At 41.2% G+C, this 72089-nt stretch overlaps 1 protein-coding gene across 1 annotated transcript; it reads left to right on the top strand.

Annotated features, from left to right (window-relative positions):
- Positions 1–13899: 13899 nt before the first annotated feature.
- LOC138851271 (GPN-loop GTPase 3-like) lies at positions 13900–55093 on the top strand. The gene is given in 6 exon segments (XM_070080219.1): positions 13900–14015; positions 15175–15325; positions 31004–31089; positions 32693–32825; positions 45888–46021; positions 50845–55093. Coding segments are annotated over 6 exon segments (825 nt in total). The 5' UTR covers positions 13900–13914; the 3' UTR covers positions 51065–55093.
- Positions 55094–72089: the final 16996 nt, after the last annotated feature.

The following is a 72089-nucleotide window of genomic DNA, read 5'->3' as shown; positions in this document are numbered from 1 at the left end:
TGTCCATGTTCACCTAGCAGTAAGTAGGTACCTAGATGTTAGTCATCTTACACCTGCTGTCCATGTTCACCTAGCAGTAAGTAGGTAACTGGATGTTAGTCACCTTACACCTGCTGTCCATGTTCACCTAGCAGTAAGTAGGTACCTAGATGTTAGTCATCTTACACCTGCTGTCCATGTTCACCTAGCAGTAAGTAGGTACCTGGATGTTAGTCACCTTACACCTGCCGTCCATGTTCACCTAGCAGTAAGTAGGTACCTGGGTGTTAGTCACCTTACACCTGCTGTCCATGTTCACCTAGCAGTAAGTAGGTACCTGGATGTTAGTCACCTTACACCTGCTGTCCATGTTCACCTAGCAGTAAGTAGGTACCTGGATGTTACTCACCTTACACCTGCTGTTCATGTTCACCTAGTAGTAAGTAGGTACCTGGGTTTTAGTCACCTTACACCTGCTGTCCATGTTCACCTAGCAGTAAGTAGGTACCTGGATGTTAGTCACCTTACACCTGCTGTCCATGTTCACCTAGCAGTAAGTAGGTACCTGGGTTTTAGTCACCTTACACCTGCTGTCCATGTTCACCTAGCAGTAAGCAGGTACCTGAGTGGTGGGTGGCATCTTGGGGGTGGTAGTATATGTTAGATAGGGCTGGGCTTGGAAATAAGCACGACACAGACAGTTGTCAATTACTCATACAACTTATTTTTGGGTTATCCTGGGTGGCTAACCCTCCGGATTAAAAATCCAAACAAAATCGTAACTTCCATTTTCCAGGCACTCGATAGCACTTGTAGGTTTAGAGCTCCTTCCACCTGAATAAAATAATATGTTTAAGACTTTTCTCAAAAGCCACTTAATCACCTTAGACTAAATGCTAAATACTAGTACACACTTACTCACCTATGTACTAACACATCATAACTTCAACAGTCACTTTGAACCTTTTATCCATTGTTGACAGGAATATAATTGAACCATTGTTTTCCACAAAAAGCATTTTAGACTAAGAATACAGTGGACCCCCGCTTAACGATCACCTCCAAATGCGACCAATTATGTAAGTGTATTTATGTAAGTGCGTTTGTACGTGTATGTTTGGGGGTCTGAAATGGACTAATCTACTTCACAATATTCCTTATGGGAAAAAAATCCGTCAGTACTGGCACCTGAACATACTACTGGAATGAAAAAAGTTCGTTAACCGGGGGTCCACTGTATATCCTTTATCTTATACAAATTTAATTCACTTATAATTAATAATCTACTGTTCAACTATGAAATAATTGCTGTCCTACTGTACAACTATGATAAAATCCTTAGTGTTAAGTAGCCTGTAAGCCAATACAGTGGACCCCCGGTTAACGATATTTTTTCACTCCAGAAGTATGTTCAGGTGCCAGTACTGACCGAATTTGTTCCCATAAGGAATATTGTGAAGTAGATTAGTCCATTTTAGAACCCCAAACATACATGTACAAACGCACTTACATAAATACACTTACATAATTGGTCGCATTTGGAGGTGATCGTTAAGCGGGGGTCCACTGTAATGTTAAGCCGGCCCATAATGCTAAGGCACAATAGAGGCTCTCTCTGCATTGCAACCCACTGTTGTAAATATAAAATCTCAATGTACTGTGTAGTGATACTGGTCCTGTGGGGAGCAGCAGCAGGATAATACTGCACCACCTCTAGGGGCCCTTAACAACAACAACAGTTTGGTGTGTGTCATGGGCACCAACACATGGTGTGTGATTCTCTCCTACTTTATCCATTTATCAGCGATGCAGATTACATGGTGAGTTTAAATATGTGGCCTGTAGTTATAACTTTTCTCTTGATATATGCAAGACATCACCATCCCTGTAGAAGCCATTATTAGATGTACTAGTCATTATATTTTGTTGTTGCAGAATTACTATGAAGATTCTATGTTCAATAAAGCCTAGAGATAAGGCCTGTGTTTCTATCACAACAATTTATTGAACATAGAATCCTGGGCTACCTGGTGGTGATCCTGCGCTAGACTACATCACAACATGGAGCGTTTACTGAAACCTGAGAGGCTAGACTGTGACCCCAGCTTATCAACGGCTGCTCAGGAATGGAAGCACTGGTTTAAGACTTTCGAAAACTTCTTGGGAGCCCTTCCTAAAGAAGATCTAGATAAACTAAGTCTGCTCATCAATTTTGTGTCACCTAAGATATATGAGGCTATTTCTGAGTGTAATACCTACGAAGATGCTATCAAAACCCTCAAGTCTCAGTATATTAAACCTACAAATGAAATCTTTGCACCCTATCGCCTTGCAACTCGCCGCCAGCAGATTGATGAGTCCTTAGAGGAATACTTTCAAGCACTGAAAATTTTAGGTAAGGACTGTCACTTCCAAGCAGTGACAGCTGCTCAGTATTGTGAAGAGTCCATCAGGGATGCTTTTATCAGTGGCCTGCAATCACCAATAATAAGGCAGCGTTTATTGGAGAATAAAACTCTCGACTTAGCCGCTGCCTTTGACCAGGCAAGAGCTCTAGATTCAGCCCAGAAGAATTCTGAAGTATACAGTACCACTCAGCCTTCTCGAGTGGTAAGTGCTGCAATTCCTGACCAAGACTCTTGCAATGAAGTTACTGGGGAACCTGCCTCAGTGACAGCAGCAGCAGGTACGGTGTGTTTCTTTTGTGGTTTTTCAAGACATCCACGTCCAAAGTGTCCTGCTCGTGAAGCAATGTGCCATAAATGCCACAAGAAAGGTCACTTTGCTAAAGTATGTCGTGCTAATGCATCAACAAGAGCTAGTGCCTCCACACATTCCAGTGATCTTGCGACTCTAGCAACAGTGACTTCTGCGGCTACTCCAAATTCACTGTCAAAGGCAGTTGTGAAAGTATTCATCAAAGGAACAGAAGTAGATGGTCTTATTGATAGTGGCAGCTCAGAGAGTTTCATCAACCTTGACTTAGTTAAACGGCTCTCCTTGACTCTACATCACTCATCAGGTACCGTTTCCATGGCATCAACATCTCTCTCTATTCAGACCTTAGGGTTTTGTAAGGTAAATCTCAGAGTTAATGGAAAGGATTATCAAGATGTACATTTAGCTATTCTGCCACAACTGTGCTCTGATGTTATCCTTGGTCAGGACTTTCAGAAGCTGCATGGTAGTGTCACCTTAACATATGGAGGTGAACTGCCTCCTCTTGTTGTCTGTGGACTTAGCACTTTAAGGGTAGACCCACCAAAGCTGTTTGCAAATCTTACCGCGGATTGCCATCCTATATCAGCTAAGTCACGCCGCTATTCTTATGAGGATCGGATGTTCATTGAGAAAGAAACTCAGAGGCTGCTGAAGGAGGGTATTATAGAACCGAGTGATTCCCCTTGGCGTGCACAGGTTGTTGTTGTTAAAGATGGTTATAGGAAATGGAGACTGGCTATCGATTACTCTGAGACAATCAACAAATTTACACTTCTTGATGGGTACCCTCTACCTCGAATTGACGATACAGTGAACAAAATTGCTCAGTACTACGTGTTTAGCACAATTGATCTGCAGAGTGCCTATCATCAAGTCCCTATAAGGAATGAAGATAAACCATACACAGCATTTCAGGCTAGTGATGGCCTGTATCAGTTTACCAGAGTCCCTTTTGGAGTCACCAATGGGGTAGCCTGCTTCCAACGAATTATGGATTCACTCATTCAGGAAGAGCAACTCATGGGAACCTACGCGTATTTAGATAATGTTACCATTTGTGGCAAGACCCAGGAGGAACATGATGCAAACCTTGATAAGTTTTTGGAAGCCGCCAAGAAGAAAAATATCAGTTACAATGAGGAAAAGTGCACTTTTTCAACTAAAAGGCTTAGCATCCTTGGTTATGTAGTGGAAGGAGGTTCAATATTCCCAGACCCTGAACGACTACGACCTCTACGGGAACTTCCAATGCCTCAAGACAAAAAGTCACTCCGAAGAACTCTTGGTCTCTTTGCTTATTACTCACAATGGATCTACAACTATTCAAGTAAAGTCCGCCCATTGAGTGCTACCACATTTCCTGTGACAAAGGAAGCAGAAGCCGCTTTCCATACTCTCAAACAGGACATTGAAAACTCAGTAGTTCAAGCCATTGATGAGTCCCTACCATTCGAAGTGGAAACGGATGCATCTGACATTGCCATTGCTGCAGTCTTATCTCAGGCAGGACGACCAGTAGCCTTCTTTTCGAGAACTTTTCAAGGATCAGAGAAATGTTATGCTGCTGTAGAAAAGGAAGCCCAGGCCATCATAGAAGCAGTTCGCCACTGGAGGCATTATTTAACTGGTAGACATTTCACCATAAGGACTGACCAACGGTCCGTGATGTATATGTTCGACAAGAGGCACAAAAGTAGGATAAAGAATGACAAGATATTACGCTGGAGGATGGAACTATCGTGTTATGACTTTGATATTCTGTACCGACCGGGTCAAGAGAACATCTCACCTGATGCATTCTCTAGGTCCCACTGTAGAGCAGCATGTCATGATTTGCAATCACTCTCAGCTCTCCACAAGGCTTTGTGTCACCCAGGAGTTACACGCCTGTACCATTTTGTCAAATCAAAGAACATGCCCTACTCAGTGGAAGATGTGCGACAAGTGATCAGAGCATGCAGAGTATGTGCAGAGTGCAAGCCAAACTTTCATCAGCCAGAGAAGACTCATCTCATAAAATCCACCCAGCCTTTCGAAAGATTGAATATAGATTTCAAAGGACCTCTACCAAGCACAAATCAGAATAGGTATTTCCTTAACATAGTAGATGAATATTCAAGGTTTCCCTTTGTATTCCCCTGTGCAAATATGGCTGCTTCAACTGTTATTAGTTGTCTTTCACAGTTGTTCTCTATTTTTGGTATGCCAGCTTATATCCATTCAGACAGGGGATCCTCGTTCATGAGTAACGAACTTCAGGAGTTTTTGGCTAGCAAAGGTATTGCCTGCAGCAGAACAACAAGCTACAACCCTCAAGGCAATGGTCAAGTGGAGCGGTTCAATGGTACTATATGGAAGGCAGTTACAATGACATTAAAGTCGCGCAATCTACCTGTTCAACACTGGCAAACTGTCCTACCTGATGCTCTTCACTCTATTAGATCACTGCTGTGCACAGCTACTAATGCAACCCCTCATGAAAGACTCCTCAACTATTCACGTCGTTCCTCTACGGGAGCCTCCGTGCCCACTTGGTTATGTCATCCTGGACCCGTTCTCCTGAAGAGTCACCGTAGGATGAACAAGACGGATCCTTTAGTGGAAGAGGTAGAGCTCCTGCAAGCTAATCCACATTACGCCCACATTCGCTACCAAAATGGTGAAGAGACTACAGTATCTACAAGACATTTAGCCCCAGTTGAAATCCCTATTAGTGTGGAATCTCAAGATACACCAATAGATGTGAAAGATGCTTCGTTTTCTCCTGGAAAGCCCCTTGAGACTACCCCTATGGAAATAGAGGATTCTGCTCCAGCAGTTAATCAAACCCCGCTGGAAAATATCGAACCTGGTGAAGAGGCTCAAGGGCTACGAAGGTCGGGACGTGTACGTCGCCCACCTAACAGTTTGGGAGATTACTGTCTCTGATATTTTAGAAGGGGGAGATTGTAGTGATACTGGTCCTGTGGGGAGCAGCAGCAGGATAATACTGCACCACCTCTAGGGGCCCTTAACAACAACAACAGTTTGGTGTGTGTCATGGGCACCAACACATGGTGTGTGATTCTCTCCTACTTTATCCATTTATCAGCGATGCAGATTACATGGTGAGTTTAAATATGTGGCCTGTAGTTATAACTTTTCTCTTGACATATGCAAGACATCACCATCCCTGTAGAAGCCATTATTAGATGTACTAGTCATTATATTTTGTTGTTGCAGAAGTACTATGAAGATTCTATGTTCAATAAAGCCTAGAGATAAGGCCTGTGTTTCTATCACAACATACTGTTTGCAAAGACATAAAATAAATAAAAATAAATAAATAAATAAATAGTGCATATTTCTAATATGGTAATAATTTCAGAATTTTTTAAATTATGATACTGGGTTATGGATTATGTTCGGGCAGGGTCCGCTTTGCAGTGTTTTGCTAATACAGCAGTTTTTAATTATAACCATTCTTCATTTATTCAGGCCTCTTACAATAACCTAAGGATGAAAATATTTTATGGTAAGCAATGTGTGTATTGTACAGCCTCTCCTCACTTACCGACGTATTTGTTTACCGATGACTCGGACTTATGACGGGCTCTCTGACCAGTATGCATGCCTAAATAATGTATATAAAAGCTGATTTCTTCTATTCTGTTTAGTACACTACTATATAAACATTTAAAAATAGTATATCAGAAGTGTTATAAATGGCACAAAAGCGACATTAAAATAATATCAAAGACAGTTGATACATACTACCATTATATGTAGTATGCTCCTCACATAGCAACGAATTCGTTTACTGACGTGGTCTTAGGAATGGAACTCTGTCGTTAAGCGAGGAGAGGCTGTATTTGCATCTTTTAGGCTTAGCTTTATTGCTCATTTAATACATGATAGTGTAAACACGTTATCAGGCTTTTATATTCATCCAAAAGTGGAAAAAAATCCATGATTCACTTTACAGCAATTTTGGCTCGACAGCATTAGCCCAGAACCTAACCTGCTGTATAAGCAGGGTGAGCGTGTTTGATAGGAGTGAATGGAGACAAATGGTTTTTAATACTTGACGTGCTGTTGGAGTGTGAGCAAAGTAACATTTATGAAGGGATTCAGGGAAACCGGCAGGCCGGACTTGAGTCCTGGAGATGGGAAGTACAGTGCCTGCACTCTGAAGGAGGGGGTGTTAATGTTGCAGTTTAAAAACTGTAGTGTAAAGCACCCTTCTGGCAAGACAGTGATGGAGTGAATGATGGTGGAAGTTTTTCTTTTTCGGGCCACCCTACCTTGGTGGGAATCGGCCAGTGTGATAATAATAAAAAAAATAATGTCATAAGCATGGAAAGAGAGAGACATAGGCAGTACAGAGGACCCCCGCATAACGCTATTAATCCGTTCCTGAGAGCTCAATGTTATGCGAAATTATCGTTATGCGAATTAATTTTCCCCATAAGAAATAATGGAAATCAAATTAATCCGTGCAAGACACCCAAAAGTATGAAAAAAAAAAATTTACCACATGAAATATTAATTTTAATACACACAAACTTAAGAAAACATGCACAGTTACATGACACTTACCTTTATTGAAGATGTGATGATGATTGATGGGATGGGAGGAGGGGAGACTGGATGGTTTTAGTGTTTAGAAGGGGAATCCCCTTCCATTAGGACTTGAGGTGTCAAATCCTTTTCCAGGGTTGCTTCCCTTCTTCTTTTAATGCCACTAGGACCAGCTTCAGAGCCACTGGACTTCTGTCGCACAACATATCTGTCCATAGTGGCCTGTACCTCTCGTTCCTTTATGACTTTCCTAAAGTGTTTCACAACAGTGTCAGTGTAATAGTCACCAGCACGGCTTGTAATAGCTGTCGGAGGGTGATTTTCATCCATGAAGGTTTGCACTTCAAGCCACTTTGCACAGATTTCCTTAATCTTTGAAGTAGGCAACTTCTTCAGTTTCTCTCTCCTCTCCTCCGAAGCAATTTCCTCAGGTGTGGCCTCTTGCTGTTGAAGTTGATCTAGCAGCTCATCAGTGGTTAGTTCTTCATTGTCCTCCTCCACCAACTCTTCCACATCCTCGCCACTAACCTCCAACCCCAAGGACTTCCCCAATGCCACAATTGATTCCTCAACTGGCATAGGATTCTCAGGGTTAGCCTCAAATCCTTCAGAATCCCTTTGGTCTTAACATTCTGGCCACAGTTTCTTCCAAGCAGAGTTCAAGGTCCTCTTAGTCACTCCCTCCCAAGCCTTACCTATAAGGTTTACACAATTGAGGATATTAAAGTGATCTCTCCAAAACTCTCAATTGAGTTTCTGAGGTCACTACAAAGCACCTTTCAAACAGAGCTTTTGTGTACAGTTTTTTGAAGTTTGCAATAACCTGCTGGTCCATGGGCTGCAGGAGAGGAGTGGTATTAGGAGGCAAAAACTTCACCTTAATGAAGCTCATGTCCCCACAAAGTCGCTCTGCCAAGTCTGTAGGATGACCAGGAGCACTGTCTAACACCAGGAGGCACTTAAGGTCTAATTTCTTTTCAGTTAGGTAATATATCACAGTGGGGGCAATGCTTGGTGTAACCAGTCATAGAAAAAGTCCCTAGTGACCCATGCCTTATTGTTTGCCCTCCACAGCACACACAAATTAGCCTTGAGGATATTCTTTTGCCTGAACGCTCTGGGAGTTTCAGAGTGATACACTAATAAAGGCTTCACTTTGCAATCACCACTAGCATTGGCACTCATGAGAAGAGTAAGCCTGTCTTTCATAGGCTTATGTCCTGGGAGTGCCTTTTCCTCCTGAGTAATGTAGGTCCTGCTTGGCATTTTCTTCCAAAACAGGCCTGTTTCATCACAATTAAACACTTGTTCAGGTTTCAGTCCTTCACTGTCTATGTACTCCTTGAATTCATGCACATATTTTTCAGCTGCTTTTTGGTCCAAACTGGCAACCTCACCATGCCTTATCACACTATGTATGCCACTACGCCTCTTAAATCTCTCAAACCAACCTTTGCTGGCCTTAAATTCACTCGCATCACCACTAGTTGCAGGCATTTTTCTAATTAAATCCTCGAGCAGTTTCCTAGCCTTTTCACTTATGATCGCTTGAGAGATGCTATCGCCTGCTGTCTGTTTTCTGTTTATCCACACCAATAACAGTCTCTCAACATCTTCTATCACTTGTGATATCTGTTTCGAAAGCACAGTTAAACCTTCGGCAAGAACAGCTTCCTTGATTGCCGTTCTCTTGGACACAATAGAAGCGATGGTTGATTGGGGTTTACTATACAACCAGGCCAGCTCGGAGACACACACTCCACTTTCATACTTAGCAATGATCTCTTTCTTCACATCCATAGTAATTCTCACCCTTATTCCTGTAGGGTTGGCACTAGAAGCTTTCTTGGGGCCCATGGTCACTTATTTTTCAGGTGAAATCACTATAAAAAGGCTGTAATAATACGAAATATTCCAATTGTATGCTTGAATGTTACCGCGGAGGCTGGCTTGTAAACAATGCCACTGGCAGAACAAGTGAGGCTAGCTCAGGCCGCATGGACGTGTCTCGGACGAATAGCGTTGAGCGAATTTTTTAGCACTATGCTAGGCAAAATTTTAGCAATAAAATGTATAGCTATGCGGATTTAACACTATGCGATGCCAACGTTATGCGGGGGTCCACTGTAATCCGTTCCAGAAGCTCGGCCTAAAAGCGAAATGGCCTAAAAGCGAAATAATATTTCCCATAACAATTAATGTAAATACAATTAATCCGTTCCATACACCCAAAAATATTAATAAAAAATAATTTTTTTAACAATTAAATCAGTATTCCATACCTTTATTGAAGACTCTTGTTGGCTTCTGGAAGATAGGGAGGAGGAGAGAGAGAAGATTTATTGTTTGAAGGGGAATTCCCCTCCATAATGACTTTAGGTAACAAGTCCCTCTCCGGGGTTACTTCCCTTCTTTGTCTTTTAATACCACTAGGACCAGCTTGAGAGTCACTGCACACCTGTCACACAAAATAACTGTCCAGAGAGGTCTGTTTCTTGCTTCTCTTTAAGATTTTCCTGAACTGGGACAAAGTTTTGTCACTGAACATGTTGCAGATATGGCTTGTTTCAGCTTGAGGTGATGTAGTGATTGGTGACTTGAGGCAGTGGCTGGTGTGGTGAGGCAGTGACTGATGTGGTGTACCTGGAGGTGAGGCAGTGACTGGTGTGGTGAGGCAGTGGCTGGTGTGGTGAGGCAAGGCAGTAGCTGGTAAGGTGAGGCATTTACTGGTGAGGTGAGGCAGTGACTGGTGCAGTGAGGCAGTGGCTGGTGAGGTGAGGCAGTGGCTGGTGAGGTGAGACAGTGGCTGGTGAGATGAGGCAGTGGCTTGTGTGGCGAGGGAGTGGCTAGTGAGGCGAGGCAGTGGCTGGTGAGGCAAGGCAGTGGCTGGTGAGGCGAGACAGTGGCTGGTGAGGCGAGACAGTGGCTGGTGTGGTGAAACAGTGACTGGTGTGTTGAGGCAATGGCATGATGGAAGTGATTGTTGATTTGTTTTTCCCATACATCCTGGCAAGTTCCAGCACCTGCACACCACTCATATTTTTCAATAACTTCTTTCTTAAGTTCCATCGTGTTGCACTTAATCAAAAACCACCAAAAACAACGGCTGTATAGGGAAATGTTTGTATGAATGAGCAGAAGTTTCCTCTCTCGCCCAGAGACACAGCCAAACTGACGGGCAAGCGGCTGGGCCGGCAGGTTGATGCTTCCCATACGGCCAATAAGCAAAATAACGGCCGATAACCGGAAGCTGGAAAACTGGCCTATAACTGAGTTGGCCGATAGCCGGAACGGCTGATGACCGGGTTTTCACCATATAATACATTCCTTCACTGCTGCATCCTGGAAGCAGTGGGTGGCTACCATCTGGGTGTGCATTGGTGGTGGCTGTTGATAATGAGGCTGTGACTAGTGACCAACAATCCATTGCCTCTGGGTTATGTCATGATTATTACATATTATTATTATTATTATTTGTTTTCACTGAAAGGTTGATAACAATTTTCACAGTAGATGAGTGTAGTTCCTGCACAGCCACAGTAATTTCAGACAAATATGCTCATAAAAATAAAGCTGAAGTGGGAGCAGAATAAAAATAACTATATTGTACCATGTTCATGATCAAACATAATACATAATAATAATTAATAATAATACTTTATTTCAGCATGATACAATGTTTGTACAAAGGTAAATGACATTTAGGTGTGCATGCAGGAATCCCCTTAATATGCAGAGCATTTTGGGAAAACTTAAGACTAACTTAAGATTACAAATTGAATGACAATTTCTATAATTTTATACATGTACATACAATCTCTTAGCTGTATCTAACTATAAATTTAGGAGTTACAGTGAATACAAGAGCATTGCCTTTCATTCTCCATGTTTTGTATGACCAGTGTGGTTTTTGTGCTTCCCAATAATAATAATAATACTAATAATAATAATAATAATAATAATAATAATAATACTCAGGTTTATTACACAAATTTAGAATTTTATGATGTCCATATATAGTAACTTTTGTGTAAATTAACTCAAGGATAACTTAAGATACCCTAGGATATCCAGTAAAGTCTAATATTGTGATTTATTTCCGTTTTGGTCTTTACCTGGGTGCCCGAAAGACTTACGTACCCATTACTCCTGGGTGCTCAGAAGACCTGGGTGCCTGCAAGATCTGGGTGCTAGTAAGACCAAAGTGCCTAAAAGACCTAGTTGCCTGTAAGACGTTGGTGCCTGTAAAACTTGGGTGCCAGTAAGATATAGCTCACTGAATTGTTTCTGCTTTTTTCAGATATACAGTGGACCCCCGCATACCGATGGCATCACATAACGATTAATCCGCATACCGCTTGCTTTAATCGCAAAAATTTTGCCTCGCATACCGCTTGAAAACCCGCTCACCGATTTTTGTCCGAGACGCGTCCAATGTGCGCCCTCAGCCAGCCTCACATGTGCCGCCGGTGGCATTGTTTACCAGCCAGCCTCCGCGGTAACATCCAAGCATACAGTCGGAATATTTCGTATTATTACAGTGTTTTCGGTGCTTTTTCTGGAAAATAAGTGACCATGGGCCCCAAGAAAGCTTCTAGTGCCAACCCTACAGCAATAAGGGTGAGAATTCCAATAGAGATGAAGAAAGAGATCATTGATAAGTATGAAAGTGGAGTGCATATCGCCGACCTGGTCAGGTTGTACAAGAAACCCCAATCAACCATCGCTACTATTGTGGGCACCAGAAAGGCAATCAAGGAAGCTGTTCTTGCCAAAGGTTTAACTGTGTTTTCGAAACAAAGATCGCAAGTGATGGAAGATGTTGAGAGACTCTTATTGGTGTGGATAAATGAAAAACAGCTAGCAGGAGATAGCGTCTCTCAAGCGATCATAAGCGAAAAGGCTAGGAAGTTGCATGAGGATTTAATTAAAAAAATGCCTGCAACTAGTGCTGATGTGAGTGAATTTAAGGCCAGCAAAGGTTGGTTTGAGAGATTTAAGAAGCATAGTGGCATACATAGTGTGATAAGGCATGGTGAGGCTGCCAGTTCGGACCACAAAGCGGCTGAAAAATATGTGCATGAATTCAAGGAGTACATAGAGACTGAAGGACTGAAACCTGAACAAGTGTTTAATTGTGATGAAACAGGCCTGTTTTGGAAGACAATGCTAAGCAGGACCTACATTACTCAGGAGGAAAAGGCACTCCCAGGACATAAGCCTATGAAAGACAGGCTTACTTTGTTGATGTGTTCCAATGCTACTGGTGATTGCAAAGTTAAGCCTTTATTAGTGTATCACTCTGAAACTCCCAGAGCGTTCAGGCAAAAGAATGTCCTCAAGGAGAATTTGTGTGTGCTGTGGAGGGCAAACAGTAAGGCATGGGTCACTAGGGACTTTTTCTATGACTGGTTACACCATGCATTTGCCCCAATGTGAAAGATTACCTAACTGAAAAGAAATTAGAACTTAAGTGCCTCCTGGTGTTAGACAATACCCTTGGTCATCCTACAGACGTGGCAGAGCGACTTTATGGGGACATGAAATTCATTAACATCAAGTTTTTGCCTCCTAATACCACTCCTCTCCTGCAGCCCATGGACCAGCAGGTTATTGCAAACTTCAAAAAACTGTACACAAAAGCTCTGTTTGAAAGGTGCTTTGTAGTGACCTCAGAAACTCAACTGACTCTAAGAGAGTTTTGGAGAGAGCACTTTAATATCCTCAATTGTGTAAACCTTATAGGTAAGGCTTGGGAGGGAGTGACTAAGAAGACCTTGAACTCTGCTTGGAAGAAACTGTGGCCAGAATGTGTAGACAAAAGGGATTTTGAAGGGTTTGAGGCTAACCCTGAGAGGATTATGCCAGTTGAGGAATCCATTGTGGCATTGGGAAAGTCCTTGGGGTTGGAGGTTAGTGGGGAGGATGTGGAAGAGTTGGTGGAGGAGGACAATGAAGAACTAACCACTGATGAGCTGATAGATCAACTTCAACAGCAAGAGGCCAGACCTGAGGAAACTGGTTCAGAGGAGGGGAGAGAGAAATTGAAGAAGTTGCCTACTACAAAGATTAAGGAAATGTGTGCAAAGTGGCTTGAAGTGCAAACCTTTTTTGATGAAAATCACCCTCACACAGCTATTGCAAGCCGTGTTGGCAACCTGTACACTGACAATGTTGTGAACCACTTTAGGAAAGTCATAAAGGAACGAGAGGTACAGGCCACTATGGACAGATATGTTGTGCGAAAGAAGTCCAGTGACTCTGAAGCTGGTCCTAGTGGCATTAAAAGAAGAAGGGAAGTAACCCCAGAAAAGGACTCGACACCTCAAGTCTTAATGGAAGGGGATTCCCCTTCTAAACACTAACACTCTCTCTCCCCTCCTCCCATCCCATCAATCATCACCAGATCTTCAATAAAAGTAAGTGTCATGTAAGTGTGCATGCCTTTTTCAGTTTGTGTGTATTAAAATTAACATTTCATGTGGTAAAAAAATTTTTTTTTCATACTTTTGGGTGTCTTGCACGGATTAATTTGATATCCATTATTTCTTATGGGGAAAATTCATTCGCATACCGATTATTTCGCATAACAATGACCCCTCTTGCACGGATTAAAATCGGTATGCGGGGGTCCACTGTATTGAGACATAGAAAATGAGGTTCTGTCAGCTAGTGCTGGGTCCCGCAGGCTCTGGCAAGTCCACCTATTGTGCTGTGCTACAGAAACATGCCGAGACCATCAACCGCACTATGCAGTCAGTGTTCATTTAAACTTACAGTACATGTATATCTGCAAATCAAATAAAACACAAGCTTATTTTCAAGCATTAATACACATTTTTTAACACGGTTAATTAGCATAGGTTGTTACGTACTTATACAGCCTCTTCTCACTTAATGACAGAGTTCCGTTCCTAAGATTGCATTGGTAAATGAATTTGTCGCTAACTGAGGAGCACACTATAATGGTAGTGGGTTTGTGTCAACCTTTGCACCATTTATATAATTTCGGGTATAGTATTTTTAGACGTATTTTTTTATATTTGCTATGATGCAATTTATTGTGATGTATTTTAATTTTGTAGTGTATACATTACATATTTTGTTTTTACTTTACAGTGCATACATATTTTAACTTTATAGTGCATACATATTTTAACTTTACAGTGCATACATATTTTAACTTTATAGTGCATACATATTTTAACTTTATAGTTCATACATATTTTAACTTTATAGTTCATACATATTTTAACTTTATAGTTCATACATATTTTAACTTTATAGTTCATACATATTTTAACTTTATAGTGCATACATATTTTAACTTTATAGTGCATACATATTTTAACTTTACAGTGCATACATATTTTAACTTTACAGTGCATACATATTTTAACTTTACAGTGCATACATATTTTAACTTTATAGTTCATACATATTTTAACTTTATAGTTCATACATATTTTAACTTTATAGTTCATACATATTTTAACTTTATAGTTCATACATATTTTAACTTTATAGTTCATACATATTTTAACTTTATAGTGCATACATATTTTAACTTTACAGTGCATACATATTTTAACTTTATAGTTCATACATATTTTAACTTTATAGTTCATACATATTTTAACTTTATAGTTCATACATATTTTAACTTTACAGTGCATACATATTTTAACTTTACAGTGCATACATATTTTAACTTTATAGTTCATACATATTTTAACTTTATAGTTCATACATATTTTAACTTTACAGTGCATACATATTTTAACTTTACAGTGCATACATATTTTAACTTTACAGTGCATACATATTTTAACTTTACAGTGCATACATATTTTAACTTTACAGTGCATACATATTTTAACTTTACAGTGCATACACACCTTTTAAACTTTGCAGCATAGTGAACCTGGATCTGGCAGCTGAAGTTTTCTCATATGAACCACTTGCTGATGTTCGAGACCTTATTCAAGTGGATGATGTTATGCAAACTGACGACTTGAACTTTGGTCCAAATGGTGGATTAGTCTTCTGTATGGAATACCTCATACAACCTTGACGGACTTGATTGGTTGAAGGTAAAAATAGTTTTTCTATATGTGTCCCAACAGAGCTGGATGACCTACAGATTTAGCACTTAATTTGATTATTATAATAAGCTGTGTGTGTGTCCCACCAAGATTAGGTGACCCCAAAGAAGGAAACTTATTCACTATCGCTCATGCAGTAGTTGTCTTGCCAAAAATGTGTAAACATCACTGTTCAGATGACCCTCTGAACTTCTGTTTTGAAATGTTTTAATTAAATTATTGGAAAATGAATTATTTCTTAGGTTTCAAATTGTTACATGACCAACACTGTGAAATTTCAATTTGTGAAGGTGGCTGTTGAATGAGTGATGGTGCATGCTTCTTCCTCTGGGTTGCCCTGCCTTGATGAGAAACAGCCAGTGTGAACAAAAGTAAAAAAATAAAGCTGTAGTGGTTATATGGCAAGTTAGTGCAGGAGTGGAGCAAGATAGTGGGTAGTGTGGGGGTGGGGTGCAGGGGCAATTTTTTTTTTTCAACAAGTCGGCCATCTCCCATTGAGGCAGGGTGACCCAAAAAAAAAGACTTTCATTATCATTCAACACTTTCACCTCACTCATAAATAATCACTGTCTTTCCAGAGGCACTCAGGGGCAATACCTTCCTCTAATAGTAACATTAGACCTAAATTAAGAACATAAGAACATAAGAAAGGAGAAACACTGCAGCAGGCCTGTTGGCCCATACTAGGCAGGTCCTTCACAGATCCATCCCACTAATAGAATATTTGCCCTCATAAGAACATAAGATCATAAGAAATAAGGAACACTGCAACAGGTCTACTGGTCTTTGTGAGGCAGCTCCAATACTCCCCACTGGCTTAAGCCAATGCCTTGACCTAGTGAGGTCAGACACATCACTTAAGGGATTAGCACTGTGTCCGACCTAGTAGCTAGTCAGGTCCATTTTACACCCTCTCACACCCACCCATAAGACCATAAGAACATAAGAAAGAAGGAACACTGCACCAGGCCTACTGACCCATGCGGAGCAGGTCCATGTCCCCCCCCTCGAATTAGACCAATGACCCCCAGATTATCCCAATGACCCACCCAGTCTGGTCATCCCCACTCAAGGATGGAGCACTGTACCAGACCCAGCAGCACAAGCTAGTCAGGTCCAACTCACACCCACCCACACCCACTCATGTATTTATCTAACCTATTTTTAAAACTACACAACGTTTTAGCCTCAATAACTGTACTCGGCAGCTTGTTCCACTCATCCACAACTCTATTACCAAACCAGTGCTTTCCTATATCCTTCCTGAATCTGAATTTTTCCAACTTGAAACCATTGCTACGAGTCCTAGGACGTCTTGGCTGGAAATTTTCAGCACACTATTTACATCCCCTTTATTTATTCCTGCTTTCCATTTATACACCTTGATCATATCCTCCCTAATTCTACGCCTTTCGAGAGAGTGCAGATTCAGGGCCCTCAGTCTATCCTCATAGGGAAGATTTCTGATACATGGGATCATCTTTGTCATCCTCCTTTGTACGTTTTCCAGAGCATTTATATCCATTCTGTAATACGGTGACCAGAACTGAGCAGCATAGTCTAAATGAGGCCTAACCAAGGATGTATAGAGTTGAAGAACAACCTGAGGACATCTATTATTTATACTTCTAGATATGAAGCCAAGAATTCTGTTAGCTTTATTGCGAACACTAATGCACTGTTGCCTTTGTTTTAGATTACTGCTAACCAGAACTCCTAAATCCTTTTTGCAATCGGTAGTATGTCCTCATTAGAATGAATTGGACGGCTTATTTTGGTGTCATCAGCAAATTTGCTAATGTCGCTATTTATTCCCTCATCTATGTCGTTTATATAAATTGTGAACAACAACGGGCCCAACACTGACCCCCGAGGAACACCGCTTGTGATGTGCCCCCATTCTGATTTCTCCCCATTTATGCAAACTCTCTGCTGTTTATTTGTCAGCCATGCCTCTACCCAGGAAAAAATTTCTCCTCCTATTCCGTGTGCCCTAAGTTTCCTCAATAGCCTCTGGTGTGGAACTCTATCGAAAGCCTTACTGAAGTGCATATACACAATATCATATTCATTACCAAGATCTACCTCCTCAAACACCTTAGTGAAAAAAGTTAGTAAATTTGTAAGACAGGAACGCCCCTTTGTAAAACCGTGTTGAGATTCATTAATCAATCTGTGCCTGTCAAGATGGCTATGTATTGCTTCGGCAATTATTGATTCCATAAATTTTCCCACTATGGAGGTAAGGCTTATTGGTCTATAGTTCGAAGCCAAGGACCTGTCACCTGCCTTGTAAATAGGTATTACATTTGCCATTTTCCACTTATCAGGCACTATGCCAGTTTGTAGTGATATGTTAAAAAGATTAGCCAAAGGTATGCTAAGTTCCTCTTTACATTCCTTTAACACCCTTGCAAACAGTTCATCAGGACCTGGGGATTTGTTAGGTTTTAGTTTCTCTATTTGTCTGAGGACCATGTCACTAGTTACCGCAATCGTACATAGTTTATTATCATCCTGTTCTACGTAATTATTATTTCAGGAATATCGCTAGTATTTTCCTGAGTGAAAACTGAGAGGAAGTAGGTATTTAGAATTTCACACATATCGTTATCACTGTCAGTGATTTGACCAGAGTTACTCTTAAGTGGGCCAATCTTGTCCCTAATCTTACTTCTGTATACCTGAAAGAACCCTTTTGGGTTAGTCTTTGAATCCCTTGCGACCTTAGCCTCATAATCCCTTTTTGCTTTTCTTATTCCTTTTTTTATTTCTCTCTTTAATTGAATATATTGATTTCTTAACTGCCCATCCCCTCTTTTGATACGCCTATATATGCCTCTCTTTTGACCAATGAGGTGTTTTAATCTATTGTTTATCCATTTGGGATCATTTTTGTTAGATCTAATTTCCCTACTTGGAATAAAAGTTGTCTGGGCAGCTAGAACTATGCTCTGAAAAACATCATATTGGCACCCAAGATCACCTACCTGACCCGTAGTCAGGACATCCTAATTTAGCCCACCCAAGTAATTTTTGAGTCCCATGAAGTCGGCCAAGCGAAAATCTGGGACAGAGATTTGATTGCAGTTATCTGTGTAATTCCATGATATATTGAAACTAAGCGATTTGTGATCACTTTCCCCAAGCTCGTCATTAACCTCAAGATTATTAATTAGTGAATCTTTGTTGGCAAGAACCAAGTCAAGCAGATTGTTTCCTCTAGTTGGTTCTGTCATAACCTGTTCTAAAAAACAATCCTGAACCGTATCAAGAAAGTCACTAGACTCAAGATTTCCTGTCATATTGTTCCATTCAATTTGTCTAAAGTTAAAATCTCCCATTATCACAACATTTTCATATCTAGATGCCTTATGAATTTCGTCCCATAACAGCTATAAATCACACCTAAAATTAATTTGTCACGTCCCTCGAGAAACTGTAGCCAAACCGATTCTGTGTTCAATGTTTCTAATCTTATACAGTGGACCCCCGGTTAACGAACTTTTTTCATTCCAGTAGTATGTTCAGGTGCCAGTACTGACCGAATTTTTTCCCATAAGGAATATTGTGAAGTAGATTAGTCAATTTCAGACCCCCAAACATACACGTACAAACGCACTTACATAAATACACTTACATAATTGGTCGCATTTGGAGGTGATCGTTATGCGGGGGTCCACTGTATCATGTTTAAGACAACAATTTAAATTTTCTCTGACATACATCGCCACACCACCACCCTTCCTGTTGACCCTATCAGTGTGGAATAGTTTATAACCCTGTATGTTGCATTCAGAAGGCATTTCTCTATCTTTCAGGTTGAACCAGGTCTCTGTTATACCAATAATATCTATATTACCTACACTTGCAAGTAATTTTAGCTCATCTATCTTATTTCTTAGACTCCTACTATTTGTATAGTAAACCTTAAGGGAGCTAGTCACTCGTTGCCCTCTACTATCTCTCTTTGTTTGTTGATCAGTTGATTTGCCATTACTAGCAACTTTATTTTGAATATTGTCTTTTAAACATATCCCTGAGGTATCCCGGTAATAGCTGCTGTTTTTAACCCTAATGCTGCAGCCTGATTGTTTCCCACAAACACCCATACCTCTATAATCTATCAGTTTAAATTCCTAGACAAGTCATCAATTACACTCTCAATTGAATTGGTTAATGCAACCACTCCATCCCCAGAGAGATGAACCCCATCCCTTGCATACATATCATGTTTACTAAAGAATAGGTCCCAGTTATCAATGAATGGGATTGCAAGTTCCTTGCAGTACCTGTCTAGCCAGCGATTTATACCAATTGCCCTAGACATCCATTCATTGCCCACTCCCTTTCTAGGCAAGATGCTACATATGACTGGGATCCCTCCCTTAGACCTGACTACTTCTATGGCTGACCTATACTTATCCAGCAGCTCCTCTCTCCTGCCCTTCCCAGTGTCATTACCCCCAGCACTAAGACAGATAATGGGCTTGTTCCCATTACCTGCATAATATCCAATCTGCTGACTATGTCACCAACACCAGCTCCAGGAAGGCACACTCTTTGTCTGACCTTTCTGTCTCTGTTACAAAATGCACGGTCCATATATCTTACCTGAGAACCGCCTACTATTAAAATATTCTTACCTTGATTAGCAGGGGAATCAGTGGTACCTTCAACCTCACTAACCACTTAAGTACACTCGTCTTGGAGAACAGAGAATCGATTTCCTACCTTCACATCTTCTCTATTAACTCTCCTCATCTTCCTTCTTCCTGAACTGTGAACCACTTGCCACTTAAAGCGGCTGCCACTATCACTGCTAGTGACCATTCCTTCCTTACCAGCCAAATCCTTCTCACACTCACTCCCAAACTCATCTATGCGAAGCTTCAGCTTCATATTTTCCTCCTGAAGAAGTAGAATCTCCTTCTTCAACACATGAACCTGGGATTCTAAAGCACTACAACAAGCCATGGTATGGCATCTATTATGAATATTTCAACATTATACTAACATGAAGCACAAAATCAGTATGGGTTATTCACTACAAGGATTTGAATGTGCCCATTTTGGTTCATTAGAGAATATATGTTTAATCTGGCTTGCATTTGGTAGAATTAGAACTACCTTCTGTGACCTTGAATCAAACTCCATTGCTTCCAGGCACTGTATGACCCCTACTGGGCTAATTTTACTGATTTCCAACTAATGTAATTTTTTTTTTCAACCAACTGGCCATATCCCACCAAGGCAGGGTGGCCTTAAAAGAAAAATGAAAACTTCTCTTTTTAAATTTAGTAATGTATACAGGAGAAAGGGTTACTAGTCCCTTGCTCCTGGCATTTTAGTCGCCTCTTACGACACACATGGCTTACGGAGGAAGAATCCTGTTCCATTTCCCCATGGAGAATTAATATAAATACTACTTAAAATATATTTAAAAACAAAAATTGCATTTCATTCCTTGCATGGAAATGGCTTTGTGCCTTCCATTATCCATGTGCTTTATGACCTATGTGGGTTTACTGCTTCTCCACGAATGTAATAATTTATTCCATAGAGAATATACTTGCCTACAATATAGGAGGGCCCTACTTATACTGCAGGTTAGGTCCCCAACTCCTGTTAAGAAGTGATAATTACCAAAGTGAAACATAGCCTTTTTTCACTTTTGAATGCATATAAAACCTTGAAACATGTTTACACTATCATAAATTAAGTGAGCAATAGAACTAGGCCTAAAAATAAAAGATAAGAAAACAGAATGTGTGTTTTGCATATGCAGAACACACATTTCTTAAATTAAAATATGAATCAATTTGAGAAAAGATCACTGGTACTCCAAGCTTTGGAACTGGATTAATAATAAACAAGGAGGCTAGCTTTTGCCTAGTTCTTTAAGGCCCTAGGATTCTCTGAGTGTTAAATCATTATAGGTTTTGACTTGCAGCCACCAAATACATTAGTCTCTAGCAACAGTATTAGCTGCCTTTTGCGGCTTTGAAGCCAGGCATTGACTTCTCTTCTTTAGCAATAAGTCCTAAGTGGCATCATCTTCCAATATATTGCAATTTCATTCATGTTAAAAATCTGTTGCTTGGTATGTCCATCATATTTGATGAGCCTAGCTAGCTCATGTGGATAATTTTCTGCAGCTACTGTATCAGTGCTAACTGCTTCACTCTGCACTTTGATGCTGTGAAGTTAACTTCTTTCCTTAAACCTATGAAACCAGCCTCTGCTAGCTTTGAATTTATCTTCAGCAGCTTCCTCACCTCTCTCTTAGGGTTTGGCCTGGATGATGGCTTGGCTTACAGGTACATTGTGACTGGTTTGATCTTCAGTCCACACCAGTAGAAGTTATTCCATGTCATCAATAAAGCCATCATGTTTCCTTATAACTTTAATGTTCACTGGTTTAGCACTTCTAATTTCCTTCAACACTTTCTCCTTAGAGTTCACAGTTGTACTGTGTGATGAGCCAAACCTAGGTTACTTTCTGTCTCAGCCATAGACATACATTACTCACCAAGTTTAATAATTTCTAACTTCATGCATCGGGCAAAAAAACTGCTGGCATAGCAAAATGGGTACCAAATAAATGAAGAATGGGTATAATCGAAAACCTCTGCATTAGTAAAATGGAGTAAGGCAGGGCCCTCCTCTGCTGTATCTACAGATATTTGTATTTTTTAATAATTTTTTTTCCTCATTTTTCAAAGATTTTTACTGTAAATGAATTTGTAGGCAGAAACTAGTCTTGAGTGTGTGTTAAGTTGTATTAATGCAAGGTAGGTTGTATTAGTGTCAGATGGAAGACAGTTATATTATGTGTGTTGGCAGGTTTGCTGGACATTTTTCTTTCTCACCAACATTTAAGATGACAGCTAAATCTTACAATCTACTCTTTACCTTCACCACACAATTTTATTTTTCTTTGTGTTTGTAAGCTCTTTTATGAAGCTCCTCTCTCTCTATAGTGTGATTTTTTTGTAAATACAATTTAAAACTGCTTTCAAAACAATAAAACACAAACATTGTCCTCTCCATTCAATATTAAATTTTTGAATGTGCTTTTTCAATTGCATTTCCCTAAAAATTGCACTGAATGGAATTGCTTATAGGAGAGCTTAGAGAATTAAGTCACATTACCGCGACTGAAACAACACACAAGTAACCCATAGTAGTAAACAGAGTAAAGTCTGAGGTGGCTATGGTGAAAAGCTCTAATCCACAAGGCACAATACTCACTCACATCCTGTTCCTCATCCTCATATCTGACATAGACAGGGATGTAAGCCACAGCTCAGTGTCTTCCTTTGCAGGTGACGCCTGAATTTGCATGACAGTGTCTTCCATTGAAGACAGCGCAAGACTCCAGGAGGACATCAACCAAATCTTGAGATGGATCGCAGAAAACAATATGAAGTTAAATGATGAGAAATTTCAATTACTCGGCATGGAAAATGTGAGGAAATTAAAGCTATATCGGATTATAAAACAAATTCCAACCACACAATAGAGCGAAAAACTAATGTAAAAGACCTGGGAGTGATCATGTCAGAGGATTTCACCTTCAAAGACCATAACAGTGTGTCAATCGCATCTGCTAGAAAAATGACAGGATGGATAATGAGAACCTTCAAAACTAGGGATGCCAGTCCCATGATGACACTCTTCAGGCCTCTTGTACTATATAGGCTGGAATATTGCTGCACATTAACAGCACCTTTCAGGGCAGGTGAAATTGCTGACCTGGAAAATGTACAGAGAACCTTCACAGTGCACATAACTGCGATAAAACACTGAACTTACTGGGAATGCTTAAAGTTCCTCAACCTGTATTCCCTGGAATGCAGGCAGGAGAGATACATGATTATATATACAGTGGACCCCCGCATAATGATATTAATCCGTTCATGAGAGCTCATTGTTATGCGAAATTATAGTTATGCGAATGAATTTTCCCCATAAGAAATAATGGAAATCAAATTAATCCATGCAAGACACCCAAAAGTATGAAAAAAAAAATTTTTACCACATGAAATATACATTTTCCTACACACAAAGAGAAGGATACATGCACAATAGTAGAGTAGTACATGCACAATATATATTGTGCATGTACTACTCTACTAAATGAAGAATAAATGACACTTACCTTTATTGAAGATGCAGCAATGACTGATGAGACACTGTGTCCTGGGAGTGCCTTTTCCTCCTGAGTACTGTAGGTCCTGTTTGGCATTTTCTTCCAGAACAGGCCTTATCACACTGTGTATGCCACTACGATTCTTAAATCTCTCAAACCAACCTTTGCTGGCTTTAAATTCACCAATATGAGCACTAGTTCCAGGCATTTTTCCCTGTTCACCTCGGTGTTAGTCGACTGGTGTGGGTTGCATCCTGGGAGACAAGATAAGGACCCCAATGGAAATAAGTTAGACAGTCTTCGATGACACTGACTTTTTTGGGTTATCCTGGGTGGCTAACCCTCTGGGGTTAATTGTTTCTTGGTATTCTCAATAAGCCACACCAACAACGGTGCTACAGCAGCAGCAGCAGCAGCAGCTGACAGTGCTACAGCAGCAGCAGCAGCAGCTGACAGTGCTACAGCAGCAGCAGCAGCAGCTGACAGTGCTACAGCAGCAGCAGCAGCAGCTGACAGTGCTACAGCAGCAGCAGACAGTACTACAGTAGCAGCAGCAGCTGACGGTGGTACAGCAGCAGCAGCTGACGGTGCTACAGCAGCAGCAGCAGCTGACAGTGCTACAGCAGCAGCAGATGGTGCTACAGCAGCAGCAGACGGTACTACAGCAGCAGCAGCAGCTGACGGTGGCACAGCAGCAGCAGCAGCTGACAATGGTACAACAGCAGCAGCAGCTGATGGTGCTACAGCAGCAGCAGCAGCTGACAGTGCTACAGCAGCAGCAGCAGCAGCAGCAGCTGACAGTGCTACAGCAGCAGCAGACGGTGCTACAGCAGCAGCAGATGGTACTACAGCAGCAGCAGCAGCTGACGGTGGTACAGCAGCAGCAGCAGCTGATGGTGCTACAGCAGCAGCAGCAGCTGACAGTGCTACAGCAGCAGCAGCATCAGCAGTTGACCATGGTACCACAGTATTTCGATAATATTTCTCTCCCTTTTTACCACAGGGTTGACACTAGAAGCTTTCTTGGGGCCCATGGTCACTTATTTTGCAGATAAAATCACCAAAAACGCTGTAATAATACGAAATATTCCGATTGTATGCTTGGATGTTACCGTGGAGGCTGGCTTGTAAACAATGTCACCGGCGGAACATGTGAGGCTGGCTCAGGCCTCACATAGACGCGTCTCAGACGAATAGCATTGAGCGAGTTTTTTAGCGCTCTGCGAGGCAAAATTTTAGTGATAAAATGTATCGCTATGCGGATTTAACGTTATGTGATGCCAACGGTATGCGGGGGTCCACTGTACAGTGGACCCCCGCATAGCGACCTTAATCCGTGCAAGAGGGCTGGTTGTTATGCGAAATGTTCGGTATGCGAATGAATTTTCCCCATAAGAAATAATGGAAATCAAATTAATCCGTGCAAGACACCCAAAAGTATGAAAACAAAAATTTTACCACATGAAATAGACATTTTCCTACACACAAAGAGAAGGATACATGCACAAAAGTAGAGTAGTACATGCACAATATATATTGTGCATGTACTACTCTACTAAATGAAGAATAAATGACACTTACCTTTATTGAAGATGCAGCAATGACTGATGAGACACTGTGTCCTGGGAGTGCCTTTTCCTCCTGAGTACTGTAGGTCCTGTTTGGTATTTTCTTCCAGAACAGGCCTTATCACACTGTGTATGTCACTACGATTCTTAAATCTCTCAAACCAACCTTTGCTGGCTCTAAATTCACCAATATGAGCACTAGTTCCAGGCATTTTCCCTGTTCACCTGGGTGTTAGTCTACTGATGTGGGTTGCATCCTGGGAGACAAGATTAAGGACCCCAATGGAAATAAGTTAGACAGTCTTCGATGACACTGACTTTTTTGGGTTATCCTGGGTGGCAAATCCTCTGGGGTTAATTGTTTCTTGGTATTCTCAATAAGCCACACCAACAACGGTGGTACAGCAGCAGCAGCAGCAGCAGCAGCAGACGATGCTACAGCAGCAGCAGCAGCAGCAGACGATGCTACAGCAGCAGCAGCAGCAGCAGACGATGCTACAGCAGCAGCAGCAGCAGCAGACGATGCTACAGCAGCAGCAGCAGCAGCAGACGATGCTACAGCAGCAGCAGCAGCAGCAGACGATGCTACAGCAGCAACTGACGATGTTACAGCAGCAGCAGACGATGCTGCAGCAGCAGCAGCAGCAGCAGACGATGCTACAGCAGCAGCAGCAGCAGCAGACGATGCTACAGCAGCAACTGACGATGTTACAGCAGCAGCAGACGATGCTGCAGCAGCAGCAGCAGCAGCAGACGATGCTACAGCAGCAGCAGCAGCAGCAGACGATGCTACAGCAGCAGCAGCAGCAGACGATGCTACAGCAGCAACTGACGGTACTACAGCAGCAGCAGCAGCTGACGGTGGTACAGCAGCAGCAGCAGCTGTACCACCAATAGTAGCGATGGTTGATTGGGGTTTATTATACAACCTGGCCAGCTCGGAGACACGCACTCCACTTTCATACTTATCAATGATCTTTTTCTTCATCTCCAAAGTAATTCTCACCCTTATTGCTGTAGGGTTGGCACTAGAAGCTATCTTGGGGCCCATGGTCACTTATTTTCCAGAAAAAAATCACCAAAAAACACTGTAATAATACGAAATGTTCCGATTGTATGCTTGGATGTTACCGCGGAGGCTGGCTAAGGTATTTGAGGAGGTAGATCATGGTAATGAATATGATATTGTGTATATGGACTTCAGTAAGGCTTTTGACAGGGTCCCACATCAGAGACTATTGAGGAAAATTAAAGCACATGGAATAGGAGAAATTTTTTCCTGGATAGAGGCATGGTTGACAAATAGGCAGCAGAGAGTTTGCATAAATGGGGAGAAATCAGAGTGGGGAAGTGTCACGAGCGGTGTTCCACAGGGGTCAGTGTTGGGCCCCCTGCTGTTCACAATCTACATAAACGACATAGATGAGGGCATAAAGAGCGACATCGGCAAGTTTGCCGATGACACCAAAATAGGCCGTCGAATTCATTCTGACGAGGACATTCGAGCACTCCAGGAAGATTTGAATAGACTGATGCAGTGGTCGGAGAAGTGGCAGATGCAGTTTAATATAGACAAATGCAAAGTTCTAAATGTTGGACAGGACAATAACCATGCCACGTATAAACTAAATAATGTAGATCTTAATATTACGGATTGCGAAAAAGATTTAGGAGTTCTGGTTAGCAGTAATCTGAAACCAAGACAACAGTGCATAAGTGTTCGCAATAAAGCTAATAGAATCCTTGGCTTCATATCAAGAAGCATAAATAATAGGAGTCCTCAGGTTGTTCTTCAACTCTATACATCCTTGGTTAGGCCTCATTTAGATTATGCTGCACAGTTTTGGTCACCGTATTACAGAATGGATATAAATTCTCTGGAAAATGTACAAAGGAGGATGACAAAGTTGATCCCATGTATCAGAAACCTTCCCTATGAGGATAGACTAAGGGCCCTGAAACTGCACTCTCTAGAAAGACGTAGAATTAGGGGGGATATGATTGAGGTGTATAAATGGAAGACAGGAATAAATAAAGGGGATGTAAATAGTGTGCTGAAAATATCTAGCCTAGACAGGACTCGCAGCAATGGTTTTAAGTTGGAAAAATTCAGATTCAGGAAGGATATAGGAAAGTACTGGTTTGGTAATAGAGTTGTGGATGAGTGGAACAAACTCCCAAGTACCGTTATAGAGGCCAGAACGTTGTGTAGCTTTAAAAATAGGTTGGATAAATACATGAGTAGATGTGGGTGGGTGTGAGTTAGACCTGATAGCTTGTGCTACCAGGTCGGTTGCCGTGTTCCTCCCTTAAGTCAATGTGACCTGACCTGACTAGGTTGGGTGCATTGGCTTAAGCCGGTAGGAGACTTGGACCTGCCTCGCATGGGCCAGTAGGCCTTCTGCAGTGTTCCTTCGTTCTTATGTTCTTATGTAAACAATGCCACCGGCGGAACATGTGAGCGTGGCTCAGGCCGCACATTGGACGCGTCTCGGACGAAGGCCGCTGAGCGGGTTTTTGGGCGGTATGCGGGGCAAAATTTTAGCGATCAAAGCGTCCGCTATGCGGATTGTCCGTTATGCAAGGCGTCCGTTATGCGGGGGTCCACTGTACTTGGAAAACCCTAGAGGGATTAGTACCAAACTTGCACACAAAAATCACTCCCCACGAAAGCAAAAGACCCGGCAGATGATGCAACATCCCCACAATGAAAAGCAGGGGTGCTACTAGCACGATAAGAGACAATACAATAAGTGTCAGGGGCCCAAGACTGTTCAACTGCCTTCCAGCATACATGAAGGGGATTACCAATAGACCCCTGTCTTCAAGAAGGCACTGGACAGGCACCTAAAGTCAATACCTGACCAGCTGGGCTGTGGTTCATATGTCTGGTTGTGTGCGGCCAACAGTAATAGCCTGGTTGATCAGGCCCTGATGCACAATGAGGCCTTGTCACAGACCGGGCCGTGGGGGCATTGACCCCCGAAGCCCTCTCCAGGTATACTCCGGGCATACAGGAGAGACAAACTTGCGATGACATTTCAGTCAAACTTGTACCATTAACTAGTGTGACTAGTTAATGGTCCAAGTCGGACCAAAACATCTTCTGTGCAGGTTATTTGTGTAAGTGATCTTACTCTAGCTCTTATTGCAGTAACATTTGTCTCCCAGTAGAGCCTGACTATTTAGAGAGCTCAAGAGTAAATGCAATCAAACCATACCACGGGCGGAGCTTGAACTCGCATTGTTTTTTGACCATAACCACAGGTTGCAACCCTGCCTCTGGTATGGTTTGTTTGACCATAACCACAAGTTGCAGCCCTGCCTCTGGTATGGTTTGTTTGACCATAACCACAAGTTGCAGCCCTGCCTCTGGTATGGTTTGTTTGCAATTTTGTCATTACGATTTTGTGAGCAAATGCAATATACAGTTAATTCTCCTGAGTCACTTAAAAGATTGTTTCTAGAGCTGCCCTTGAGGCATAAAATAATTAAGCACAAAATATTCATGCTGAATTTTCAGTCTTAATTTGACATGCGAGAAATAGCATTACGTAGTATGTAAGGTGTACAATTAGTTTGCTTAAAATGCTTGGCATAAAAAGAGGTTTTCCTAACATATACTTGATATATTATCATACCTGGAACCAAGCAAACTGCTAATTCATCCATTGTAACTTCCATCTATATTTTCTTGAAATGAAAATTTCAATTTTTAATATTTTTATTTAATTTTTAACTTTCTTAATGCTAGTGAAGAGCTCATAATTCAAGCAAATGGAGCTCCTCTTCCCTTAGGTCAAACTTTATTACCTGCCATTTCCCAGGTGTTGTATGAAACTTACAGGGTTAGTGCATTCCCATGAATATAACAGTAATATTGCCCAAGTTAGTGATCCTGTCATTACTGGCAAGCTTATAATGTGTACTTTCATATTGTCAAGTAAATGTACACATATGCAACTAATGTGACATTTTATTATGGCCTGTAATAACTACAAAAAGCCACAGTACAAATGATCACAGTCCACTGCTAGCCAACCTCCTCCCCTAACTCATCAAAAACCTAAATCTACTTACTATACAAAACATTCACTAAATTAGACACATGTGCAACTCTTGGGTATCTTTATTGAGGAAACGTTTCGCCACACAGTGGCTTCATCAGTCCATACAAAGGAGAATCTTGAAGAACAGGAGGAGAATGAGGTAATCAGTCCCTCAACCTTGAGTCGATGTGGTCAGTCCATCAATCTTGAATAGAATACGGCATATGTGCAGAGAAGGAGCTTATAAACCGTTGGCAGGAGAGGTGCAGCAGTCATAGATGGTGTCACATTTGTTCAATGTGGAAGTAGGTCGTTCCCAAGAATTAGGCAAGTGAAGAATTCCCAAGTATTAAGATCCCAAGAGGTTGCAGTGTCTGACAGGTTTGTAGATGAATGGTTCAGAGAACCGACATTAGACACATGTGTACAAGAGTTGCACATGTGTCTAATTTATTAACATGTCGGTTCTCTTAACCATTCATTTACAAAACATTCACTCTTACTACTGTGCATCTTACATATACAGAACAATAAATTCTAATATTAATCCCAACTTGAGGCACATCCTTGATAGCTACAACAGGACCCATCAACATAATACTAGGCACAAAAATCTCTGACATACCCTGTGTCTGGCTTGACCTTTGTCAAAATTCAGTGTACATAAAAGGTCCCAGAATCTGGAACTCCCTGTTGGAAATCTCCAGTCACTCTGCCACCATCTTCAAAACTACTGCAAAAAAAAAGCACTTTCTCTTCCTTACATATCCTAACATCAGAATAAATATGAGAAAACTATATATCCTTATTCTCATTGTCACAAATGTATGGAAGACATTCTCAATATCTGTAATTCTCACAACCATTAAAATATTGAATGTGTTCACAATAAGTTAATATGCTAGTATCCTCATTACTTATAATCATAATTCAACGTGTAATTCTAAAACATTGAAACATGATAAAAGTCATAAAGCGTACTAATAGCATATTCAGTTCTCTTGTATTCATTATAATTCTTAATTTTATTTTTTACAATCACCTAAGAGACTGTATATATAAGTGGTTAATTAGTTATTGTCTTATTAATGTTAAGTTAGTCTTAAGTTTGCCTGAAGTGCTTTGCATACTAAGGGTCGTTCTGCATGCATACCTAGATGGCACTCACCTTTGTACAAATATTGTATCATACTAAAATAAAGAATCTTTAATCTTTAAACATTTCTTTTTCCAGGAGCTTTGTCAAACAATAACAGCTTGACAAAGTTGCTGAAGAGAGAAATGTTGCCACAATAAAATGTCCCATTGGTTGCATGTGTTCATTTACCTAAAATATTATTGGTAATTCCTAGGTAGTAGGTTGGTAGACAGCAACCGCCCAGGGAGGTGCTACCATCCTGCCAAGCAAGTGTAAAACGAAAGTCTGTAATTGTTTTACATGATGGTAGGATTGCTGGTGTCTTTTTTTTGTCTCATATACATGCAAGATTCCAGGTACGTCTTGCTACTTCTACTTACACTTAGGTCACACTACACATACATGTACAAGCAAATATATACACACCCCTCTGTGTTTTCTTCTATTTTTTTACTAGTTCTTGTTCTTTTCCTCTTATCTCCATGGGGAAGTGGAACAGAATTCTTCCTCTGTAAGCCATGAGTGTCATAAAAGGCAACTAAAACGCTGGGAGCAAGGGGCTAGTAACCCCTTCTCCTGTATATATAACTAATGTTAAAAAGAGAAACACTTGTTTTTCTTTTTGGGCCACCCCGTCTCGGTGGGATACGGCCAGTTTGTTGAAAGAAGATTTGGTAATTCTACCATTATTACTGCATACTTTTATATTTACTTTGTATATGCAGTAGCAGCTGGGAGACTACGGTGAAGACTGTATTTTGTTTGACTGTCCTGGCCAGATAGAACTGTACACTCACATGAATGTCATGACCAGGCTAGTACACTGTGTATTTTCTTCACCAGTTGTTGAATCTATTTCATTTGGTGGTGTGGTGCACCACTTAAGTGGTCCACCATCTTACCCCCGGTTCATTACCTTCACCCGGCAAGGGAAAGACAGGTGTTTCTGAATGAGGTTTAGTTCAAGGATATTATTATTATAACCAAAAAGAAGCGCTAAGCCACAAGGGCAGTTCAAGGATAGGGTAGGTCAATTCCTTGGATCAAGAGCCCCCCATCCCCCTCCCCAGTTCCCTCTTTCCTTTCCCTGAAGATCATGAAAGATATGTGGAAATGCAGTGTTCATTTTCAGATTACAGATGCAAAACAAATTTTTATTTCCTTATGTGGTACAAATTATTATTATTATAATCAAAAAGAAGCCTAGAGTTTACCTGGAGAGAGTTCCGGGGGTCAATGCCCTCGCGGCCCGGTCTGTGACCAGGCCTCCTGGTGGATCAGCGCCTGATCAACCAGGCTGTTGCTGCTGGCTGCACGCAAACCAACGTACGAGCCACAGCCCGGCTGATCAGGAACTGACTTTAGGTGCTTGTCCAGTGCCAGCTTGAAGACTGCCAGGGGTCTGTTGGTAATCCCCCTTATGTGTGCTGGGAGGCAGTTGAACAGTCTCGGGCCCCTGACACTTATTGTATGGTCTCTTAACGTGCTAGTGACACCCCTGCTTTTCATTGGGGGGATGTTGCATTGTCTGCCAAGTCTTTTGCTTTCGTAATGAGTGATTTTCGTGTGCAAGTTCGGTACTAGTCCCTCTAGGATTTTCCAGGTGTATATAATCATGTATCTCTCCCGACTGCATTCCAGGGAATACAGGTTCAGGAACCTCAAGCGCTCCCAGTAATTGAGGTGTTTTATCTCCGTTATGCGCGCCGTGAAAGTTCTCTGTACATTTTCTAGGTCGGCAATTTCACCTGCCTTGAAAGGTGCTGTTAGTGTGCAGCAATATTCCAGCCTAGATAAAACAAGTGACCTGAAGAGTGTCATCATGGGCTTGGCATCCCTAGTTTTGAAGGTTCTCATTATCCATCCTGTCATTTTTCTAGCAGCAGTGATTGATACAATGTTATGGTCCTTGAAGGTGAGATCCTCCAACATGATCACTCTCAGGTCTTTGACGTTGGTGTTTCGCTCTATTTTGTGGCCAGAATTTGTTTTGTACTCTGATGAAGATTTAATTTCCTTGTGTTTACCATATCTGAGTAATTGAAATTTCTCATCGTTGAACTTCATATTGTTTTCTGCAGCCCACTGAAAGATTTGGTTGATGTCCGCCTGGAGCCTTGCAGTGTCTGCAATGGAAGACACTGTCATGCAGATTCGAGTGTCATCTGCAAAGGAAGACACGGTGCTGTGGCTGACATCCTTGTCTATGTCAGATATGAGGATGAGGAACAAGATGGGAGCGCTAAGCCACAAGGGCTATACAGCTGTGTGGTACAAAATGATATAGTTTACGTGTAATAAATTAAGATTTAGCCACAGACTGTTAAGTAGGTTATCTTCAATCTATGGTCTTATTCATTTTCACATTAATAAATCATCTTTTGTGAATATATTTGTGACATACTGTTCATTTTCAGATTGATAGGTCATCTTCAATCTATGGATTTCTGAGTGTGTGCAGTATTTGTGTTGGATTCGGCATACATGGTCGATACTACCAAATTCCTCTCTGGGAGCATTGCTGCTCTAGCCACCATGGTGCAACTTGAAGTCAGTAAATGTATTATATTATTATTACTACTACTAGTAGACACAATTGTATATTTATTTCTGGTTCATTTCATGTGCCTCTCTATTTTGTTTACATTATTAGCCATGACCCCTCCCCTCAGTTGGGGGGGGATCATGGCTAATAATGTAAACTAGATAGAGAGGCAGGTTAAGGAGTTGTGATCCATGGAATTGGAACCTCCGTCCCCATGAATCAAATCTCATTACCTCCAGTCACACTAATACTTTATGACCCTAATGCGTTTTCATTCTATTATAATAATAATTTCTCCTTAGAAATAAACTTACCTCTGTATATTTTGGTATTAACCCGTAAACGGTCCAAACGTATACATACGTTTTTTCAAAAAAAGTAAAAAAAGTAGATCTTTTTGTTTTTTTATATTTGAAAATGTGTAAAAAACTTTGATCTACTTTTTTTTTTGTTACATTTGAAAATATGTAATAAAAACGTAGATCTACTTTTGTATCACTACACATGTGAACGTAGATCTGCTTGGACTGTTTATGGGTTAATGTAGCGTGTCTTGTCATCTAATTAGCAATCATAGTATTTAGCTTCTAACATTTATGCTGACTAACCTAAATAGGTTCAGAGCTCCACTTTTAATAATGGTCCAGTAGAACTTCGGTATAAAATGCCCCTATGCACTGAATCATCGACAAGACGTGTAATGATAGAGCAGTCCATCTTCATACCTCTAAGGTACAGGACTAAAGGACAGAGTTCTGATATATGAAATGAGTTTGGAATAAAACAAACAAAAAATCTTTCTGAACAAAGGCTCAGCGAGTCCGCTGCATGGGGATGTTTGGTTGAATTGCCAATGCAGCAGACCAAGTCTCTATGGGAGGTGTTTGGTAGTACCATCAATGCAGCAGACCATGTCTGCTTCATCGCAGGTCTGTCCAGTATAGTTTGTGTCCATGACCTGCCTGTTTCCATTGTACAAGATGACTGGCTCAGCCTACATGAGTTGGTTATAGGCTGCTCATATGCTCACGTACTATCATTTGGTCTCCAGTTTTCCCTGGATTTACAGTGATTATCATTATTTTATTTAATTATGTTATTAAGAAAGAACTCTAAAGGCAAGTGATAATGTATAACTCTGCTGAGACAAAACCTGAATTAAAAAGGATGATGGATTCTGGCATCTCCTCAACCATCTACTATACATCTCCCACATAATATACTCTACATCTCCCACATAATCTACTCTACATCTCCCACATAATATACTCTACATCTCCCACATAATCTACTCTACATCTCCCACATAATATACTCTACATCTCCCACATAATCTACTCTACATCTCCCACATAATATACTCTACATCTCCCACATAATCTACTCTACATCTCCCACATAATCTACTCTACATCTCCCACATAATCTACTCTACATCTCCCACATAATATACTCTACATCTCCCACATAATATACTCTACATCTCCCACACCATCTACCTGTATGTCTTCCACATTGGAAAATAAGGAATATCCACTAGGAAGTTTTATTGACCTAAGAAAAACTTTTGGCACAGTAGACCACGGCATCCTACTCCACAAACTTGACCATTATGGTATAAGAGGCCATGCACTTGCATATTTCAAATCCTACCTTACTATTAGATATCAGTATGTCACCAGTAAAGACACAGCATCATCAACATCCACCCTGTAAATAGGTATTACATTTGCCGTTTTCTACTTATCTGGTTCGATACCCATTGTAGTGATTAGTTAAAGAGACCAGCATTTGTAGTGATTAGTTAAAGAGACCAGCATTTGTAGTGATTAGTTAAAGAGACCAGCATTTGTAGTGATTAGTTAAAGAGACCAGCATTTGTAGTGATTAGTTAAAGAGACCAGCATTTGTAGTGATTAGTTAAAGATACCAGCTCATGGTTTACTAAGTTCCTCCTCACATTCCTGTAGAAACCTGTAAGCATTTCATCAAGGACAAGAGACTTGTTGAGTCTTTAGTTGCTTGTCTGAGGACGATTTCACAAGTGACCTTGATCTTGCAAAATTTATTTTCATCCTGATCTGTATAATTATTGATTTTCGAATTTTCATTTGTGTCTTATTGTGTAAAAACAAAAAAAGAAAAGAAATAAGTGTTAAAAATAGTACACATGTCTTTGTTGCTGACAGTGAGCTATCCAGAGTTGCATTCAAATTTCCCCTGGAGTTCCACAGGGAAGTGTCCTTGGGCCCCTGCTCTTCCTCATTTACATCAATGATCTTCCAAATGTATCCCAACACCTGAAACCCATTCTCTTTGCTGACGACACGACTTATGTCATCTCTCACCCTAATCTTTCCACTCTCAACACCATTGTTAATGAGGAGCTGCTCAAAATAACAACTTGGATGACAGCCAATAAACTTACACTTAACACAGACAAAACCTACTATATTATGTTTGGTAACAGAGCAGGTGCTGCACAACTAAACATTAAGATTGACATCACTCTAATTTCCAGACATAATGAGGGCAAATTCCTAGGCCTATACCTTGACAACAACCTGAATTTCAGCACCCATATCCAACACATATCAAAAAAAGTATCCAAAACAGTTGGGATCCTCTCCAAGATATTTACCTGGAGTTTACCTGGAGAGAGTTTCGGGGGTCAACGCCCCCGCGGCCCGGTCTGTGACCAGGCCTCCTGGTGGATCAGCGCCTGATCAACCAGGCTGTTGCTGCTGGCTGCACGCAAACCAACGTACGAGCCACAGCCCGGCTGATCAGGAACTGACTTTAGGTGCTTGTCCAGTGCCAGCTTGAAGACTGCCAGGGGTCTGTTGGTAATCCCCCTTATGTGTGCTGGGAGGCAGTTGAACAGTCTCGGGCCCCTGACACTTATTGTATGGTCTCTTAACGTGCTAGTGACACCCCTGCTTTTCATTGGGGGGATGGTGCATCGTCTGCCAAGTCTTTTGCTTTCGTAGTGAGTGATTTTCGTGTGCAAGTTCGGTACTAGTCCCTCTAGGATTTTCCAGGTGTATATAATCATGTATCTCTCCCTCCTGCGTTCCAGGGAATACAGGTTTAGAAACCTCAAGCGCTCCCAGTAATTGAGGTGTTTTATCTCCGTTATGCGCGCCGTGAAAGTTCTCTGTACATTTTCTAGGTCGGCAATTTCACCTGCCTTGAAAGGTGCTGTTAGAGTGCAGCAATATTCCAGCCTAGATAGAACAAGTGACCTGAAGAGTGTCATCATGGGCTTGGCCTCCCTAGTTTTGAAGGTTCTCATTATCCATCCTGTCATTTTTCTAGCAGATGCGATTGATACAATGTTATGGTCCTTGAAGGTGAGATCCTCCGACATAATCACTCCCAGGTCTTTGACGTTGGTGTTTCGCTCTATTTTGTGGCCAGAATTTGTTTTGTACTCTGATGAAGATTTAATTTCCTCATGTTTACCATATCTGAGTAATTGAAATTTCTCATCGTTGAACTTCATATTGTTTTCTGCAGCCCACTGAAAGATTTGGTTGATGTCCGCCTGGAGCCTTGCAGTGTCTGCAATGGAAGACACTGTCATGCAGATTCGGGTGTCATCTGCAAAGGAAGACACGGTGCTGTGGCTGACATCCTTGTCTATGTCGGATATGAGGATGAGGAACAAGATGGGAGCTAGTACTGTGCCTTGTGGAACAGAGCTTTTCACCGTAGCTGCCTCGGACTTTACTCTGTTGACGACTACTCTCTGTGTTCTGTTAGTGAGGAAATTATAGATCCATCGACCGACTTTTCCTGTTATTCCTTTAGCGCGCATTTTGTGCGCTATTACGCCATGGTCACACTTGTCGAAGGCTTTTGCAAAGTCTGTATATATTACATCTGCATTCTTTTTGTCTTCTAGTGCATTTAGGACCTTGTCGTAGTGATCCAGTAGTTGAGACAGACAGGAGCGACCTGTTCTAAACCCATGTTGCCCTGGGTTGTGTAACTGATGGGTTTCTAGATGGGTGGTGATCTTGCTTCTTAGGACCCTTTCAAAGATTTTTATGATATGGGATGTTAGTGCTATTGGTCTGTAGTTCTTTGCTGTTGCTTTACTGCCCCCTTTGTGGAGTGGGGCTATGTCTGTTGTTTTTAGTAACTGAGGGACGACCCCCGTGTCCATGCTCCCTCTCCATAGGATGGAAAAGGCTCGTGATAGGGGCTTCTTGCAGTTCTTGATGAACACAGAGTTCCATGAGTCTGGCCCTGGGGCAGAGTGCATGGGCATGTCATTTATCGCCTGTTCGAAGTCATTTGGCGTCAGGATAACATCGGATAGGCTTGTGTTAATCAAATTTTGTGGCTCTCTCATAAAAAATTCATTTTGATCTTCGACTCTCAATCTGGTTAGCGGCTTGCTAAAAACTGAGTCATATTGGGACTTGAGTAGCTCACTCATTTCCTTGCTGTCATCTGTGTAGGACCCATCTTGTTTAAGTAGGGGCCCAATACTGGGCGTTGTTCTCGATTTTGATTTGGCATAGGAGAAGAAATACTTTGGGTTTCTTTCGATTTCATTTATAGCTTTTAGTTCTTCCCGCGATTCCTGACTCCTAAAGGATTCTTTTAGCTTAAGTTCGATGCTTGCTATTTCTCTGACCAGTGTCTCCCTGCGCATTTCAGATATATTGACCTCTTTTAGCCGCTCTGTTATTCTTTTCCGTCGCCTGTAAAGGGAGCGCCTGTCTCTTTCTATTTTACATCTACTCCTCCTTTTTCTTAGAGGAATAAGCCTTGTGCATACATCGAGTGCCACCGAGTTAATCTGTTCTAGGCATAAGTTTGGGTCTGTGTTGCTTAGTATATCTTCCCAGCTTATATCGGTTAGGACTTGGTTTACTTGGTCCCACTTTATGTTTTTGTTATTGAAGTTGAATTTGGTGAATGCTCCCTCGTGACTAGTCTCATTTTGTCGGTCTGGGGCTCCTCGCATACATGTCTGAACCTCAATTATGTTGTGATCTGAGTATATTGTTTTTGATATGGTGACATTTCTTATCAGATCATCATTGTTAGTGAATATGAGGTCTAGTGTATTCTCCAGTCTAGTAGGCTCTATTATTTGCTGGTTTAAATTGAATTTTGTGCAGAGATTTAAAAGCTCGTGTGAGTGTGAGTTTTCATCAGAGCTGCCTCCTGGTGTTATTACTGCAACAATATTATTTGCTATATTCCTCCATTTTAGGTGCCTTAAGTTGAAATCCCCCAGGAGCAAGATGTTGGGTGCAGGAGCTGGAAGATTTTCCAGACAGTGGTCAATTTTTAACAGCTGTTCCTGGAATTGCTGGGATGTTGCATCCGGAGGCTTGTAGACTACCACAATGACTAGGTTTTGGTTCTCGACCTTTACTGCTAAAACTTCCACTACGTCATTTGAGGCATTAAGCAGTTCTGTGCAAACAAGTGACTCTGCAATGTACAGGCCAACCCCCCCCTTTTGCCTGTTCACTCTGTCACATCTGTATAGGTTGTAACCTGGGATCCATATTTCATTGTCCAAGTGATCCTTTATGTGGGTCTCAGTGAAAGCCGCGAACATTGCCTTTGCCTCTGCAAGCAGTCCACGGATGAAAGGTATTTTGTTGTTTGTTGCTGGCTTTAGACCCTGTATATTTGCAAAGAAGAATGTTATCGGACTGGTGGTATTGTTGGTACTGGGGGGGGGATTTTTTTTCCGGCATTAGTATCTGTATCTGTTGGTTTGGAGTGGAGGCCATCGACTGTGGTTCCACTCCAGGAATGACTGGATTTGGTGTACGATTTCTGCCATTTCCTGCCAGTTTTTTTTCCTTCCTGGCACTAAAAAACCTCTCCCTCTTGAGTGGCTGTGGCTACCCAGGTTTTCCCATGGCCTGGATGTTTTGTATCTTTTTGTCCCCTTTAGATGGTATGCCTGGCAATTTAAGTTATAGCACAGTCTTTCCTGTACTGAAGAGGTACACATTTCAGGGTGAAAAAGCTTACAGGAAGGGAGTTTGCATTTTCCTGTTGTCATATGGGCATGGCATTTTCTAGGGTGGTCATAGTTGCACGTCCCATCTGTTTTTCCAGATTTCCCATGCCAGCAGATACCAAGTGCATAGTATGTGCACAGGCTTGGTTTCCGCTTGCCTTGGGTTTCTGTGACTGTATTCCCTGTTGGTGCATGTTTCCCTGTCTTACTTCTATCCTCCCTAGCACCAACAATGGAGCTCCCACCAGTTGTTTTTGGTAATTTATCCTCACTATTGCTATTGGAGTCCTCTTGTTTGCTATTTCCTGCGGTATTTCTAGTTTGCAATATTGGTTTTATCTTATCTTTGACTACACTTGTTTCCCTACTATGGCTCCTGTCCCCTATGAGGTCATTTATATGTATTCCTTCCTGCGTATAATTCCCGACTACCTGGACAAAATCTCCAGCTTCACCATTACTGTCTCCCAGGACAGTATCTCCAGCTTCACCATTTCTGTCTCCCAGGACAGTATCTCCAGCTTCACCATTTCTGTCTCCCAGGACAGCACCTCCAGCTTCACCATTTCTACTGTCTCCCAGGACAGCACCTCCAGCTTCACCATTACTGTCTCCCAGGACAGCACCTCCAGCTTTACTATTACTGTCTCCCAGGACATCACCTCCAGCCTTACAGTTTGTGACTACATGGCCAGTATCAAGGGCAGTACCATTCAGCCCAGACTTTTTATGTTCCCATCTGTTGTAGAAAGCTTCCAGGTTTTCTATGAAAGCAGCTTTGATGTTGTCCTCTTTTAATACCCTTGTGATTTTAGTCCACAGATTTTCCTCATTTGGGCATACCCAGAAACACTTCTCTGTTTTAATACTGCTTGTAGCTAGTTCTGGGATATCTGCACAAGGGGCGTGACACCAATTTCCACAAAAATGACAATTTATCCATGTGGAAGCCCGTTTGTTTGACTGACCACAGACTACACACAGCTTCATAATGATTTGAATGGTTGATTTACTGCAATTCTACTAGCAACCTCTTGAATATTATATTAATAACCTTAAATGAAGCTCTAGCTATTTGTATTTCTGTTTCTAACTCTTTTTGTATATTGGACAGCTTACCGTCACGTTCCTGATTTTTAATGTTTGTGTTTATAAGGGCGCCTACAACCCCATCCGTTTACAGTCTGCTTTATTGTCCAACGAAACTGTTTGAAACCAGTCCCGGGTTCGGACCAGTCAAGGGTTCGGACCAGTCAAGGGTCCGGACCAGTCGATCTGCTCTGATCAGTGGGTCACTTATTTAAAACATACTGGTCGGTGATTTGAGCTAACACATGAAGGATCTACTGGAAATTATCTACCCGAGTAATATGTGATTTGACTGATACAAAAGTATAACTTGCGTGTTGAAGAGCCGGTGATATCTGGCAGCTCCTACAATGACGAACGGTCACCTCCTTGTTTATCAATCGCTGTATCTGGCTTTTCTATTTTTTTTTTTTTTTTTTTCCGTCTCCACCACAATAAATGCTATATTATCACTATAGTTGACTGGTGCAAATTTTGGAGGAAGGACGCTTTTTCTGTAGTAATAATTGCTTCTCGTTGTGTATATTGCGACCGCTGGTAACTACAGGTTATATGAAATTCACAGTAACGTCTCGTATTTCAAGAAAAGAAACTAATGAAAGTCACTCCACTCCACTAAGTACCATTATAATACTGGTTAGTTGCTACTACAACACTGTATTCTGCTATTCACTGGTATCACTAGATTATATGCGAGTACACTAGCAGGCCAGGAAGATTATTAAAAACAGCTGACCTGTGGTAAGTTTCTGGCGACTTCTGGCACCTTCCTCTATAGGCTTATCACTTCATTTACAAATTCACCTGTTTTCAAATGACACTTTAGCCTTTATCATCAATATACTAGGGAGCCACTGTAGTATACACTATACACTATGTATACTCAATGTTATCAGGGAGACTTTCTTTCCTCTGACATGAAAAGTTCAATTATTATTATTTTTTCCACACGGGACAAAGGCCTATGATTCCCCTCTGGCAGTAAACTCTGCTACGCAGTGCACACTAATTCTCCTTTTTTGACTCAGTATATAATGTTTTCCGCCCAAGATTGGTTCCAGGCGCTAGAGGGATGTATCGTATAGGATTGATGACACAAATTAAAGTTCTAGCACGTAAGAGCGACCGTGAAAACACGAGAAAACCGGGAGCACAACGAGGCACGCTGACACGCTGGCAAACTTCTTCAATTTCTCTCTCCCCTCCTCTGAACCAGTTTCCCCAGGTCTGGCCTCTTGCTCTTGAAGTTGATCTATCAGTTCATCAGTGGTTAGTTCTTCATTGTCCTCCTCCACCAACTCTTCCACATCCTCCCCACTAACCTCCAACCCCAAGGACTTTCCCAATGCCACATTGGATTCCTCAACTGGCACAGGATTCTCAGGGTTAGCCTCAAACCCTTCAAAATCCCTTTTGTCTACACATTCTGGCCACAGTTTCTTCCAAGCAGAGTTCAAGGTCCTCTTAGTCACTTCCTCCCAAGCCTTACCTATAAGGTTTACACAATTGAGGATATTAAAGTGATCTCTCCAAAACTCTCTTAGAGTCAGTTGAGTTTCTGAGGTCATTACAAAGCACCTTTCAAACAGAGCTTTTGTGTACAGTTTCTTGAAGTTGGAAATAACCTGCTGGTCCATGGGCTGCAGGAGAGGAGTGGTATTAGGAGGCAAAAACTTCACCTTAATGAAGCTCATGTCCCCATAAAGTCGCTCTGCCACGTCTGTAGGATGACCAGGGGCATTGTCTAACACCAGGAGGCACTTAAGTTCTAATTTCTTTTCAGTTAGGTAATCTTTCACATTGGGGGCAAATGCATGGTGTAACCAGTTATAGAAAAATTCCCTAGTGACCCATGCCTTACTGTTTGCCCTTCACAGCACACACAAATTATCCTTGAGGACATTCTTTTGCCTGAACGCTCTGGGAGTTTCAGAGTGATACACTAATAAAAGCTTCACTTTGCAATCACCAGTAGCATTGGCACACATGAGAAGAGTAAGCCTGTCTTTCATAGGCTTATGTCCTGGGAGTGCCTTTTCCTCCTGAGTAATGTAGGTCCTGCTTGGCATTTTCTTCCAGAACAGGCCTGTTTCATCACAATTAAACACTTGTTCAGGTTTCAGTCCTTCAGTTTCTATGCACTCCTTGAATTCCTGCACATATTTTTCAGCCGCTTTGTGGTCCGAACTGGCAGCCTCACCATGCCTTATCACACTATGGATGCCACTACGCTTCTTAAATCTCTCAAACCAACCTTTGCTGGCCTTAAATTCACTCACATCATCACTAGTTGCAGGCATTTTTTTAATTAAATCGTCATGCAACTTCCTAGCCTTTTCACATATGATCGCTTGAGAGACGCTATCTCCTGCTAGCTGTTTTTCATTTATCCACACCAATAAGAGTCTCTCAACATCTTCCATCACTTGCGATCTTTGTTTCGTAAACACAGTTAAACCTTTGGCAAGAACAGCTTCCTTGATTGTCTTTTTGGTGCCCACAATAGTAGCGATGGTTGATTGGGGTTTCTTGTACAACTTGACTAGGTCGGCGATACGCACTCCACTTTCATACTTATCAATGATCTCTTTCTTCATTTCAATGGGTATTCTTACCCTTATTGGTGTACGGTTGGCACTAGAAGCTTTCTTGGGGCCCATGGTCACTTATTTTCCAGAAACAGCACCGAAAACACTGTAATAATACGAAATATTCCGAGTGTATGCTTGGATGTTAGCGCGGAGGCTGGCTGGTAAACAATGGCACGGGCGGCACATGTGAGGCTGGCTGAGGGCGCACATTGGACGCGTCTTGGACGAAAATCGGTGAGCGGGTTTTTAATCGGTATGCGCGGCAAAAATTTTGCGATTAAAGTAAGCGGTATGCGAAATAATCGCTATGTGATGCCATCGTTATGCGGGGGTCCACTGTACGTATCTTAATCTTAAAATAATGATTCCTAACTAGTCACAAGTTTGCCTGTGATACTCCAATATAGAAACTATGTATTGCGCCAAAACAAAAGCATTCACATTGCTAAACTCACAAACTAGTATTTAGTCAATTTACTCCACAATTTGTAATAATTTAGGGTTACGAATTAATCTAAGTTTGCCCGAAATGCCTAGCCTTGCTAGGTGTTCTAGTGGCCCCCTCTGTAATTAGTATTTTATTACATGTAAACCACACAATAACCAAAATCTGTAAACCCTGCATTGTAATCCTTATAGAGAATAAACTTTGATTTGATTTGATTGACTTGATTTGTTATGTTACTGCTGGAGCTACACAGCTCTGACTCAGCCACTAGAAATCACAGGAATATACCTACTGTAAGGTCATCTCTCCACCAGGAATGGATAGAAAAATTATTGTACTCTACTGTACTTTAAACTCTCTTCTTTTCAGGTAGGGTAATTTACTGTACAGTGCAGTAAATTACCTTATTCTTAGAATGTTCAGTAGTCCATCAGTGCAGTCATTTGTGTGTGTGTGTAGACCATCAATTCAATGAACTTTTATTTAATCTTTTCACTGTCGACAGCCCTGATTATAAACCTGCTCTCAGTGTCGAAAAGTATTTGAAAAAAAAAAATTGTTTTTCTTACCAAAATCTTAAGAATATTTTTCCGAGTTTTAAAACAGATTTTTTTTTTTTTTTTTGTGATAAATACTTACCAAAATATAGAGGCGAGAAGTTGACAGAAAGTGAACCACTTACAGTAACATCGGTGACTGCCGCTCACTCGGTAATATTATTTTTACTTTAAAAAAAAAGCAAACCATACCACGGGTGAGGTTAGAACCTGTGACTCCTGCTGCTTTAGTATTGTACATATCGTAGAATCACTGAAGAAGGCACATTCTTCCCCCTCTCTTCCTTCTCCACTTTTGTACCTTGCTACAATTTCTTTCTTCAATTCTATAGTGTTTCTCACTTTCTTTACCAAAGGTCTAGCACTAGGAAGTTTCTTTGGTCCCATGGTGGCTTATTTCACAGTCGCACTTAATAAAGAATCACAAAAACCAATGGATTTTAAGGAAATGTTTGGATGAATGCGTGGAGTATATGCTCATTCACCGAGAGACACAGGGAAACTAACTCACCAAAGTGTGGCATCCCCGCGGAAGAGGCGAGCTAATGCATCTAATGCCACCGACTTACGAGGCACCAGCCGAAATATGGAGCAAAATTTCCGCCCAAATTTGGCCTAAGTATGAATCGACCGATAAACAAAGCAGCCAAAAAATGAGGCTCCAGTGTACACAGCTTTACTTTGTGTGTGTGTGTTTAGCATAGTTATTACCAGGAACACAGAATGATCACATAAATAGCAGAGTTATTATATTGTGTAGAAACACATCAGTTACCAGAATTTTTAATCAAACTTATTTTCTACACTGCATTTTACAGGGAAAATTTAGCAATAGCTTCATTTATATGAAATGAAAAAAAACTCATAAAATCCCACATTTTAATACACAGGTAATCCACACGTAGGAGACTGAAACTTATCCCGATGTTTTAGTCCGACTTGGACCAGTAACATCATATAGATTTGTTAATGGTCCAAGTCAGACCAAAACATCACAAGTTTCAGCCTCTTAAATGTGGGTTATTTGTGTATTGTTCCAGCCACAGTATTGTGACACTCATTCTCAGAATTTAACGTTTGTGGATAGTGTAATGCTTGTAGTTTTCTGCTTGTCATAAAAGATGGTAGTAGTGTGGCTATTATCCATTTATTGGCACCAGCTTTTGGCCATGGTCGCATCACTGCTCTAAATATGCTAGACAAGAGCTTTACAGTTAGATCTGTCCCAGTCTTTTGGACCGTCTTGTCTGGGAAAGAGTTTTCCTACACTTTATGGGATGTATGATGGAGTATTTGGAGAAAACCTGGTAACCTTGTTCTTTTATGCTTACTACTGCTGAAGGGGACCTTGTGATGGTCCTGGCTAGCTTAGGCAAAGACCTAGTAGCTGAGAGATACCTTCTGGTGGTCCTGGCCAGCTTAGGTTATCTGCTACAAAAACAGGAGAAGTTTCCTACAAAGGAGCAGGTTGTTAAGGATAAAGGTATTGCTTTGCAATTAATGTGTTAATCATTAAATAATGGCAGCTGTAAGTGATGCTTTGATGCTTGGCCGAGAATTTCAACCTGAATTTTTTTATGTACTGCTTTGCATTCCTTGGACCCCCCAAAAATGGCAGTCTTTTTAGGTCTCCAAATTGCAAGCAAATAAAAATAATGATTAACTATAGTTGCTTGTCGAGATGTATTATGTTTAATGCATTGGTTAAATCTACAAATGTTACAGAAATAATCTTACCTTAAATTGTGATTGTTGGTGCATATTGATGATGCTGAACAGTGTAGAAGGATGCTGAGGTGGATGGTTGATGCTGAGGTGGATGGTTGAGGCTCTGACACTAAAAGTTGATGGTTGCATAAGGACTTTCAACAACATACTTATTGAAGCAGCCACCTATAAATATTAGAAAACTGGAGAAAATGGAATTGATGTAGTGTTTGTATGGATTTAATCTCACTGAATTATACATACCAAAGAAAGTATTTTGAAAGACAGGGCAAAATAAAACCTTGGTCTCTTTGCATCAGGTACTAGAAATAGTGTTAGAAATGACTAATGAATCTGAATGTCATAGAAATGTATTTGAAAGGCTGAGTAGATCTATAACTTGCTATAATAACATGAACATAAATAAGCTCATTTAGGGAGCAACTTGCAGTATGAACAGATGGAGTGACCAGTAGAAAGAGAAAAAAAAGAGTGCAGGGTAAGATAAACAGTGAGAAAGATGAACTGAAAGTGAGTCTGTTGATATTGTCTCCATGACTGCTGTGAAGAACAAGACACTATTGTTGTCAGTATATTATCTTCAATAGTGTTGTTTGTACATCATCTTCACTAGTGTTATCAGAGCATGTGACTCAAGTGTTGTGTGTTGTCAGGTTCCTCACATAAATGTGCTGACCAAGATGGACTTACTGAACAAGGCAGCACAACAACACCTTGAGATGTTCCTTGTTCCGGAGGTACGAGAGTTGCTAGACTCACAACGTGCCACTTCTAAGTTCAATAAAAAGTAAGATTTTTATTTTTCTCTATAGGTGTTAAAGGAAGCACTAACCCAGAAGTGCCATCCTCCGGAGAGGCATTGGATTCGCCTGACCTTCCTCATATTATAACAAATTTCCAGAAAAAAATTGAGCATCTTGAACAGATCCTGACAAGTTTAATAAATATATGTAATCAGGATGATGCTCTTGAGCATGGTGATGATGTCAAAAGTGCAGCAATCTCCGTTCAGCTTCCAGCAATTTGTGAGAAAGAAGCCCATAACTCTTGCCTTCAAAACTTGCCTCATAACTGGCTGCCAAAATGCCGAAAAATGCTTAAAAATAAAGGTTCTGAAGATAAAGACGTACAAACTATGCTATTTGCTCTTAAGTGTCTGCACACTGCAGTCAAAGCATAATAGTTTTACCATCTTATGAGCAAGAGATTGTAATAACTCACTACAATGGATACATTACAAATCTTTTCATGGAACATTGCTTCCATCAGGAAGCGGTTGCCTGACTTACATCATATTAGTGCAACCAAGAATATTGATGTCATCTGTTTGCAGGAATGTAGATTGAAAGATGGAGCACCTCCACCAAACTTGCCTGGATATGCAGCTTATAACCTAAGGTCAACCAACTGTTGTGTGATGTATGTCAGAAAGAACTTGCCACATTCACTCCTTTCCTTGCAGAGTCGAGTTAACATGCAGTATCATGGTGTCAAAGTATATGCAGGCGATTTTTCCATAAACATTTTTAATCTTTATGCCCCAGCGAACCAGCTTCGACCTGATGCTTTACCAGATCGCATCAATAGTGAACCTACCATCATTCTTGGAGATTTTAATGCCAGACATAAGAATATTGGTGGGTCTATTACAAACACCAATGGAACTAAACTAGTGAGATTGCTGAATGAGCATGATAATGTTCGAATTGTGGGCACTACTGAGCCTACTCACATATATGGTGGCATACTAGATCTGTGTCTTGGATTTAATACATCATATACGATGCATGACTCTGTCATAGTTGATGATCTTCTTTCTGATTACTTCCCAAGACTAACAACTGTCAATCTTGATCACATCTCCAGCAATCAAGGAGCTAAATACAGAAGGAGGAAACTTATTCTCAAACCAGAACACAGAGACAACTTTATTAACCACTTGGATCAATGGTATAAGAATTACGAGCCCACTGGTACACAAAAATTTAATGATGATTTAATTACCACTATTGAGAGTGTTCTCACAGATCAAGTGGGCAGGAATAGGAAGCAAAGACCCTCCACTATAAATAACAATAAAAACCAATGTAAATACTATAATGATCCACAGCTGCGCAATCTAACACATGCAGCTAGGAGGATTGGTAAAGCATACCGTGAATGTAGAACCCCAGACCTGCTCAGAACGTTCCAAGCTGCACTAACAAATGCAAGGAATAGAAAGGAAGAACTTAGGCAACAGGAATGGGAACAGTTTGTTAGTGGATTAAATAGGTCCACCCCTTTGAGTTTGGCTTGGAAAGGTATAAATAAAATAACCAGGAAAAAGACTGGCAATGTTGCTCATCCCTTTCCTCTTGAAAAAGCAAATGACCTCATAAATGACTGGTCCGAAACATCCAGGCATGAAAGCCTTCCATCTCATATTAGAAAAAATTTAGAGAGTACTTCTGAAGAAATGTTGAAACTGATTAATTTTATGAGCCAAAATATTGATGAGAGTGATTGCCTCTTTACCGAGTATGAATTAGATAATGCATTAACCAAAGGTCGATCAACTGCTCCTGGAGAGGATGGTATAACCTATGATATTCTCAGAACTCTAAGGCACATGCCTGATAACCCTTTGTTGGCACTGTATAATCTCAGTTACATTGAGGGCGTTCTTCCTACTTCCTGGACCAATAGTCTCATTGTGCCTATCCCTAAGCCCCAACAGCCTGATACATTTAGGCCGATCTCCTTAACTAGTTGTCTTTGCAAAACTTTTGAAAGAATGATGCTTAACAGATTGTACTACAGAATCAGATATCAACTTTTCCCCTACCTCTATGGGTTCATGAAAGGTAAAAGTGTGCAGAACTGTATTTCCACCTTTCTCACTGCACACACCTCTACTAGTTTTACCACTTTTCTTGATCTAAAATCTGCATTTGATATTGCAAACAGAACCGTTATACTACATGAACTAGCCAAAATGAATATTGGTGGTAGCTTACTCTGCTGGATAATAGGATACCTGTCAAATAGAGTATCCTCTGTCCTTTACCAAGGCTTCAGAAGTGATTCTAAAGAAATGTCTTTAGGTACACCGCAGGGAGGAGTTCTTAGTCCCATGCTATTTAATATTCTGATTAATGCTCTCCTAAATGCTCTATATGCCTCACCTAAACATATAGCTATAAGCTATGCTGATGATATCATGATCCATACAACAGGGCATAAGAAGATGAATACCATTCTTAATGAAGTTCAAGCAATTTGTAATCGACTAGGCCTCATAATATCTTCCTCTAAAACAAAGATATTAACAAGCAAACGACATCCCCCACCCATCTATTTGCAGGGTGAAATCATTAGCTACGTTAAAACTTACAGATATCTTGGTGTAGATGTACCCTTTAACAAATCCACTATACCACAACTAAACAAGAAATGTAAAGCTAGGCTAAATGCTCTCAAAGCTGTTGCTGGCTACAACACCAACTATGGTGCTAATGTTGCTAGCTATAACCCCAACTATGGTGCTAATGTGAGAATCGTGAGAATGATGTACATAGCCTATGTTAGGTCCTTAATTGATTATGCTGCTCCAATGTTGATATTAGCTAGACAAAGTTCCCTCCGACCCTTGGAGTTAATGCAAAATGAAGCTCTCAGGACTATTCTTGGCTGTCCCAGATCTACAAAAGTTCTTAACATGAGGAAGGAGCTTGGGATTTCTAGTATCAGTGATAGGATTGTTGAAATTAACACTGTACTCGGTATTAGAATGTTGAGAAACGAACCAGACACTGTCACAGTGAATCTTACCAAGTGTCTAGAGGTAAATACACACAGATCTAAATGGATTGTGAAAACGTGCAATTGCATTAAGTTTTATAACCTGCATGAACTGTATCACTGTAGGCAACAAGAGCATTTCACCCCTCCATGGAAGATGTGTTCATTTAATATCACATACCTACAAGTCCCTCCCAAGAAGCTCATTGCTAGTAATCCCTTCCTTAAATCTCTTGTTAGAGCAACTGCTCAAGAAGAAATTTTTCGCCTAGCTGGTAGTAATAAGTTATCACAAGTTATATACACTGATGGATCTAAACAGGAGTCTTCTGGCAGGGCTGCATCTGCTCTTGTTGCCACCTCCCTAGTTAAGAACGATAATAAATTTGTTGAGTTAGGCATAAGAATTAACAACTGGGCGTCTACACTGCAAACTGAATTGTTTGCAATCCTAATGGCGCTAAAGCTAACCTATGACACTGAGCTTGACTCTATCATCATTACTGATTCTATGTCATCATTGAAGGCTCTTGGCTCATATAATGACTCCAACAACATGCTCATTGGGGGAGCCAGGTATAGATACTCAAAAATTAGGGACAAAGGAATTAATGTACAATTGCTATGGATCCCATCACACATTGGATTACTCCTTCATGATAAAGTTGATATGTTAGCCAAGAAGAGTACCCAGAAGGAGAACGTAGAATATAACTTTGGTATAACTGTGTCTAGCATTAGGAATAATATTAGGAGAGAAGTAAATAATGAAGATGATTGTTATAGTAATGCAGTTAGAAGCCTGAGTAGATCTATAACCCACTATGATAACATGAACGTAGATAAGTATGTTTATGGAGCAACTTGCAATGTGAACAGACTGACTGATGTTGTAGTGGCCAGGCTTAGGCTTGGTTACAAGTACTTCTGGCAGTTTGGGAGACACACAGATGATGATCAAACTAAATGTAAATTATGTGATCAGGCATATGGTCACTCTCTTGAACACTATGTGCTTAATTGTCCACTTATTGAGGAATACAGAGACAGACAGTATAATAACCTATGTGACATGTCAAGATATCTTATTAATGAAAATAAGATACCAGATATACTAAGCAAATTTCCTAAATTTGCTTGTAACAGATAAGTAAACTATAGATATGTAGATATAAATCCATATGTATTCCTGTTAACCCTTTGGGGCCTAGTTCCTAGGCCTTTTGTGTATCCACATGCTCTCGCGCTACCGTCCACAGGATGGATATGGGGTGCACAATAAACTAGCCACTTCGGTGGCAAAATCTAAAAATCTAATCTATTGATGATGGTAGATGTTTCTTGACTGACTAAGTGGAGCTATCCTTCCCTTCCCTGGATCAAACTTAGTTACCCATCATTCCCCAAGTTCTATTTTTAAACAAAATAATGGCAAACTTGACCGATTAAAATTAGGATTTAACATACAGTGGTATCTTGAGTTACGTGCTTAATTCATTCCAGAAGGCTGTTTGAGTGCCGTTACCGAACGAATAATGTAAATTAGATTAGTCCGTTTCAGACCCCCAAAAATGCACTTACATAATTATTCAAGTTGGGAGCTGTTTGAAACTCAAGGTACCACTGTGCACTGTTGGTAACGTTTTCTCATTTGGTTCAGCACTGAATGACCCATTGCAGTTTATCACTTGTTAATAATAATACTAATCTTACAGTGGGGTAACTAAGGCTATTTTCTAAAATTTCTTTAAAAGCGATGCCAATGATGCTTGTGTGTTGTCAGTGGTGATGTACAAATGTACGAGATGATTTTTTTTTTTATTGCAGGCATCACAAGTTGACCCGGGCCCTGGGTAGAGTTCTCGACGAATATTCCCTTGTACATTATGTTCCTCTCAACATTAAGAAGGAAGACTCTTTGATGGATGTACTTATTCAGACAGACTTTGCTCTGCAATATGGTGAAGATCAAGATGTCAGAACAACAGACTTTGAGTATCCTGACCAAGATGATGATGACGACAGAGGTCCATCCTTTGCTTACTAAACTTTGGTGTGAGTTCTAAGCCCTTTATACAACATGTCAAGTGTGCAAAGAATTCCTTCGCATTGAGGCTAGTTCCAGAGCTAAGGGGTACGAGTTAACGAGGAGAGGCTAAAGGAAGCTAAGATAACACTGAAGGACAAAAGAACCCGACGATAGTGTTGAATATCACATCCGTTGTAGTACCCACAAGATGTTTAAAGTGAATTAACAGTGTTAACAGAGGTTGTAGTAAATAAGCTTAATATTCAGTTATACAACGAGTCAGTTTAATTTATTATTGCATTCAGTTTCTCAGAAAGTTCTTTTATAGATATGACTTATTTTTATAGATATGACTTATTTTTTTATAGATATGACTTAATTTGTATAGATATGACTTATTACTTTTCCTTTTATATCCATGGGGAAGTGGAATAAGAATCTTTCCTCCGTAAGCCATGCGTGTTGTAAAAGTCAACTAAAATGCCGGGAACAATGGGCTAGTAACCCCTTTTCCTGTAAAGATTACTAAAAAGAATAATAAGAAAATTGTCAAAGTGGGAAGTCTGAATGTGCGTGGATGTTGTGCAAATGATAAGAAAGAGATGATTGTGGATGTTATGAATGAGAAGAAACTGGATGTCCTGGCTTTAAGTGAAACAAAGCTGAAGGGGGTGGGAGAGTTTCAATGGAGAGGAATAAATGGGATTAGGTCAGGGGTTTCAAATAGAGTTAGAGCTAAAGAAGGAGTAGCAATAATGTTGAAGGATAAGCTATGGCAGGAAAAGAGGGACTACAAATGTATAAATTCAAGGATTATGTGGAGTAAAATAAAGATTGGATGTGAAAAGTGGGTTATAGTAAGCGTGTATGCACCTGGAGAAGAGAGAAGTGTAGAGGAGAGAGAGAGATTCTGGGAAATGTTGAGTGAATGTGTGGGGAGTTTTGAATCAACTGTGAGAGTAATGGTGGTTGGGGATTTCAATGCTAAAGTGGGTAAAAATGTTATAGAGGGAGTAGTAGGTAAATTTGGGGTGCCAGGGGTAAATGTAAATGGGGAGCCTTTAATTGAGCTATGTGTAGAAAGAAATTTGGTAATAAGTAATACATATTTTATGAAAAAGAGGATAAATAAATATACAAGGTATGATGTAGCACGTAATGAAAGTAGTTTGTTAGATTATGTATTGGTGGATAAAAGCTTGATGGGTAGGCTCCAGGATGTACATGTTTATAGAGGGGCAACTGATATATCGGATCATTATTTAGTTGTAGCTACAGTTAGAGTAAGAGGTAGATGGGAAAAGAGGAAGGTGGCAACAACAAGTAAGAGGGAGGTGAAAGTGTATAAACCAAGGGAGGAGGAAGTTCGGGCGAGATATAAGCGACTATTGGCAGAAAGGTGGGCTAGTGCAAAGATGAGTAGTGGGGGGGTTGAAGAGGGTTGGAATAGTTTTAAAAATGCAGTATTAGAATGTGGGGCAGAAGTTTGTGGTTATAGGAGGGTGGGGGCAGGAGGAAAGAGGAGTGATTGGTGGAATGATGAAGTAAAGGGTGTGATAAAAGAGAAAAAGGTAGCTTACGAGAAGTTTTTACAAAGCAGAAGTGTTATAAGAAGAGCAGAGTATATGGAGAGTAAAAGAAAGGTGAAGAGAGTGGTGAGAGAGTGCAAAAGGAGAGCAGATGAAAGAGTGGGAGAAGCACTGTCAAGAAATTTTAATGAAAATAAGAAAAAATTTTGGAGTGAGTTAAACAAGTTAAGAAAGCCTAGGGAAAGTATGGATTTGTCAGTTAAAAACAGAGTAGGGGAGTTAATAGATGGGGAGAGGGAGGTATTAGGTAGATGGCGAGAATATTTTGAGGAACTTTTAAATGTTAAGGAAGAAAGGGAGGCGGTAATTTCATGCACTGGCCAGGGAGGTATACCATCTTTTAGGAGTGAAGAAGAGCAGAATGTAAGTGTGGTGGAGGTACGTGAGGCATTACGTAGAATGAAAGGGGGTAAAGCAGCTGGAACTGATGGGATCATGACAGAAATGTTAAAAGCAGGGGGGGATATAGTGTTGGAGTGGTTGGTACTTTTGTTTAATAAATGTATGAAAGAGGGGAAGGTACCTAGGGATTGGCGGAGAGCATGTATAGTCCCTTTATATGAAGGGAAAGGGGACAAAAGAGAGTGTAAAAATTATAGAGGAATAAGTTTACTGAGTATACCAGGAAAAGTATACGGTAGGGTTATAATTGAAAGAATTAGAGGTAAGACAGAATGTAGGATTGCGGATGAGCAGGGAGGCTTCAGAGTGGGTAGGGGATGTGTAGATCAAGTGTTTACATTGAAGCATATATGTGAACAGTATTTAGATAAAGGTAGGGAAGTTTTTATTGCATTTATGGATTTAGAAAAGGCATATGATAGAGTGGATAGAGGAGCAATGTGGCAGATGTTGCAAGTATATGGAATAGGTGGTAAGTTACTAAATGCTGTAAAGAGTTTTTATGAGGATACTGAGGCTCAGGTTAGGGTGTGTAGAAGAGAGGGAGAATACTTCCCGGTAAAAGTAGGTCTTAGACAGGGATGTGTAGTCACCATGGTTGTTTAATATATTTATAGATGGGGTTGTAAAAGAAGTAAATGCTAGGGTGTTCGGGAGAGGGGTGGGATTAAATTATGGGGAATCAAATTCAAAATGGGAATTGACACAGTTACTTTTTGCTGATGATACTGTGCTTATGGGAGATTCTAAAGAAAAATTGCAAAGGTTAGTGGATGGGTTTGAGAATGTGTGTAAAGGTAGAAAGTTGAAAGTGAACATAGAAAAGAGTAAGGTGATGAGGGTATCAAATGATTTAGATAAAGAAAAATTGGATATCAAATTGGGGAGGAGGAGTATGGAAGAAGTGAATGTTTTCAGATACAGTGGACCCCCGGTTAACGATATTTTTTCACTCCAGAAGTATGTTCAGGTGCCAGTACTGACCGAATTTGTTCCCATAAGAAATATTGTGAAGTAGATTAGTCCATTTCAGACCCCCAAACATACACATACAAACGCACTTACATAAATACACTTACATAATTGGTCGCATTCGGAGGTAATCGTTATGCGGGGGTCCACTGTACTTGGGAGTTGACGTGTCGGCGGATGGATTTATGAAGGATGAGGTTAATCATAGAATTGATGAGGGAAAAAAGGTGAGTGGTGCATTGAGGTATATGTGGAGTCAAAAAACATTATCTATGGAGGCAAAGAAGGGAATGTATGAAAGTATAGTAGTACCAACACTCTTATATGGATGTGAAGCTTGGGTGGTAAATGCAGCAGCGAGGAGACGGTTGGAAGCAGTGCAGATGTCCTGTCTAAGGGCAATGTGTGGTGTAAATATTATGCAGAAAATTCGGAGTGTGGAAATTAGGAGAAGGTGTGGAGTTAATAAAAGCATTAGTCAGAGGGCAGAAGAGGGGTTGTTGAGGTGGTATGGTCATTTAGAGAGAATGTATCAAAGTAGAATGACATTGAAAGCATATAAATCTATAGAGGAAGGAAGGAGGGGTAGGGGTCGTCCTCAAAAGGGTTGGAAAGAGGGGGTAAAGGAGGTTTTGTGGGCTAGGGGCTTGGACTTCCAGCAAGCGTGCATGAGCGTATTAGATAGGAGTGAATGGAGGCGAATGATATTTGGGACCTGACGATCTGTTGGAGTGTGAGCATGGTAATATTTAGTGAAGGGATTCAGGGAAACCGGTTATTTTCATATAGTCGGACTTGAGTCCTGGAAATGGGAAGTACAATGCCTGCACTTTAAAGGAGGGGTTTGGGATATTGGCAGTTTGGAGGGATATGTTGTGTATCTTTATACGTATATGCTTCTGAACTGTTGTATTCTGAGCACCTCTGCTTAGTGAGATACAGAGGTATGAAGGTGACCACTTACGGCAGATACAGAGGTATGAAGGTGACCACTTACGGCAGATACAGAGGTATGAAGGTGACCTCTTACGGCAGATACAGAGGTATGAAGGTGACCACTTTCGGCAGATACAGAGGTAAGAAGTTGACCACTTACGGCAGATACAGAGGTATGAAGTTGACCACTTACGGCAGATACAGAGGTATGAAGTTGACCACTTACGGCAGATAGAGAGGTATGAAGGTGACCACTTATGGCAGATACAGAGGTATGAAGGTGACCACTTACGGCAGATACAGAGGTATGAAGGTGACCACTTATGGCAGATACAGAGGTATGAAGTTGACCACTTACGGCAGATACAGAGGTATGAAGTTGACCACTTACGACTGATACAGAGGTATGAAGGTGACCACTTACGGCAGATACAGAGGTATGAAGTTGACCACTTATGGCAGATACAGAGGTATGAAGGTGACCACTTACGGCAGATACAGAGGTATGAAGGTGACCACTTACGGCAGATACAGAGGTATGAAGGTGACCACTTACGGCAGATACAGAGGTATGAAGGTGACCACTTACGGCAGATACAGAGGTATGAAGTTGACCACTTATGGCAGATAAAGAGGTATGAAGGTGACCACTTACGGCAGATACAGAGGTATGAAGGTGACCACTTATGGCAGATACAGAGGTATGAAGGTGACCACTTACGGCAGATACAGAGGTATGAAGGTGACCACTTACGGCAGATACAGAGGTATGAAGGTGACCACTTATGGCAGATACAGAGGTATGAAGTTGACCACTTATGGCAGATACAGAGGTATGAAGGTGACCACTTATGGCAGATACAGAGGTATGAAGGTGACCACTTACGGCAGATACAGAGGTATGAAGCTGACCACTTACGGCAGATACAGAGGTATGAAGTTGACCACTTATGGCAGATACAGAGGTATGAAGTTGACCACTTACGGTAGATACAGAGGTATGAAGCTGACCACTTATGGCAGATACAGAGGTATGAAGTTGACCACTTATGGCAGTTACAGAGGTATGAAGTTGACCACTTATGGCAGATACAGAGGTATGAAGGTGACCACTTATGGCAGATACAGAGGTATGAAGGTGACCACTTATGGCAGATACAGAGGTATGAAGTTGACCACTTATGGCAGATACAGAGGTATGAAGTTGACCACTTATGGCAGATACAGAGGTATGAAGGTGACCACTTATGGCAGATACAGAGGTATGAAGGTGACCACTTATGGCAGATACAGAGGTATGAAGGTGACCACTTACGGCAGATACAGAGGTATGAAGCTGACCACTTACGGCAGATACAGAGGTATGAAGTTGACCACTTATGGCAGATACAGAGGTATGAAGTTGACCACTTATGGCAGATACAGAGGTATGAAGCTGACCACTTATGGCAGATACAGAGGTATGAAGTTGACCACTTATGGCAGATACAGAGGTATGAAGTTGACCAATTACGGCAGATACAGAGGTATGAAGTCGACCACTTACAGCAGATACAGAGGTATGAAGTGTTCGCATCGCTATTGGGCCGTGCGGACGTGCTGCGCAGTAGCTCCTGATTGAGTTGGCTTTTGCGCAGTGGTGATGTGTACTTAGCTCTGTGAAGACCTGTTTGCACGCTCTCTAGAATTGAAGCAAGATGCCCTCCATCGAGCAACTTTACCAACAGCTTAAGGAAGAATTGAGGATGGCGAATATGGAAATTCGACGACTGACCGAGGAAAACAAGAAGATTCGTAGTAGTCCTCCTGTTTTGAGTCCTCAGGTCAAGAAGGGAAACTGGTCAGTGGCTGGACAGCAGGGAAGGAAGTTGACGATCAAGAAGACGAATGGAAAGGTAGAAAGGATGAAGAAGAAAGTGACTGCCGTGGAAACTGTTGGGGAAACATCTAATACATTCTCAGTGCTACCCGACGAATGTGAGTCGACTACCGGGAACGTCACGACGAAAGACATTAAGAAAGGTAAGAATATTGTTGTTGTTGGGGATAGCCAAGTTAGGTATATTGATAGAGCGTTCTGCTTGAAGGACAGGAGTAGGAGATAGAGAGTTTGCTTTCCTGGGGCTGGGATGGAGGATATTGTTAGCCGTCTGGATGACATCATGAGAGGTAATGGGAGCAATCCTATTATCTGTCTCAGTGCTGGAGGTAACGATGTTGGCAGACGTAGGAGTGAAGACCTGATTAGCAGGTATAGGTCAGCAATAGAAATAATTAGGAGTAAGGGTGGAAACCCTCTCATATGTGGTATTTTGCCAAGTAGAGGAGTTGGAAATGAATGGTTGTCCAGGGCAATTGGTGTCAATTGCTGGCTGGACAAATACTGTAAGGAAAATGCGGTAACATTCATTGACAACTGGGACCTCTTCTATGGCAGAAATGACATGTATGCCAGGGATGGGGTTCACTTATCTAGGTCTGGGGTGGTAGCACTGGCAACTGCAGTGGAGGGAGCAGTTAGGACTTTAAACTAGGAATAGTTAGTGGTATGGGTTTTGGCAGGAAAACAGTGAAGTCCCAGTGTAGTAATATTACGAGTTCTAGGGGGACTAGTAATAAAAACGAGGTAGATATTGAAAAGCCAGGGACCTTGGGTGATAAGGACAGTAATAGGTTTAGTAGAAAAATAGAAATGAGCTGGAAGGGTAAAGAGAAAGGAGAGTCTTTCAATGTTTATTATGCTAATTGCCATAGTGCTAGGAATAAGATGGACGAGTTGAGATTAGTTGCTAGTGCAGGTAACATTGATGTATTTGCCTTAACTGAGATGTGGTTTAATTCAAAAAGTCGGGACATGCTTGCAGAATGTCATATTCAGGGTTTTAAATTGTTCCAAGTAGATAGAAGTATCCGGAAGGGGGGTGGGGTGGCATTGTATGTCCAAGATCGCTTGAACTGTTGCATAAAAACGGGTATTAAGTCTGAAGTAACACATACAAAGTCTGTTTGGATAGAATTTTCAGAGGGGCATGAAAAACTGATTTTAGGAGTGATATACCATCCCCCAAACTTAGATAGGGACCAAGTGAGACTACTATGGGAGGAAATTGTTAAGGCCACAAGGCACGATAATGTAGTAATTCTAGGAGACTTTAACTTTAGTCATATTGATTGGAATTTCTTGACTGGGAATTTAGAATCATACGACTTCTTAGAAGTAGTTCAGGATTGTATTTTGAAGCAGTTTGTGACAGAACCTACAAGGGGAAATAACCTGCTTGACTTAGTTATGGCAAACAATGAATCCCTTGTTAATAATTTAGAAATTTCAGAGGAACTGGGTGCTAGCGACCACAAATCAGTTACATTTAGCATTGAATGGAAGTACGATAGTAGCGATAACTCAGTAACAGTCCCAGATTTTCGCTTAGCAGATTACGATGGGCTTAGAGAACACTTATCATCTGTTGACTGGGGTAACGAAGAGAGCTGTCAATATGACAGTTTTCTGAACACTATACATGCTGCTCAAAGAACGTTTATCCCATATAAAGAAATTAGATCAAATAGAAATGACCCAAAATGGATGAATAATAGGCTCAAATATCTACTAGGGCATAAGAAAGGAATTTATAGGCATATCAAAAGAGGTGAGGGTCATCTTATGAATCAGTATATTAACATTAAGAGGGACATTAAAAATGGGATAAGAAAAGCTAAAAGGGACTATGAAATTAAAGTTGCTAGGGATTCTAAAACTAACCCAAAAAGTATTTTCCAGGTCTATAGAACAAAAGTTAGAGATAAGATAGGTCCCCTTAAAAATAACTATGGGCACCTTACTGAAAAAGAGAATGAAATGTGCTCGATTTTAAATAATTATTTTCTCTCAGTTTTTACACAGGAAGATACTGACAATATTCCAGTAATTAATTTTTATAGTGGGCTAGAAGAAGATAAATTATGTAACATCACAGTCATTAGTGAAATGGTTGTGAAGCAGATAGACAGACTGAAGCAAAATAAGTCGCCGGGTCCTGATAAGGTTTTTTCAAGGGTTCTTAAGGAATGTAAAATGGAACTCTGTGAACCATTAACTTATATTTTTAATTTATCTCTTGAAACAGGTGTAGTGTCTGATATGTGGAAGATGGCTAATGTAATTCCTATTTTTAAAATGTGACAAGTCGTTACCGTCAAATTACCGCCCAATAAGCCTGACCTCAATTGTAGGCAAATTACTAGAGTCAATTATAGATGAGATTATAAGAAGCCATCTCGATAAGCATAGCTTGATTAATGATACTCAGCATGGATTCATCAAGAGGCCGGTCTTGTCTAACTAATTTATTAACTTTATTCAGTAAAGCTTTTGAGGCTGTTGACCACGATAAAGAATTTGATATTATTTACTTAGATTTTAGTAAGGCTTTTGATAGAGTTCTGCACCATAGACTGTTAAAGAAAGTGGCAGCTCATGGCATTGGGGGAAAAGTGCTCTCGTGGATCGAGTCATGGCTCACTGACAGGAAGCAGAGAGTGTCCATAAATGGGGTTAAATCCGAGTGGGGATCTGTAACAAGTGGCGTTCCACAGGGATCAGTCTTGGGCCCGTTGTTGTTTATAATATATATCAATAACCTTGATGAGGGAATTACTAGTGATATGAGCAAATTCGCCAATGACACAAAGGTAGGTAAGATAATTGATTCAAACGTAGATGTTATGGAACTTCAGGAGGATTTAAACAAACTCTATTCTTGGTCAGAAAAGTGGCAGATGCAGTTCAATGTAGATAAATGCAAGGTTCTAAAGCTTGGGAGTGCCCATAACCCTAGTACTTATAAGTTAAATGATGTAGAACTTAGCCATACAGATTGCGAAAAGGACTTGGGGGTTATGGTGAGCAGCAACCTTAAACCAAGACAGCAATGCCTAAGCGTACGTAATAAGGCAAATAGATTACTGGGATTTATATCAAGAAGTGTAAGCAACAGAAGTCCAGAGGTCATACTGCAGCTTTATACATCATTAGTAAGGCCTCACCTAGATTATGCAGCTCAGTTCTGGTCTCCGTATTACAAAATGGACATAAATTCGTTAGAAAACATTCAGCGTAGGATGACTAAATTAATACATAGCATTAGAAATCTTCCTTATGAAGAAAGATTGAAGACTTTTAAGTTATATTCACTTGTTATACGAAGAATGAGGGGAGACCTGATCAAAGTGTATAAGTGGAAGATAGGTATTAATAAAGGGGATATTAATAAGGTCTTGAGGATGTCTCTCCAAGAGAGAACCCGCAGTAATGGATTTAAATTAGATAAGTTTAGATTTAGAAAAGACATAGGAAAGTATTGGTTTGGGAATAGGGTAGTTGATGAGTGGAACAGTCTCCCTAGTTGGGTTATTGAGGCTGGGACTTTGGGTAGTTTCAAATTTAGGTTGGATAAGTACATGAGTGGGAGGGGTTGCATTTGAGTGGGACTTTCACATCAGAGCTTATTTCTTGGGTGGCTTTGAAAATTGGGTTGGGCAAATGTTTTGTTAGTGGGATGAATTGTAAAGGACCTGCCTAGTATGGGCCAACAGGCCTCCTGCAGTGTTCCTCCTTTCTTATGTTCTTATGAAGTTGACCACTTACGGCAGATACAGAGGTATGAAGTTGACTACTTACGGCAGATACAGAGGTATGAAGTTGACCACTTACGGCAGATACAGAGGTATGAAGTTGACCACTTACGACTGATACAGAGGTATGAAGGTGACCACTTATGGCAGATACAGAGGTATGAAGTTGACCACTTATGGCAGATACAGAGGTATGAAGGTGACCACTTACGGCAGATACAGAGGTATGAAGGTGACCACTTACGGCAGATACAGAGGTATGAAGGTGACCACTTACGGCAGATACAGAGGTATGAAGGTGACCACTTACGGCAGATACAGAGGTATGAAGTTGACCACTTATGGCAGATAAAGAGGTATGAAGGTGACCACTTACGGCAGATACAGAGGTATGAAGGTGACCACTTATGGCAGATACAGAGGTATGAAGGTGACCACTTAAGGCAGATACAGAGGTATGAAGGTGACCACTTACGGCAGATACAGAGGTATGAAGGTGACCACTTATGGCAGATACAGAGGTATGAAGTTGACCACTTATGGCAGATACAGAGGTATGAAGGTGACCACTTATGGCAGATACAGAGGTATGAAGGTGACCACTTACGGCAGATACAGAGGTATGAAGCTGACCACTTACAGCAGATACAGAGGTATGAAGTTGACCACTTACGGCAGATACAGAGGTATGAAGTTGACCACTTACGGCAGATACAGAGGTATGAAGCTGACCACTTATGGCAGATACAGAGGTATGAAGTTGACCACTTATGGCAGTTACAGAGGTATGAAGTTGACCACTTATGGCAGATACAGAGGTATGAAGGTGACCACTTATGGCAGATACAGAGGTATGAAGGTGACCACTTATGGCAGATACAGAGGTATGAAGTTGACCACTTATGGCAGATACAGAGGTATGAAGTTGACCACTTATGGCAGATACAGAGGTATGAAGGTGACCACTTATGACAGATACAGAGGTATGAAGTTGACCACTTATGGCAGATACAGAGGTATGAAGGTGACCACTTACGGCAGATACAGAGGTATGAAGCTGACCACTTATGGCAGATACAGAGGTATGAAGTTGACCACTTATGGCAGATACAGAGGTATGAAGTTGGCCACTTATGGCAGATACAGAGGTATGAAGCTGACCACTTATGGCAGATACAGAGGTATGAAGTTGACCACTTATGGCAGATACAGAGGTATGAAGTTGACCAATTATGGCAGATACAGAGGTATGAAGTCGACCACTTACAGCAGATACAGAGGTATGAAGTGTTCGCATCGCTATTAGGCCGTGCGGACGTGCTGCGCAGTAGCTCCTGATTGAGTTGGCTTTTGCGCAGTGGTGACATGTACTTAGCTCTGTGAAGACCTGTTTGCACGCTCTCTAGAATTGAAGCAAGATGCCCTCCATCGAGCAACTTTACCAACAGCTTAAGGAAGAATTGAGGATGGCGAATATGGAAATTCGACGACTGACCGAGGAAAACAAGAAGATTCGTAGTAGTCCTCCTGTTTTGAGTCCTCAGGTCAAGAAGGGAAACTGGTCAGTGGCTGGACAGCAGGGAAAGAAGTTGACGATCAAGAAGACGAATGGAAAGGTAGAAAGGATGAAGAAGAAAGTGACTGCCGTGGAAACTGTTGTGGAAACATCTAATACGTTCTCAGTGCTACCCGACGAATGTGAGTCGACTACCGGGAACGTCACGACGAAAGACATTAAGAAAGGTAAGAATATTGTTGTTGTTGGGGATAGCCAAGTTAGGTATATTGATAGAGCGTTCTGCTTGAAGGACAGGAGTAGGAGATAGAGAGTTTGCTTTCCTGGGGCTGGGATGGAGGATATTGTTAGCCGTCTGGATGACATCATGAGAGGTAATGGGAGCAATCCTATTATCTGTCTCAGTGCTGGAGGTAACGATGTTGGCAGACGTAGGAGTGAAGACCTGATTAGCAGGTATAGGTCAGCAATAGAAATAATTAGGAGTAAGGGTGGAAACCCTCTCATATGTGGTATTTTGCCAAGTAGAGGAGTTGGAAATGAATGGTTGTCCAGGGCAATTGGTGTCAATTGCTGGCTGGACAAATACTGTAAGGAAAATGCGGTAACATTCATTGACAACTGGGACCTCTTCTATGGCAGAAATGACATGTATGCCAGGGATGGGGTTCACTTATCTAGGTCTGGGGTGGTAGCACTGGCAACTGCAGTGGAGGGAGCAGTTAGGACTTTAAACTAGGAATAGTTAGTGGTATGGGTTTTGGCAGGAAAACAGTGAAGTCCCAGTGTAGTAATATTACGAGTTCTAGGGGGACTAGTAATAAAAACGAGGTAGATATTGAAAAGCCAGGGACCTTGGGTGATAAGGACAGTAATAGGTTTAGTAGAAAAATAGAAATGAGCTGGAAGGGTAAAGAGAAAGGAGAGTCTTTCAATGTTTATTATGCTAATTGCCATAGTGCTAGGAATAAGATGGACGAGTTGAGATTAGTTGCTAGTGCAGGTAACATTGATGTATTTGCCTTAACTGAGACGTGGTTTAATTCAAAAAGTCGGGACATGCTTGCAGAATGTCATATTCAGGGTTTTAAATTGTTCCAAGTAGATAGAAGTATCCGGAAGGGGGGTGGGGTGGCATTGTATGTCCGAGATCGCTTGAACTGTTGCATAAAAACGGGTATTAAGTCTGAAGTAACACATACAAAGTCTGTTTGGATAGAATTTTCAGAGGGGCATGAAAAACTGATTTTAGGAGTGATATACCGTCCCCCAAACTTAGATAGGGACCAAGTGAGACTACTATGGGAGGAAATTGTTAAGGCCACAAGGCACGATAATGTAGTAATTCTAGGAGACTTTAACTTTAGTCATATTGATTGGAATTTCTTGACTGGGAATTTAGAATCATACGACTTCTTAGAAGTAGTTCAGGATTGTATTTTGAAGCAGTTTGTGACAGAACCTACAAGGGGAAATAACCTGCTTGACTTAGTTATGGCAAACAATGAATCCCTTGTTAATAATTTAGAAATTTCAGAGGAACTGGGTGCTAGCGACCACAAATCAATTACATTTAGCATTGAATGGAAGTACGATAGTAGCGATAACTCAGTAACAGTCCCAGATTTTCGCTTAGCAGATTACGATGGGCTTAGAGAACACTTATCATCTGTTGACTGGGGTAACGAAGAGAGCTGTCAATATGACAGTTTTCTGAACACTATACATGCTGCTCAAAGAACGTTTATCCCATATAAAGAAATTAGATCAAATAGAAATGACCCAAAATGGATGAATAATAGGCTCAAATATCTACTAGGGCATAAGAAAGGAATTTATAGGCATATCAAAAGAGGTGAGGGTCATCTTATGAATCAGTATATTAACATTAAGAGGGACATTAAAAATGGGATAAGAAAAGCTAAAAGGGACTATGAAATTAAAGTTGCTAGGGATTCTAAAACTAACCCAAAAAGTATTTTCCAGGTCTATAGAACAAAAGTTAGAGATAAGATAGGTCCCCTTAAAAATAACTATGGGCACCTTACTGACAAAGAGAATGAAATGTGCTCGATTTTAAATAATTATTTTCTCTCAGATTTTACACAGGAAGATACTGACAATATTCCAGTAATTAATTTTTATAGTGGGCTAGAAGAAGATAAATTATGTAACATCACAGTCACTAGTGAAATGGTTGTGAAGCAGATAGACAGACTGAAGCAAAATAAGTCGCCGGGTCCTGATAAGGTTTTTTCAAGGGTTCTTAAGGAATGTAAAATGGAACTCTGTGAACCATTAACTTATATTTTTAATTTATCTCTTGAAACAGGTGTAGTGTCTGATATGTGGAAGATGGCTAATGTAATTCCTATTTTTAAAATGGGACAAGTCGTTACCGTCAAATTACCGCCCAATAAGCCTGACCTCAATTGTAGGCAAATTACTAGAGTCAATTATAGATGAGATTATAAGAAGCCATCTCGATAAGCATAGCTTGATTAATGATACTCAGCATGGATTCACAAGAGGCCGGTCTTGTCTAACTAATTTATTAACTTTATTCAGTAAAGCTTTTGAGGCTGTTGACCATGATAAAGAATTTGATATTATTTACTTAGATTTTAGTAAGGCTTTTGATAGAGTTCTGCACCATAGACTGTTAAAGAAAGTGGCAGCTCATGGCATTGGGGGAAAAGTGCTCTCGTGGATCGAGTCATGGCTCACTGACAGGAAGCAGAGTGTCCATAAATGGGGTTAAATCCGAGTGGGGATCTGTAACAAGTGGCGTTCCACAGGGATCAGTCTTGGGCCCGTTGTTGTTTATAATATATATCAATAACCTTGATGAGGGAATTACTAGTGATATGAGCAAATTCGCCAATGACACAAAGATAGGTAAGATAATTGATTCAAACGTAGATGTTATGGAACTTCAAGAGGATTTAAACAAACTCTATTCTTGGTCAGAAAAGTGGCAGATGCAGTTCAATGTAGATAAATGCAAGGTTCTAAAGCTTGGGAGTGCCCATAACCCTAGTACTTATAAGTTAAATGATGTAGAACTTAGCCATACAGATTGCGAAAAGGACTTGGGGGTTATGGTGAGCAGCAACCTTAAACCAAGACAGCAATGCCTAAGCGTACGTAATAAGGCAAATAGATTACTGGGATTTATATCAAGAAGTGTAAGCAACAGAAGTCCAGAGGTCATACTGCAGCTTTATACATCATTAGTAAGGCCTCACCTAGATTATGCAGCTCAGTTCTGGTCTCCGTATTACAAAATGGACATAAATTCGTTAGAAAACATTCAGCGTAGGATGACTAAATTAATACATAGCATTAGAAATCTTCCTTATGAAGAAAGATTGAAGACTCTTAAGTTATATTCACTTGTTAGACGAAGAATGAGGGGAGACCTGATCAAAGTGTATAAGTGGAAGATAGGTATTAATAAAGGGGATATTAATAAGGTCTTGAGGATGTCTCTCCAAGAGAGAACCCGCAGTAATGGATATAAATTAGATAAGTTTAGATTTAGAAAAGACATAGGAAAGTATTGGTTTGGGAATAGGGTAGTTGATGAGTGGAACAGTCTCCCTAGTTGGGTTATTGAGGCTGGGACTTTGGGTAGTTTCAAATTTAGGTTGGATAAGTACATGAGTGGGAGGGGTTGGATTTGAGTGGGACTTTCACATCAGAGCTTATTTCTTGGGTGGCTTTGAAAATTGGGTTGGGCAAATGTTTTGTTAGTGGGATGAATTGTAAAGGACCTGCCTAGTATTGGCCAACAGGCCTCCTGCAGTGTTCCTCCTTTCTTATGTTCTTATGAAGTTGACCACTTACGGCAGATACAGAGGTATGAAGTTGACTACGTACGGCAGATACAGAGGTATGAAGTTGACCACTTACGGCAGATACAGAGGTATGAAGTTGACCACTTACGGCAGATACAGAGGTATGAAGGTGACCACTTATGGCAGATACAGAGGTATGAAGGTGACCACTTACGGCAGATACAGAGGTATGAAGGTGACCACTTACGGCAGATACAGAGGTATGAAGGTGACCACTTACGTCAGATACAGAGGTATGAAGGTTACCACTTACGGCAGATACAGAGGTATGAAGGTGACCACTTACGGCAGATACAGAGGTATGAAGGTGACCACTTATGGCAGATACAGAGGTATGAAGGTGACCACTTATGGCAGATACAGAGGTATGAAGGTGACCACTTACGGCAGGTACAGAGGTATGAAGGTGACCACTTATAGCAGATACAGAGGTATGAAGGTGACCACTTACGGCAGATACAGAGCTATGAAGGTGACCACTTACGGCAGATACAGACGTATGAAGTTGACCACTTACAGCAGATACAGATGTATGAAGCTGACCACTTACGGCAGGTACAGAGGTATGAAGGTGACCACTTACGGCAGATACAGAGGTATGAAGGTGACCACTTACAGCAGATACAGAGGTATGAAGGTGACCACTTTTGGCAGATACAGAGGTATGAAGTTGACCACTTACAGCAGATACAGAGGTATGAAGCTGACCACTTACGGCAGGTACAGAGGTATGAAGCTGACCACTTACGGCAGATACAGAGGTATGAAGGTGACCACTTACAGCAGATACAGAGGTATGAAGGTGACCACTTATGGCAGATACAGAGGTATGAAGGTGACCACTTACGGCAGATACAGAGGTATGAAGTTGACTACTTACAGCAGATACAGAGGTATGAAGCTGACCACTTACGGCAGGTTCAGAGGTATGAAGCTGACCACTTACGGCAGATACAGAGGTATGAAGGTGACCACTTACAGCAGATACAGAGGTATGAAGGTGACCACTTATGGCAGATACAGAGGTATGAAGTTGACCACTTACGGCAGATACAGAGGTATGAAGGTGACCAATTACGGCAGGTACAGACGTATGAAGGTGACCACTTACGGCAGATACAGAGGTATGAAGGTGACCACTTACGGCAGATACAGAGGTATGAAGGTGACCACTTACGGCAGATACAGAGGTATGAAGGTGACCACTTATGGCAGGTACAGAGGTATGAAGTTGACCACTTACGGCAGATACAGAGGTATGAAGGTGACTATTACAACCTAGGATTTCAAAGGCCTGTTATCCCAGGTGTAATGGGAGCAAAAGAAACACAGCAGAAAAAGTTTAGACTTATATTATCCTTCACCAATTTAGAACAGCAATATGTTCACTATGTACAGTAATAAGTATAGTGCACGTCACGGTAAGCAAGGCAGAAATAGAAGCCACAAGATAGCAGACCGTGCTCAACCAGCTCTAGAATGAGAATGACAAGGGCAGACAGGAGAGCGGTATCCACATAACCTCTGCGATTGCCAATCCCACCTTCTTATTGGCTAGAACCTGGTCACTAGTTGAACGATGGGGCCCCATCACCAACTCTTAGCAACCTGGTTCGCTGGTTGGGGGAGATAGCCTGTAAATGAGGGTGTGTCCATGCGCCGAATAAAGGTTACGTACTCTTTGCATGCCACACCCCCACCCCCGAGAAGGCTCAGGATTAGGCTGCCACCTCCCAGTGGTAACCGTGCCGCCATGGCACAAAATAATGGGACCGCCTATCCTCTCCACCATCCAACTCTTAGATAGAGCTCAGCTTTCCTAGTGACCAAAAGCCAAACCCTAAACTCAGAGCGAGACAGCAGTCAGATAGGCCAACATAGGTCCAAGATACAAGCGGACGGTAGCCCGTATCCCCTCACTAAAAAAAAACCCCCACATCAGGGGATAAAAAAAAGAGCTTGAAAGGGGGTTACCACAAATACATCCTAACCTAAATAAAATATTAAACTAGACTCTTGACAAAGAGTCTGCCAACACATTTTCTTTGCCGGCAATATATTTAATTTTTATGTTGTAGGGCTGCAGCCTGAGCGTCCAACGCATAAGCCTTGTGTTGTGATTCTTCATGGCTTGGAGATAGACTAACGGGTTGTGATCACTGTAGACTGTGACCACCTGCGATGTCTGGCCCACATAAACATCGAAATGCTCCAAAGCCAGTACCAGCGCGAGGGCTTCTTTTTCAATGGTAGAGTAAGCTCTCTGATGTGGCTGGAACTTGGCTGAAAAATATGCGATTGGCTGCAGCTCCTTGTTCCCGATTTGTAATAGTACCGCCCCAACCCCAGACTCACAAGCATCAACCTGTAATGAAAAAGGTTTGGAGAAGTCTGGAGACAGGAGAATGGGTGCAGAGCACAATAATCTTTTTGCTTTATTAAAATCAGTGTTACAATCTGAAGTCCAAATAAAGGGAACTTTATGACTGGTAAGAGAGGTAAGAGGGGCTACAATATCTGAGAAATTCTTACAGAATCTTCTGTAAAATCCGATCATGCCTAGGAAACGTTGAAGAGATTTCCTATCATGGGGAACTGGATATTCTTTAATCGAAAGAACTTTAGCAAGTTTAGGTGCAACATTACCACTACCTACTTCATGGCCTAGAAAAGTGACAGTGGCCTGGCCAAAGGAAGATTTAGATAAATTAACTGTTAATTGGGAATTCTTAAAGGTCTCAAACAGATCTTTAAGTCTAAGTAGGTGTTGATCCCAAGTATCAGACACCACAACAATATCATCTAGGTATGCTGCCGTGCCTTCAAATCCTTTAATAGCCTGATGGATGAGTTTCTGGAATGAAGAGGGGGAATTTTTCATTCCGAAGGGGGTAACTGTATACTGATAATGACCTCCTGGAATTACGAAGGCAGAGATTTCCTTCGGCTTATCTGTCAAAGGTACCTGATAGTAACCTTTAAGGAGATCTAATTTGGACACAAAAGTAGCCTTACCCACAAAATCAATTACGTCATCCAGACGAGGAAGAGGGTAAGCATCTGTAATTGTGACCTCGTTCACTTTACGGTAGTCGGTGCACATACGAAACCCTCCATCAGCCTTTTTTACTAGGATGCACGGTGAAGCCCATGGACTAGATGACTCCTCCACTAAACCATGTTCTAACAAGAAGTCTACTTCCTGCTGAAGTAGCCTTTGCTTTTCAGGATTAGCTCTGTAGGGGGAGAGTTTAATTGGTTTAGATTTTCCCACATCTACATCATGGTAACCTAACGTACATTTTTTCGGCACATCCGAAAAAATATTAGGATATGACTGTAGAAGCTCAGTTAAATTGGTTGCTTGTATTTCAGATAATCCATCCATTAACGGGCTAGGATCCTTGAGGAGGACAGAATTTGAAAGTTTAGTATTAATTTCAGAGATAGAGTGCAAAGAGTCAGAGTCGTCCTCAGAGGTAGAGGACAGAGTCATTACTGGGACTTTATCTGGTGTATGAAAGGCCTTGATTTGATTAATGTGGTAAGTTTTTGTTTTTGAGGTCTTATCAATGGGAGCTACCACATAATTTAAATCAGATAATCTACTTACTATCTGCATATCTGCTAAAGGAATAACAGGAAAAGTCGGTCGATGGATCTATAATTTCCTCACTAACAGAACACAGAGAGTAGTCGTCAACAGAGTAAAGTCCGAGGCAGCTACGGTGAAAAGCTCTGTTCCACAAGGCACAGTACTCGCTCCCATCTTGTTCCTCATCCTTATATCCGACATAGACAAGGATGTCAGCCACAGCACCGTGTCTTCCTTTGCAGATGACACCCGAATCTGCATGACAGTGTCTTCCATTGCAGACACTGCAAAGCTCCAGGCAGACATCAACCAAATCTTTCAGTGGGCTGCAGAAAACAATATGAAGTTCAACGATGAGAAATTTCAATTACTCAGATATGGTAAACATGAGGAAATTAAATCTTCATCAGAGTACAAAACAAATTCTGGCCACAAAATAGAGCGAAACACCAACGTCAAAGACCTGGGAGTGATCATGTCGGAGGATCTCACCTTCAAGGACCATAACATTGTATCAATCGCATCTGCTAGAAAAATGACAGGATGGATAATGAGAACCTTCAAAACTAGGGAGGCCAAGCCCATGATGACACTCTTCAGGTCACTTGTTCTATCTAGGCTGGAATATTGCTGCACACTAACAGCACCTTTCAAGGCAGGTGAAATTGCCGACCTAGAAAATGTACAGAGAACTTTCACGGCACGCATAACGGAGATAAAACACCTCAATTATTGGGAGCGCTTGAGGTTCCTAAACCTGTATTCCCTGGAACGCAGGAGGGAGAGATACATGATTATATACACCTGGAAAATCCTAGAGGGACTAGTACCGAACTTGCACACGAAAATCACCCACTACGAAAGCAAAAGACTTGGCAGACGATGCACCATCCCCCCAATGAAAAGCAGGGGTGTCACTAGCACGATAAGAGACCATACAATAAGTGTCAGGGGCCCGAGACTGTTCAACTGCCTCCCAGCACACATAAGGGGGATTACCAACAGACCCCTGGCAGTCTTCAAGCTGGCACTGGACAAGCACCTAAAGTCAGTTCCGGATCAGCCGGGCTGTGGCTCGTATGTTGGTTTGCGTGCAGCCAGCAGCAACAGCCTGGTTGATCAGGCTCTGATCCACCAGGAGGCCTGGTCTCAGACTGGGCCGCGGGGGCGTTGACCCCCGGAACTCTCTCCAGGTAAACTCCAGGTATAGGTCCCGTAAATCTAGCTTTCAAGGTGTGGCCAGGTATAGGTTCCTGCACCAACACCTTGTCTCCTGGATGGAAGGAGCGGAATTGTGCACTTCTGTCATACCTCTGTTTCATCTTACTTTGAGCTGTCTTTAGGTTAGCCTTGGCTAACTCACGTGCCACCTGCAACCTTGAAGATGGGTTGTAGAGTGCTGAGCTTACGTCTTCTCCCATCCATCCTTCTTTGAGCACCCGAAGAGGACCTCGTACATTGTGCCCAAAGATCAGCTCAAACGGACTATACCCTGTAGACTCTTGCACCGTCTCTCTTACTGAGAACATCAACAAAGGTAGTGATTCATCCCAGTCTGTAGGAAAGTGCATGCAAAAACTTCTCATCATTGTTTTTAATGTTTGGTGGAATCTTTCCAAGGCGCCTTGGGACTGAGGGTGATAGGCAGTGGATAAGTTGTGAATTATCCCTAACCTAGTTAATACTTCCCTAAATGCTTTGGCAGTGAAGTTAGTACCTTGATCACTTTGTATAGTTTTAGGAATGCCAAAACAAGAAATGAATTTTGTTAAAGCTTTGAGAATAGCTTTAGTATTGATACTACGCATAGGGATTGCTTCAGGATATCTGGTTACTTTATCCATAATTGTAAATAAATACTGGTTTCCAGACTGACTTAGGTAGTGGACCTACACAATCTATAATTAAATCTGCAAAAGGTTCTCCATCAGCAGGTATGGGTTGGAGAGGTGCAGGTTTAATGGAATGTCCAGGTTTTCCAACTTGCTGACATTCTCGGCAACACCTAATATGATTCTTCACATCTTTCTTTAATTTTGGCCAATAAAATTCTTTTGTGATTCTATACAAGGTTTTTGTAATTCCTAAGTGACCTCCTAATGACGTATTATGAGCTATATTTAATATCTGAGGTCTATACTTGGTTGGAACCACTAACCTGTCGTATAATTGCCGGCCCTCTATCTCCTTACCAGTCTCAGTGCAGACCAAATAATCATTTTTAACTTCATACTTGACTGGATGACCCAAAGAGGATTTACCCATGGCTACCTCAAAAGCGAATTTTAAAGAAGGGTCCTTTCGTTGTTCCTCCCGGAAGGACAGTCCCTCGGGCATGGAAACAGAGACATCTGGCAATCCTGCAACCTGGGAATAGGAAGGCTTGATCGGGGTCTGTTCACTTGATCTACGAGGCTCTGGCCAGTTTTCCTCGTAAAACAATGTGGCTATTCCGAGATCGGAGTCGTCCAAGGATAGGTCAACATTCTCTCCAGACAACCCTTGGGATGTTGCCCGAGTCATGGCCAACACCGGAGAA

The sequence above is a fragment of the Cherax quadricarinatus genome, unplaced genomic scaffold (genome assembly GCF_038502225.1).
Source record: "Cherax quadricarinatus isolate ZL_2023a unplaced genomic scaffold, ASM3850222v1 Contig229, whole genome shotgun sequence".
NCBI lineage: Eukaryota > Metazoa > Arthropoda > Malacostraca > Decapoda > Parastacidae > Cherax > Cherax quadricarinatus.
Note: the sequence above shows the minus strand (reverse complement) of the source record. Positions and strands in the feature narration are given on the sequence as shown.